This window comes from Sus scrofa, chromosome 14 (assembly GCF_054392235.1).
Source record: "Sus scrofa isolate SSC_HxYL_T2T_F1_AM1 chromosome 14, Sscrofa_HxYL_maternal_Yorkshire_Landrace_v2.0, whole genome shotgun sequence".
Classification (NCBI taxonomy): Eukaryota; Metazoa; Chordata; class Mammalia; order Artiodactyla; family Suidae; genus Sus; species Sus scrofa.
The window spans coordinates 10,176,186-10,248,274 of record NC_139396.1 but is presented as its reverse complement, the minus strand read 5'-3'; the positions used below and the strand labels follow the sequence as shown (position 1 = coordinate 10,248,274).

The 72,089-nt window shown below is 44.4% G+C and overlaps 1 protein-coding gene and 1 pseudogene across 1 annotated transcript; one reads left to right on the top strand and one right to left on the bottom strand.

The window, feature by feature from the left end:
• Positions 1 to 35,768: 35,768 nt before the first annotated feature.
• LOC146396292 (putative serine protease 47) lies at positions 35,769 to 47,773 on the bottom strand. Its single transcript, XM_084995444.1, has 5 exons — positions 47,563 to 47,773; positions 45,680 to 45,863; positions 44,231 to 44,508; positions 41,824 to 41,984; positions 35,769 to 36,086 (listed from the first exon to the last, which is right to left on the bottom strand). The coding sequence occupies exons 1-5, from the start codon at positions 47,771 to 47,773 to the stop codon at positions 35,769 to 35,771; spliced, it is 1,152 nt and encodes a 383-aa protein (XP_084851570.1).
• A 23,383-nt stretch (positions 47,774 to 71,156) lies between these two features.
• LOC146396291 (coiled-coil-helix-coiled-coil-helix domain-containing protein 2 pseudogene) lies at positions 71,157 to 71,678 on the top strand (annotated as a pseudogene).
• The last annotated feature ends 411 nt before the right edge of the window (positions 71,679 to 72,089 follow it).

Sequence of the window (72,089 nt, the reverse complement as noted above, 5' to 3'; positions counted from 1 at the left end):
AGTACATGTGTCTTTGCGAGTCATGGTTTTCTCTGGATAGATGCCCTGGAGTGGAATTGCTGGATCAAATGGGAGTTGTATTTTTCATTTTCTGAGGAATCTCCATACTGCTTTCCACAGTGGTTGCACCAATTGACAATCCCACCAACAGTGTACTAGTATTCCTTTTTCTCCATACCCTCTCGAGCACTTATTGTTTGTAGACTTTTGGATGATGGCCATTCTGGCTGGTGTAAGGTGGTACCTCAGAGTGGTTTTGATTTGCATCGCTCTAATAATGAGTGACATTGAACATCTTCTCATGTGTTTCTTGGCCATATGTATGTCTTCTTTGGAGAACTGTCTGTTTAGATCTTCTGCCCATTTTTTGATAAGCTTGTTTGTTTCTTTGGTATGGATCTGCAGAAGTTGTTTATAAATTTTGGAGATTAATCCCTTGTCAGTTGATTCACAAAGATTTTCTCCCATTCTGTGGGTTGTCCTTTTGTGTTGTTTAGGGTTTCCTTTGCTGTGCAGAAACTTTTCAGTTTGATTAGATCCCATTTGTTTATTTTTCTTTTTATTGTCAATACTCCAATAGGTGGATCTGAGAAGATGTTGCTGTCGTTTATGTCAGAGAGTGTTTGGCCTATGTTTTCCTCTAGGAGTTTGATAGTGTCTGGTCTTCTATCTAGGTCTTGAATCCATTGGGAGTTTATTTTTGTGTATGGTGTTAGGGAGTGTTCTAATCTCATTCTTTTCCATGTGGCTGTCCAGTTTTCCCAGCACCACTTATTGAACAAGCTGTCCTTTCTCCACTGTCTATTCTTGCCTCCTTTGTCATAGATGAGTTGTCTGTAGGTGCATGGGTTGAATTCTGGGCTTTCTATCCTGTTCCACTGATCTATATTTCTGTCCTTGTACCAGTACCATGCAGTTTTGACGACTTTTGCCTTGTAGTATAGTCTGAAGTCCAGGAGCCTGATTCTTCCAGCTCCATTTTTCTTTTTCAGGATGTCTTTGGCTATTCTGGGTCTTTTGTGCTTCCAAACAAACTTTAAAATATTTTGTTTGAGTTCTCTGAAGAATGTCCTTGGTAATTTGATAGGGATTGCATTGAATCTGTAGATTGCCTTGGGTAGTATAGTCATTTGGATAATATTAATTCTTCCAATCCACGAGCATGGTATATCTTTCCATTTATTTGTGTCATCTTTGAATTCTTTCATCAGCATCTTATAATTTTCAGAGTACAGGTCTTTTGTCTCTTTAGGTAGGTTTACTCCTAAGTATTTTATTCTTTTGGATTCAATGGTAAACGGGATTGCTTGCCTATTTTTCCTTTCTGCTCTTTCATTGCTTGTGTGTAGAAATGCCATCAATTCCTGTGTATTGATATTGTATCCTGCGACTTTGCCAAATTCATGGATGAGCTCTAACAGTTTTCTGGTAGAGTCTTCAGGATTCTCTAGGTATAGTATCATGTCATCTGCAAACAGTGATAGTTTTACTTCTTCCTTTCCAATTTGTATCCCTTTTATTTCTTTTACTTCTCTGATTGCTGTGGCTAGGATTTCTAGAACTATGTTGAAGGATAGTGGTGAGAGCGGACATCCTTGTCTTGCTCCTGATCTCAGCGGGAATTCTTTCAGCTTTTCACCATTGAGAATGATGTTCGCTGTGGGTTTCTCCTATATGGCCTTTATCATGTTGAGGTAAGTTCCCGTTATGCCCACTTTCTGAAGGGATTTTATCAGAAATGGGAGTTGGATTTTGTCAAAGGCATTTTCTGTGTCTATTGAGAGGATCATATGATTTTTATCCTTCAGTTTGTTCATGTGGTGTATCACACGGATGGATTTGCACATATTGAAGAACCCTTGCATCCCTGAGATAAATCCCACTTGATCATGATGTACAATCCTTTTAATGTATTGTTGGATGTGGTTTGCTAGGATTTTGTTGAGGATTTTTGCATCGACGTTCATCAGTGGAATTGGCATATAGTTTTCTTTTTTTGTGGAGTCTTTGTCTGGTTTTGGTACCAGGGTGATGGTGGCCTCATAGAATGAGTTTGGGAGTATCCCTTCTTCTGCAATTTTTTGAAATAGTTTCAGAAGGATCGGTGTTAGCTCTTCTCAATGTTTGATAGAATTTGCCTATGAAGCCATCTGGTCTGGGACTTTTGTTTGTTGGAAGCTTATTAATCACAGTTTCAAATTCAGTTCTTGTGATTCGTCCACTCATCTTTTCTATTTCATCGTGGTTTAGTCTTGGAAGATTGTACTTTTCTAAGAATTTGTCCATTTCTTCTAGGTTTTCCATTTTATTGGCATATAGTTGCATATAGTAGTCTCTTATGCTCCTTTGTATTTCTGTGATGCCCATTGTTACTTCTCCTTTTTCATTTCTAATTTTATTGATTTGAGTCCTCTCTCTTTGTGCCTTGATAAGTCTGGCTAAGGGTTTATCAATTTTGTTGGCCTTTTCAAAGAACCAGCTTTCCGTTTCATTGATCTTTTCAATGGTTTTGTTTCTCTTTCATTGATTTCTGCTCTGATCTTTATGATTTCTTTCCTTCTACTAACTTTAGGTCTTGTCTGTTCTTCTCTCTTGAGCTGCTTTAGATGTAAAGTTAGCTTGTTTATTTGGGCTTTTTCTTGTTTCCTGAGGTGGGCTTGTATTGCTATAAACTTTCCTCTTAGAATGGCTTTTGCTCCATCCCATAGGTTTTGGAGTGTCATATCTTCGCTAGGTAATTTTTAATTTCCTCTTTGATTTCTTCAGCAATCCATTGGTTGTTTAGTAGCATGTTGTTGAGTCTCCACGTGTTTGTGGTTTTTTGCAGTTTTTTTCTTGTTGTTGATTTCCAGGCATATAGCATTGTGGTTGGAAAAGATGCTTGATATGATTTCAATTTTCTTAAAGTTACTGAGGTTGGATTTGTAGCCCAGGATGTGCTCAATCTTAGAGAATGTTCCATGTGCACTTGAGAAGAATGTGTATCTGTTGCTTTTGGATGGAATGTCCTATAAATATCTATTAAGTCCATCTGGTTTAATGCTTCATTCAGGGCCTGTGTTTCCTTATTGATTTTCTGTCTGGTTTTCTGTCCATTGCTGTAAGTGGGGTGTTAAAGTCCCCCACTATGATTGTGTTATTGTCGATTTCTCCTTTTAAGGTCGTTAGTGGTTGCTTTATATATTGTGGTGAAACTGTTGGGTGCATAGATATTTAAAATTGTTATATCATCTTCTTGGATTGATCCTTTGATCATTAAGTAATGTCCTTCTTTTTCCCTTAAAATATTTTTTACTTTAAAGTCTATTTTGTCTGATATGAGTATTGCTACTCCAGCTTTCTTTTGATCCCCGTTTGCATGGAATATTTTCTTCCATCCTCTCACTTTCAATTTGTATGTGTCCCTAGAAGTGAAGTGGGTCTCTTGAGGACAGCATATATATGGGTCTTGTTGTTGTATCTATTCAGCCAGTCTATGTCTTTTGGTTGGGGCTTTTAGTCCATTCACATTTAAGGTAATTATTGATATGTATGTTCTTATTGCCATTTTATTAATTACTTTGGATTTGTTTTTGCTGCTCTTTTTCCTTTCCTTCTTCTCTTGTTCTTTTCTGCCTAAAGAAGTTCCTTTAGTATTTGTTGTAAGGCTGGTTTAGTGTTGCTGAATTCTCTCAACTTTTGTTTATCTGTGAAGGTTTTGATTTCTCCTTCAAATCTGAATGAGAGCCTTGCTGGGTAGAGTATTCTTGGTTAGAGGTTTTTTCCTTTCATCACATTGAGTATATCATGCCACTCCCTTCTGGTCTGCAAGAGTTTCTGCTGAAAAATCTGATGATAGCCTTATTGGGGTTCCCTTGTATGTTATTTGCTTCTTTTCCCTACCTGCTTTCAAGATTTTCTGTTTGACTTTAATTTTGGTCAGTTTGATTAGTATGTGTCTTGGTGTATTCCTCCTTGGGTATATTTTATATAGTACTCGTTGTGCTTCCTGGATGTGAATGAGTGATTCCTTCCCCCTGTTAGGGAAGTTTTCGGCTATTATCTCTCGAAATATTTTTCTGTCCCCTGCTCTCTTTCTCCTTCTGGTACCCCTATAATACGGATGTTGGTGCATTTCACATTGTCCCAGAGTTCTCTGAGACTCTCTTCATTTCTTTTCAATCTTTTTTCTCTTTTCTGTTCTGTGTCCATCATTTCCACTAATCTGTCCTCCACCTCGCTTATTCCATCTTCTGCCTCCTGTATTCTGCTGTTAGCTGATTCTAGTGAATTTTTAATTTCAGTGATTGTATTTTGCATCTCTGCTTGTTTAAACTGTATATCTTGTATCTCTTTGGTCAGTGTTTCCTGTAAGTTATCCATCTTTGCCTCCAGTTTATTCCCAATATCTTGCATTATCTTCAGCAACAACATTCTAAACTCTTTTTCCTGGAGGCTAAGAATCTCCTCCTCACTTAGCTGATTTTCTGGAGTTTTCCTTAATCCCTCATCCAACTTATAGTTCTCTGTCTTTTCATTTTTATATGTTTTTGGTGTGGTGACCTTTTTATGGATAATAGAGTTGTAGCCTCTCTTACTTCTGATGTCTTCCCCCCTGTGGCTGAAGTCTGCATGGGGGCTTGCTGTAGGCTTCCTGATGGGAGGGGCTGATGCCTGCCCCCAGTAGGAGGAGCTGATTCTACTCCCTCTGGTGGGTGTGGCTTAGCTTACTGATGAGATTAGAGGCAGCTGTGTGCCTGAGGGGTCTTTAGGTAGCCTGTTTACTGAGGGGTGGGGCTGTGATCCCACCTGGGTTGTTGTTCGCCCTGGGGCTTCTCAACAGCTGGCTGATGGGTGTGGCCAGATTTTCCCAAAATGGACACCTCCAGAGAAAGGCACTGCTGCTGAATATTCCTAAGAGCCTTTGCTTTCAATGTCCTTCCCTCACAACAAGCCACGTTCACCCCTGTTTTCCAAGGATGTCCTCCAAGAACTGCAGTCACGTTTGACCCAGATTCCCTTGGAGACTTTGCTGTGCCCTGGGACTCAGTGCATGTGAAAGTCTGGGTGTGCCTTTTAAGAATGGGGTCTCCATTTCCCCTAGTCCCATGGAGCTCTTGCACACAAGCACCACTGGCCTTCAATGCCAGATGCTCTGGGGCTCTTTCTCCCAGTGCTGGATCCCCCACATGTGAGGGTTTGATGTGTGGCTCAGAACTCTCACTCCTGTAGGTGAGTCTCTGTGAACCAGTTAGTTTCCACTCTGTGGATGTTCCCCCCCAGGAGGTATGGGGTTGTTTATATCGTGAAATTGCCCCTCCTACCTCTTGATGTGGCCTTCTCTTTTTCTTTTGGAGTAGGGTATCTTTTTTAAGGTTTCTGATCCATTTTGGTGAAGAGTGCTCAGTCTTTAGTTGTGAATTTTGTTGTTTTTAGGAGAGAAGTTGAGCTCCAGTCCTTCTATTCCGCCATCTTAATCTCATCCTCAAGAGACAGTTTTAAACAGAGATGGCCACAAATGATCCCAATGAGAACACATTGCAAGAAATCTCCCCAGGGGATGCCAATCCTCCATAATATTCCTCTCTTGCATGACGCCTTGGGCTAGCTATTCACACATCCCATGCCAGCAAGCATGCACATGCCCACCGGTGGCAGTGCTGTCTGGCGCAGTGACTACCATCCTCCAACTGCTCCTAGGGTCTGTTGAGGCTGATCTGCTTGAGAAGCCAGTAGCACATGCACGAGGGCAGAGGGCAGTTTCCCAAGGGGTGGCCTTCCTGGGGGCAGGGCCGGTCATGTCTGTGGTTGGAATTAATTCTGTGAAGGCCGTTGTAATCACAGCTGGGTTACTTTTCTTGAGTGCTCATTAGCTTACAACAGTTTCCTAAACTTAAACCTTGTCTTTAATCTCCAGTGGGACTTTTCATCTGTTTTAAGTATCTGAATCTATCCTTCTCGTTAGGATGATTATTTGTGTATTTGCAGCATGTTGTGTGGTTATTTGCTTTTTTGTGTAGTAATTTTTCAGGAGCTGCGTATGTGTATTTTGATGTGTACAGGGCAAGTCTGACTATTTTATGGGACTGGTGAATATTATATAGGTAGGTGTGCTGTGTTTCTGTACTTCTATATTCTGCATGATGGAAGGGGGTGTGTGATTTTCTGTATATGCAGAGAGTGTATTATATATGTATTTGGAACAAAAGGCATAGGGTGATACACTGCCATATTTGTGGGGTCCTGGGTAATTGTGGGTACATTTGGGGCTCATGGAGAATAGTTGTGTGTATGAGTTTGAGGGTGTATTCAAGGGGCATGGTCATTTGGAGGAATATTTGCTGGGGCTATGCAGTTGTATTTTTCAGTAGGGACATTTTAGGATTAAATATTTGGGGAATTGAGTATGTGTGTTTCTAAAGGAGAGATGAGTTTCTGTGTTTATTCGGAGGAGTTGGAGACTTGCATTTATAGGTATGAGAAACATGGGCTGTGGTTATTTGTTAGTAGTTGCAGAACTAGTTCATAATAGCTTGGGAAGTCATCTTTCTGTGTTCAGTTACATCAAGTTGGTAGTTTGAATATGCTCATGCTTGGAATACTTATACCATGTAGATATCATAAATGAAGTCTTACCTGACTTTTTAAAGAGCTTTATATAAGCATTTACAGCATACCACTCATCTGTGTGTTTAGTTGGAAGTATGTGTCAAGCCAGACTATTCAGGCATCACTTGGTATGTACATATAGGACATTTTTTTTTTTGGACATTGATTTTCAATATTATTATTATTTTTTTTAATCTTTCTTATTGTCTACATTTTTGTTTCTTATGTTTTTTCTTATAATTTTTTTATATTCCCACTGTACAGCAAGGGGGTCAGGTTATCCTTACATGTATACATTACAATTACAGTTTTTCCCCCACCATTTCTTCTGTTGCAACATGAGTATCTAGACATAGTTCTCAATGCTATTCAGCAGGATCTCCTTGTAAATCTGTTATAAGTTGTGTCTGATAAGCCCAAGCTCCCGATCCCTCCCACTCCCTCCCCCTCCCATCAGGCAACCACAAGTCTCTTCTCCAAGTCCATGATTTTCTCTTCTGAGGAGATGTTCATTTGTGCTGGATATTTGATTCCAGTTATAAGTGATATCATATGGTATTTGTCTTTGTGTTTCTGGCTCATTTCACTCAGTATGAGATTCTCTAGTTCCATCCATGTTGCTGCAAATGGCATGATGTCATCCTTTTTTTATGGCTGAGTAGTATTCCATTGTGTATATATACCACATCCTCCGAATCCAATCATCTGTCGATGAACATTTGGATTGTTTCCACGTCCTGACTATTGTGAATAGTGCTGCAATGAACATGCGGGTGCATGTGTCTCTTTTAAGTAGAGTTTTTTCCAGACAGATGCCCAAGAGTGGGATTGCGGGGTCATATGGAAGTTCTATGTATAGATTTCTAAGGTATCTCCAAACTGATCTCCATAGTGGCTATACCAGTTTACATTCCCACCAACAGTGCAGCAGGCTTCCCATTTCTCCACACCCTCTCCAGCACTTGCTATTTGTGGATTTATTAATGATGGCCATTCTGACTGGTGTGAGGTGGTATCTCATGGTAGTTTTGATTTGCATTTCTCTTATAATCAGCGATGTTGAGCATTTTTTCATGTGTTTGTTGGCCATCTGTGTGTCTTCTTTGGAGAACAGTCTATTCATGTCTTTTGCCCATTTTTCCATTGATTGATTGGTTTTTTTGCTGTTGAGTTGTATAAGTTGTTTATATATTCTAGAGATTAAGCCCTTGTCAGTTGCATCATTTGAAACTATGTTCTCCCATTCTGTAAGTTGTCTTTTTGTTTTCTTTTGGGTTTCCTTTGCTGTGCAAAAACTTTTCAGTTTGATGAGGTCCCATGGGTTTATTTTTGCTCTAATTTCTATTGCTTTGGGAGACTGCCCTGAGAAAATATTCATGCTGTTGATGTCAGAGAGTGTTTTGCCTATGTTTTCTTCTAGGAGTTTGATGGTGTCCTGTCTTATATTTAAGGCTTTCAGCCACTTGGAGTTTATTTTTGTGCATGGTGTGAGGGTGTGTTCTAGTTTCATTGCTTTGCATGCAGCTGTCCAGGTTTCCCAGCAATGATTGCTGAATAGACTTTCTTGTTCCCATTTGATGTTCTTGCCTCCCTTGTCAAAGATTAATTGACCATAGGTGTCAGGGTTTATTTCCGGATTCTCTATTCTGTTCCATTGGTCTGTCTGTCTGTTTTGATACCAGTACCACACTGTTTTGATGACTGTGGCTTTGTAGTATTTCTTGAAGTCTGGGAGAATTATGCCTCCTGCTTGGTTTTTGTTTCTCAGGATTGCTTTGGCGATTCTGGGTCTTTTGTTGTTCCATATAAATGTTTGGATTGTTTGTTCTAGTTCTGTGAAAAATGTCCTGGGTCATTTGATAGGGATTGCATTGAATCTGTAGATTGCTTTGGGTAGTATGGCCATTTTTACAATATTGATTTTTCCAATCCAGGAACATGGAATATCTTTCCATTTCTTTACATCTTCTTTGATTTCTTTGATTAAGGTTTTATAGTTCTCGGCATATAGGTCCTTTACCTCTTTGGTCAGGTGTATTCCGAGGTATTTGATTTTGTGTGGTACAATGTTAAAAGGTATCGTATTTTTGTATTCCTTTTCTAATGTTTCATTGCTGGTATACAGAAATGCAACTGACTTCTGAATGTTAATCTTATATCCTGCTCCTTTGCTGAATTTATGAATCAGTTCAAGGAGTTTTTGGGTTGAGTCCTTAGGGTTTTCTAGGTATAGAATCATGTCATCTGCATACAGTGACAGTTTGATCTCTTCTCTTCCTCTATGGATGCCTTTGATTTCTTTTGTTTGTCTAATTGCTGTGGCTGAGACTTCCAAAACTATGTTGAAGAGCAGTGGTGAGAGTGGGCATCCCTGTTTTGTTCCAGATTTGAGTGAGAAGGCTTTCAGTTTTTCCCCATTGAGGATTATATTTGCTGTGGGTTTATCATAAATGGCTTTGATTATATTCAGGAATGTTCCCTCTATACCCACTTTGGCGAGGGTCTTGATCATGAATGGATGTTGAACTTTGTCAAATGCTTTTTCTGCGTCTATTGAGATGATCATATGATTTTTAACTTTCTTTTTGTTAATGTGGTGTATGATGCTGATTGATTTGCGTATGTCGAACCATCCTTGTGAACCTGGGATGAACCCAACCTGGTCATGGTGCATAATTTTTTTGGTATGTTGTTGGATTCGGTTGGCTAAGATTTTGTTGAGAATTTTTGCATCTATATTCATCAATGATATTGGGCGATAGTTTACTTTTTTGGTAGTATCTCTGTCTGGTTTTGGAATGAGGGTGATGGTGGCATCATCGAATGTCTTTGGGAGTATTCCTTCTTCTTCAACCTTTTGAAAGAGTTTAAGGAGGATGGGCACCAATTCCTCTTTATATGTTTGATAGAATTCACCTGTGAAGCCATCTGGTCCTGGGCTTTTATTTGTAGGGAGTGATTTTATGACCTCTTCAATTTCATTTCTTGTGATCGGTCTGTTCAATTGGTCTGTTTCTTCTTGATTCCGTTTTGGCAGGGTGTAAGATTCTAGAAAAGTGTCCATTTCTTCCAGATTGTCAAACTTGTTGCCGTATACTTGTTCATAATATTCTCTTATGGTTTTTTGTATTTCTGCTGAATCCGTTGTGATTTCTCCTTTTTCATGTATAATTTTGGTGATTTGGGTTCTTTCTCTCCTCTTTTTAGTGAGTCTGGCCAGGGGTTTGTCAATTTTGTTCAGCTTTTCAAAGAACCAGCTCTTGGTTTTATTAATTTTCTCTATTGTTTTTTGAACCTCTATTTTATTGATTTATTCTTTGATCTTTATAATTTCCTTCCTTCTGCTGGCTTTAGGTCTTTTTTGTTCTTCTTCTTCTAATTCACTTAGGTGGAGGGTTAAGTTGTCAATTTGGGATCCTTCTTTTTTGAGAAAGTCCTGTATTGCTATAAATTTCCCTCTGAGCACTGCTTTCGCAGCATCCCATAGATTTTGAGAGGTTGTGTCTTCATTATCATTTGTTTCAAGGTAGTTTTTAATTTCCTTTTTTGATTTCCTCATTGACCCATTGGTTTTTCAGTAGCATGTTGTTTAGTCTCCATGTAGTAGGTTTTTTCTCTTTGCTTTTCCCGTGGTTGATTTCTAATTTCATGGCATTGTGGTCAGAGAAGATACTTGAGATTATTTCTATGCTCCTAAATTTGTTGAGATTCGCTTTATGTCCCAATATGTGGTCGATTCTTCAGAATGTTCCATGAGCATTTGAGAAGAATGTGTATTCTGATTTTTTTGGATGTAGTGTCCTGAAGATATCAATTAAGGCTAACTTTTCTATTGTTTCCTTTAGGATCTCTGTTGCTTTATTGGTTTTCTGTCTGGAGGATCTGTCCATTGATGTGAGGGGGGTATTTAGGACTCCTACTATGATTGTATTCTCATCCATATCTCCCTTTATGTCTGTTAATATTTGTTGTATGTATCTGGGTGCTCCTATATTTGGGGCATATATGTTGATGATAGTAACATCCTCTCCTTGGATGGATCCCTTAATCATTAAACAGTGTCCTTCTTTGTCTTTCTTTATGTCTTTTGTTTTAAAGACTATTTTGTCTGATATGAGCGTTGCGACTCCTGCTTTTCTGTCATGTCTATTGGCATGAAGTACTTTTCCCCACCCTTTCACTTTCAATCTATATGTATCCTTTGTCCTAAGGTGAGTTTCTTGTAGGCAGCATATTGAAGGTTTTTGCCTTTTTATCCACTCAGCCACTCTGTGTCTTTTGATTGGGGCATTCAGTCCATTGACATTTAAGGTGATAATTGATAGATGATTATTTATTGCCATTTGATCCTCGTGTTCCAGTTGATTCTATGGTTCTCCATTCTTCCTTTCTTTTTTTTTTTTTTTTTTTTGGTTGGATGTTCTCCTGTTATTATCTGCTTGAGTGTATTTTTTTTTTCATATTTTGCAAATGCAATATTTGGTTTTGGCTTGTGGTTGCCCTGTTTTTTAAGTATGCTAACCCCTTCCCATAATTGTGTGTTTTAGCCTGATGGTCCTGTAAGTTCAAACTCTTCATTATTATATTAAAATTAAGAAGAGAAACATACAAACAAAAAGTGTTATTTACTTCCTAACACCGCTTGCCCACATTTTATGGTTTTGATGACTCTTTTTTATTTTTTTCTTTTTAATTTTATTTTGTTTGAAGCATGTTCATGATTAAATCTGTATGCTGGCTTATTTGAGTGACTGCTCTCTGATTGTGGTTTCCTCAGTCCTAGTCCTTCCGCTTCGTCTTCTTTTTTTTTTTTTCTTTTATTTTTTCTTCCCTTTCCTTCCTTTCTCTTTGGTTTAGAGAAGCCCTTTCAATATTTCCTTTAACCTGGGTTTTGTGTTGCTGTATTCTTTAAGTTTTTGTTTGTTGGAAAAAATTTTTATTTCCCCTTCTATTTTAAATGATATTCTTGCTGGATAGAGTATTCTAGGTTGCATATTTTTTCCTTTGAGCACTTTAAATATCTCTTGCCATTCCCTCCTGGCCTGTAGAGTTTCTGTAGAGAAATCAGCTGATATTCTTATGGGGGTTCCCTTGTAGGTAACATTCTGTTTTTCTCTTGCTGCCTTGAGGATCCTCTCTTTATCACTAACTTTTGCCATTTTTATTATGATGTGTCTTGGTGTGGGTCTGTTTGGGTTCAGTTTGTTTGGGGCCCTCTGTGCTTCTTGTATCTTGAACCCAGTATCCTTTAGATTTGGGAAGTTTCCAGCGATAATTTCTTCAAATATATTTTCCATTCCCTTATCTTTTTCTACTCCTTCTGGAATTCCTATTATGCGTAGATTGGCCCACTTTGTATTATACCATAGGTCTCTTATATTGCTTTCCAGTTTTTTGATTCGGTTTTCTGTCTGTTGACCAGATTGAGTGATTTCCATTATTCTATCTTCCATATCACTGATTCGTTCTTCTGCATTATTCATTCTGGTTTTTACTGCCCCTAGTTCAGTTTGCATCTCTGCAAATGAATGTTCTAGTTTTTCTTGGCTCCTCCTTATATTTTCTAGTTCCTTTCTGAGGGTATCTGCATTACTGTTCATATCTTCTCTTAATTCCTTCAGTATTTTCACGATTTCTCTTTTGAACTCCAGCTCTGTCTGACTGAAAGGATCTGTTTCATTGTTGACTGTTTTAGGTGAGTTCTCCTGTCATATAGGACATTTTATATAAATTGTGAGTGGGGCATCCAGAGTGTTGGGCCCTTTGATGTGTGCATTGGCCCTTCTTTCTGAATCACAGCATTGCTCCTGTCAGGTTGAGTCATTCTTTCAGGTCAATGAATTCCTTCCTCCAAATGCTGGTGAATTCCAGTGGAAATCATGCAAATGGATTTAGGGGTGTCTGTACCTTAGGCAGGTGGACACACCTTCAGCATTGTATGGTCCTAGAATCTGGGGCCCTCGAAGGGTGAGGCTGATGGCATTAACCCTGTACAGCAGAACCTTCACAGGAGTGTGGTTGGCATGAGAAGCAGCAGTCAGCAAGTTGTGGGGATTCATGGATAAAAGATAAGGTAGGCAAGTGCTCTCCCAGGAAAACCCCATGAGATTCAGTTCAGCAAGCACAGGTATTTCTGGCTCTTCTGTGGCACAGCTGGTAAGCAAGGACACCATGCACATGGGGTCCAGATGGTGTAAGTCTCTAGAGCTGCCCAAGGGTGTTGGAAAGTATTGTAGGTCAGGCTGGTAAGCTGGATGAACAATTCTCCACTACTGTATCTCTATGGAAACCTAAGTCCTCAGGGATAGGCAGGACCTATAGGGTCAGTGAGCTGACAAGGACAAAGGTGGGGAGGCCTTGTCTCTAAGGGAGGCTTGGGATTGAGGCCTGGAGAGCCTGGGGAGTCCTTCTCTGAGAAGATATGGCTCTGATATTCCCAAACCTTTAGACATGGTCCCTGTTCTTTTCTGAAGGTTCAGGGTACTTCTATCTATGGGAAGTTCATCCCAAGATCTTGGTTCTCAGATCAGATGACCTGACCCTATTTTTCTTTATTCCACATCCAGCCATCAACCCAACAGGGAGCCATATGGTCACTGTGTCCACCAGCTGACCCTACAGCCTCCTGCTTCCCTTCCCAAAATAGACCCCTCTATTTTGACTCAGCCCCTGGATTCCATACAGTGAACTGTTAGTGACCTCTAGGTCGATATTCAAGAGCCTCAACCTGAACAGGCTTGAAAAATAACAAATAACTTTTTTTGTCTTTTTGCCATTTCTGGGGCCGCTCCCATGGCCTATGGAGGCTCCCAGGCTAGGGGTCAAATTGGAGCTGTAGGCACTGGCCACAGCCACAGCAACACAGGGATCTGACCCACATCTGGAACCTACACCACAGCTCATGGCAATGCCAGATCCCTAACCCACTGAACAAGGCCAGGGATCAAACCTGCAACCTCATGGTTCCTGGTTGGATTCATTAACCACTGAGCCATGACAGGAACTCCAACAACTAACATTTTATGAGCCATTCCTAAAATCTTCCCAGTTCACACCCATAGGTCAACTATTCAATCATAGCCACAAAGAAGGGTGAATCTGTGGCAGCCTTTGGAGCCTTGTGGAATCTCATTTTATAGCATTTGGGGTTCCATACAGTTAAAAGGCCACTCAGCCTGCTTCAGCTTCCCTATTCATGAATCGATTAACTTCTGAGATTAGCAGATTGATACAGAAAAGACAGAAAAGACGATGGGAGGCTATAGGCCTACCTGAACTCCTGACGCTAGTTGAGCATTTTGTAAAGGACCTGGCAGCAAGATCACAAACAAAAAACCACCAAGCTATGAGCTTTATATCTCCAACAGATCCAAGGTAAGAGACACAAAAGAATACTTGCACCTTGCCCATGACCCCCTCCTAGGGGTCCATGATCATTTCAGTGACCCAGCGTTGGTGTTTCATTTGTAATCAGCTAGCCACTGGGAAAAAAAAAGCTGTCCTCAAAGGTCTTGTGCAGACTCTTCACAGGAGATACTCTCATACCTACCTCAATGTGAGGGCTCCCCCATCAACCCTTACCATAGTTGACAGACCACCAGAGGTTCTATTACCAGCAATTACCTGAAACAACCTAGAAGAAAGGAAAATGAAAATTAATAGAAAACCTGGCTCAATTTTAGTTGATACAAGAGCTATACTCAGTACTTGAAACCCCACTCATTCTTTCATTTGAAATCTATGTGAAACCCTAAGCCTAACTGTAAACATAGCCAACTCTTAACATGCTACCCTGACCATAGCTGTGCCTTCTACTTTAAACTCCATCCTCATAAAACAGTACACCCCTCAGAGTAAGAAGGATGTTTCCAGAGTGCGGGTATCTAATAAGTTCAGAGAGAACTTTTATCTCAGCCACTATTCTGTTTTGCTATGCACTATAGCCCAGTTAATCTATGTGACAGAGATCTCCTTTCTAATGTGAAAGGGCTACTATGTTTTCCCTGTGATGGAGATCTCACCTTAAAATTTCTTGATCATCCCCAACCCTGATCATTTATATCCCTTATACTCTGTCCTGAACATAAAAGAGGAAGAAGCTCAACAAAAGTTCTCTAATTGAATTGAGATGTCTGAAAATGCGTGGGCTACTTCTGACCCTGACATTGGAAGAATAAAAAATGCAGAACCTATAACAATTCAGATAGATGTGGCCAAACCTCTCCCTAAGTTTCCTCCATAACCATTAAAGCCTGAGGCAATACAAGGCCTCACACTCATTGTAGGAGGCTTATTTGCTCAGGGGTTTCTCATGTCCTGTGTGTGTTCCTGCCACATGCCAGTCTTGCCTATTTGGAAACCTAATGGGATAGGTGTTTGCCCAGGAGCTGGGGGCTATTAATAAAGTAGTTATCCTCCATTTACCAGTTGTTCCAAAACTGGACACCCTTCTGCCACAAGTTTTAACTGACTTGAAATGGTTTACTGTTGTAGTTTTTTGTTCAAATGACTTCAGCATCCCTGTAGACCCAACAGCCAATGTCTATGTCTATGTGCCTTTCCTTGGAACCATCAGCAGTAGACCTGGACAGTTTTGCCTCAAGTGTTCCCTGAGGCCCCTTCTTTCTTCCCCCAAGTAATTCACCAAGATTTAAGTACCTTCTGTAGAGTTCCCATTGTGGCACAGCAGAAACAAACCCGACTAGGGAACATGATGTTGTGGGTTCAATTTCTGGCTTCACTCAGTAGGTTAAGGATCTGGCATTGCTGTGAGTTCTGGTATAGGTCACAGATGCAGCTTGGATCTGACATTGCTGTGGTGTAAGCTGGCAGCTGTAGCTCCAATTAGATCCTTAGCCTGGGAATCTCCATGTGTGGCACGTGCAGCCCTAAAAAGGAAAAGAAAAAAGCTAACGTTTTAAGTGTTTTCTAGTTCCCTGAGAAATCACCCATTTTACAAGATGCAGATGATCTCATGGTGTACTCTGCCACTATACAATTCCATGAGGCATGCATGAAAGCTTCCCTTTATTTGCTGCAATAGGTAGCTGAAAAAGAGCACATAGAGAAAATTTCAGTTATCTGAACACTGGACATTATATAGGGCATAATCTAAACACTAAAGGAATCCAGCTGACTTCCACAAGAATTAAGCTCACACAGGACATTCCCAGGCTCACAACTGAGGGACAGCATTGTGGATTTCTAGATTTAGCTGGTTATTGCAAACTCTGGGTTCCAAATTTTATGAACTTACTGAAGTTCTAGTTCCTTAACCCCATCCTTGGGAAGATAAACATGAGCAGGCTTTTCTAAAGTGAAAACTACTGCTACAAGAGCCACCTGCCTTAGGGTTACTCAACTATTCAAGCATTTTACTTTATTTGCGCAGGAAAGGGATAACTAGACCCTGGGAGTTATGGAAGCATGTAGTAAACATAGCCCTACTGCCTGTTGTAGCATGCAACTTGATTCTGTTGCTCATGCCTGTCTCCGTTGTCTTGAAGTGACAGCCAGACCTGCAAAGTTAGTGAAAGCCTTGGCAAATTCCACACACTCTCCAGTCTTCTTAACTGTGAAATGACTCAGTGTTTTCCTGCAGGTAGATTAACTTCCTATGAGATCCTTGTGCTCTCACCACCTCATCTATATCTTAAACATTGCAATGCTCTCAGTCCTGCTACACTACTACTTTTATCTCAACAAGGAAAGCACTATGACAATGAGGTAATATTGTCCCATTTTGTGACACTGTCCTGATTAATGATATCTCTAAACCAATCCCAATCGAATCTTGTGTGTTGATGAGTTATGCTTACAATTGAGAAGGGATTTTCAAGCTAGTTATGCTGTTTCTACCCATGGTGACCTAGTCAATGTTGGAGATGTCCTCAGGCAGAGCTCTGTGCCCTTTCCAGAGCATGCCAGTTGTCAGAGGGAGGATCTGTCAGTGTTTAAAACGATAGCCAGGATGCTTTTGACCAAGACGTTGGGTCCAGTTCTGACAGAGGGCTGGAAAGGTTATAAAGGTGACAGCACTTTGAGATGATCTGTGATGCTTACAAAATGCCTGACAGTTCTCCCTCCTGTCCTTACTTGTTCCTCAAACATGGCCTTAAGTGGTTTCTGGTCTGTACACTTTCCCATCTATGTGGGACACATTACCCAGGATAGAGGCTTCCTGCCGCTGAGAGGTGAGGACTACTGAATTTGGAAAACCTGACTTTTGATCAGTGACCCTTTCAGAGAAAGATCTTGATCTTTGAAGATCAAGGAGAGCTGTGAACATGAATTTAGGGTACCTTAACTCAACTTGGAGTTGAGAAGGCCTGTAGAGGGATCTCTCACACCTTACCCTTCGTGGTAATTACCCTAAAAGGAGAATGTCAATTACTGACACCAGCAGGAAGCTAGGAACCTTGCATTCCCAAACAGGACGTTCACTTTGTTTCTACCCCAGCAGGAGGAGGGAAGACTGCCTTCTTATGCAAAAGCAAACCCCCCCAATTAAAAAAATGCTACAGTGTAGCCAATAAGAAGCCTGAACTTTTACTTTTCTCCAGTCAACTTTTCTTTCTTTGTCTTTTTTTCCTATTGATGTCATTTTCCCCTTGTCCCACCCTTCTTACTATAAAAGACTTTCATACTGTGTAACCCCTTGGAGGAGCTCTCTGTTTGCCAGGTGGGATGCTCCCTGATTCATGAGTCTTTTAATGAACCCAATTAGATCTTCAGATTTACTCAGTTACTTTTTTTTTTTTTTTTGGAGTGCCAATATCACTGACTTGGACGTCCCAGTTACTGCTTCTCCTAGTACAAGTGGATGCCTAGTGGCTCAGATTGCCCCATTCATTATCCATCCCCACTAAAATGTCAGTACAATGAATTGTGGTTACGGGCATAATGAAACTCTGCCTTCTCATATTTTTTAAAACATGGTTTTTAATTATTTTATATTTTAATTCATTGAGTTATATTATATTTATAGTTGTACAACCATCATCACAACCTAATTTTACAACATTTCTAACCCTAAGCCCCATGCTGTCTCCTCCCAACCTGTCTCCTTTGGTAACCAAGGATATTCTTTTCTTTTCTTTTTCCTCAGAGAAATTTTTATTGTATTTTATTTTATTTTACTTTTTAAATATTTGTTTGTATAATGATTTTTGTGTTTTAGCAGTATAGCTGGTTTACAGTGTTCTGTCAATTTTATAGTATACTGCATGGTGACCCAGTTACTCATACATGTATACATTTTTTTCTCACATTATCATCCTCTGTCATAAGTCACCAGACATAGTTCCCAGTGCAACACAGCAGGATGTCACTGCTAATCCATTCCAAAGGCAATAGTCAGAGTTCCCGTCGTGGCGCCGTGGTTAAGGAATTCGACTAGGAACCATGAGGTTGCGGGTTCAGTCCCTGCCCTTGCTCAGTGGGTTAACGATCCGGCATTGCCATGAGCTGTAGTGTAGGTTGCAGACGTGGCTCAGATCCTGTGTTGCTGTGGCTCTGGCGTAGGCCAGTGGCTACAGTTCCAATTCGACCCCTAACCTGAGAACATCCATATGCTGCAGGAGCGGCCCAAAGAAATAGCAAAAAGACAAAAAAAAAAGAAAAGGCAATAGTCTGCATCTGTTAACCCAAGCACGCCATCCATCCCACTCCCTGCCCCTCCCCCTTGGCAACCACAAGTCTATTCTCCAAGTCCATGATTTTCTTTTCCATGGAAAGATTCCTTTGTGCCATATATTAGATTCAAGCCATAAGTGATATCATATGGTATTTTCCTTTCTCTTTCTGACTTACTTCACTCAGGATGAGAGTATCTAGTTCCAGCCCTGTTGCTGCAAAAGGCATTATTTTGTTCTCTTTTATGGCTGAGTAGGATTCCATTGTGTAGATATACCACATCTTCCTACTGCAATCACCTGTTGATGGACAATTGGGCTGTTTCCATGTCTTGGCTATTGTGAGTAGTGCTGTAATGAACATGTGGGTTCATGTGTCTTTTTCAAGGAAAGTTTTGTCTGGATATATGCCTGAGAGTGGGATTGCCAGGTCATAGGGTAGTTTTAGGTATAGATTTCTAAGGTATCTCCATACGGTTCTCCATAGTGGCTGTACCAGCTTACATTCATTCCCACCAACAGGGCAGGAGGGTTCCCTTTTCTCCACATCCCCTCCAGCACTTGTTACTTGTGGACTTATGAATGATGGCCACTCTGACTGGTGCGAGGTGGTATCACATGGTAGTTTTGATTTGCATTTCTCTTATAATCAACGATGTTGATCATTGTTTCATGTGCTTCTTGGCCATCTGTATATCTTCCTTGGAGAAATGTCTCTTCAGGTCTTTTGTCCATTTTTCCATTGGGTTTTTGGGTTTTTTTGCTGTTGAGTTGCATAAGTTGTTTGTCTATTTTAGAGATGAGGCCCTTGTCAGTTGCATCATTTGAAACTATTTTCGCCCATTCCGTAAGTTGCCTTTTTGTTTCCTTTGCTGTGCAGAAGCTTGTTGATTAGGTCCCATTGGTTTATTTTTGCTTTGATTTCTGTTGCTTTGGGAGACGGACCTGAGAAACATTTGTAAGGTTGATGTCAGAGAATGTGTTGCCTATATTCTCTTCCAGGAGTTTGATGGTGTCTTGTCTTACATTTAAGTCTCTCAGCCATTTTGAGTTTATTTCGGTGCATAGTGTGAGGGTATGTTCTAATTTTGTTGATTTGCATGCAGCTGTCCAGGTTTCCCAGCAGTACTTGCTGAAAAGACTGTCTTTTCCCCATTTTATGTTCTTGCCTCATTTGTCAAAGATTAATTGCCCATAGGTGTTTGGGTTTATTTCTGGATTCTCTATTTTGTTCCATTGGTCTGTCTGTCTGTTTTGATACCAGTACCACACTGTCTAGATGACTGTGGCTTTGTAATATTGCCTGAAGCCTGGAAGAGTTATGCCTCCTGCTTGGTTTTTTTTTCCTCAGAATTGCTTTGGCAATTCTGGGTCTTTTGTGGTTCCATATAGATTTTGGGATAGTTTGTTCTAGTTCTCTGAAAAATGGTGTGGGTAACTGGATAGGGATGGCATTGAATCTGTAGATTGCGTTGGGTAGTATGGCCATTTTTACAATATTAATTCTTCCAATCCAGAAGCATGGAATGTCTTTCCATTTCTTTACATCTTCTTAATTTCCTTGTTTAATGTTTCCTAGTTCTCAGCATATAAGTCTTTCACCACCTTGGTCAGATGATTGACTTTTTGGGGTGCAGCTTTAAAAGGTATCATATTTTTGTATTCCTTTTCTACTATTTCACTGTTAGTATACAGAAATGTGACTGATTTCTGAATGTTAATCTTATATCCTGCTACTTTGCTGAATTTGTTGAGCAGTTCAGGTAGTTTTTGGGTTGAGTTCTTGGGGCTTTCTATATATAGTATCATGTCCTCTGCATACAGTGACAGTTTTACCACTTCTCTTCCTATTTGGATGCCTTTTGTTTCTTTTGTTTGTCTGCTTGCTGTGACTAGGACTTCCAGCACTATGATAACAGTGGTGGTGGGAGTGGGCATCTGTGTCTTGTTCCAGATTTAGTGGGAAGGCTTTCAGCTTTTCTCCATTGACTATTATGTTTGCTGTGGGTTTGTCATAAATGGCTTTGATTATGTTAAGGAATGTTCCCTCTAGACCCACGTTGGTAAGAGTTTTGATCATGAATGGATGTTGGACTTTGTCAAATGCTTTTTCTGCATCTATTGAGATGATCATGTGGTTTCTGACTTTTATTAATGTGGTGTATGACATTGTTTGATTTGTGTATGTTGAACGGTCCTTGTGAACCTGGGATGAATCCCACCTGGTCATGGTGTACGATCTTTTTGATATGTTGCTGGATTTGGTTAGCTAAAATTTTGTTGAGAATTTTTGCATCTGTATCCAGCAAGGATATTGGCTGATAGTTTTCTTTTTTGGTGGCATCTTTGTCTGTTTTTGGAATTAGCATGTCGGTGGCATCATAGAATGTCTTTGGGAGTGTTTCTTCTTCTTCAACCTTTTGGGAACATTTAAGGAGGAAGGGTAGGATTTCCTCTTTGTGTGTTTGGTAGAATTCTCCTGTGAAGCCATATGGTCCTGGACTTTTATTTGTAGGGGATGTTTTTATGACATAGTCAATTTCATTTCTAGTGATCTGTCTGTTCAGTTGATCTATTTCTTCTTGATTCAGTTTTGGCAGGCTGTAAGTCTCTAGAAAGATGTCCATTTCGTCTAGGTTGTTGAATTTCTTGGCATATAATTATTGATAGTAGTCTATGTTTTTTTGTATTTCTGTAGCATCAGTTGTGACTTCCGCTTTTTCATTTTGTTTATTTGGGTTTCTTCCCTCTCCTCTTCTTGGTGAGTCTAGCCAGAGGTTTGTCTATTTTGTTTATCTTTTCAAAGAGCCAGCTCTTGGTTTGATGGATTTTTTCTATAGTTTTTTGAATCTCTACTTTATTGATTTCCTCTTTGATCTTTATGATTACCTTCCTTCTGCTGACTTTAGGTTTTGTTTGTTCTTCTTTAATTCATTTAGGTGGTGGGTTCAGTTTTCAATTTGAGATTTTTCTTCTCTGTTGAGGAAGGCCTGTGTTGCTATGAACTTCCCTCTGAGCACTGCACCTAGAGATGCAGATGTACAAGAAGGCCTGGGATGCTCCACCACCAACTCCAGAGACTCTTGGACTGGGGAAAAGGCTGAACCAGCAAATCCCAAAGAATGGGGACTGAAAACTCATTCCAAGCCAAATGGAGAGCTATAGCTCTCACCAGCAGTTCCCAGCATGGAATCCATGGGCTGCGTCAAAACAGATGGGTCCAGGGGAGGCAGGAGGTGGCTGTAGGGTCAGCTGGTGGACACAGTGATCATGGGGCTCCTTGATGGGTTTGCGGTTGGAGGTAGAATAGGAGGAAGAAAGGCTGAAGTCATCCGATCTGAGAACCATGAGACTGGGATGATCTTCCTGCTGCCAGAAGAATCCTGAACCTTCAGAAAAGAACAATGACCATGTCTAAAGGGTTTGGGAATATTGGAGCCATATCTCCTCAGAGTAGGACTCCCCAGGCTCTCCAGGCCTCACTCCTCAAGCCTCCCTTAGAGACAAGGCCTCCCCACCTTTGTCCTTGTCAGCTCACTGACCCCTGAGGTCCTGCCTATCCCTGAGGACCTAGGTTTCCATACAGATAGGTTGGTGGAGAATTATTGATACAGCTTACCAGCCTGACCCACAATAGTTTGCACCCTCCTGGGGCAACTGGGCACAGGGACACATGGCTCTAGAGACTTGAACCACCTGGACTGCATGTGCAGGGTGTCCTTGCCTACCAGCTGTGCCACAGAAGAGCCAGAAACACCTGTGACTGCCCAACGGATTCTCAGGGGATTTTCCTGAGAGAGCACTTGCCCACCTTATCACTTATCCATGAATCCCCATGACTTCCTGACTGCTGCTTGTCATGCCAACCACACACCTGTGAAGGATCTGCTCTACATGGCCATCTGTCCACCAGGCTCACCCTTCTAGGGCCCCAGATTCTAGGACCATACAAATGTTGAAGGCGTGTCCACCCGCCTAAGGTACAGATGCCCCTAAATCCATCTGCATCGTTTCCACTGGAAGTCACCAGCACTGGGGGAGGGGGGAATTCCTTGACCCGAAAGAATGACTCAACCTGACAGGAGCAATGCCGTGATTCAGAATGAAGGGTCAGTACACACATACAAACCCCTGATCCCCCACTCATAATTCACATAAAATGTCCCATACGTACATATAAACTGATGCCTGAAAATTCTTGCTTGACACATACATACATCCAGACACAGATGAGCAGTGTGCTGGTAAATGCTTATCTCTAGGAAAGTCAGGTAAGACTTCATTTATGGTATCCACATGGTCTAAATATTCCAAGCACGAGAAAATTCAAACTACCAACCTGATGTTACCAAACACAGAGCTGACTCTCCCAAGCTAGTATGAACCAGTTCCAGTGAAGTCCACACCCTTCCATATGAATATGGAATCCACACAATCCACTTACACTCTGAGTGGGATCCTCAACTCTCACCTCAGTGATGTAAGCAAAGGACATCACACGTGTGTGTGTGTGTGTGTGTGTGTGTGTGTGTGTGTGTATAAATATATACGTATTGGACACACATGCACATTTCTACACTCAGCCTGATAACTCTACAAATAGGCCACCTAAATTTACATACCTAGATATACACATAGTCTAAAGTTTTATAGACAAAGTCCTATATACCTTGAATATCCAACTGCCTCTCTTACTAATACAGGTTGGGACCTGGCACCCTTGGCTGCAGGGGCTGCAGTGGTTGCACCTGGACAAACATCTCCTGGAGAATGAAATACAGCAAAAGTATAAAGGATGAAAAAGAACTATGTGCTTGCTCATTTGGGACAAATTGTGAGAAAAAAAAACTTCCACTTCTGAAGAACAGAGAGCAAAAGCAGGGTACCATGCACACCCCCTACATGCACCACCACTAAAGGGGTGGGAAAACCACCTCAGCCACCCCCCCTGGCCCAACCCCTGGACATGCCCCTACCCTCACCCCATAGAAGGAACTAGCTCACCCCTGCTCAGTGAGCAGGTGAACAAGGGAAGCTGGTGATTGCTTCTGCACCTCTCTGCTGAAGCAGGTGTCCTGAATAAAGCCTTCCTGATTTTCTCTTCTGGCATCTTATCAATTGCTCTTGATTAAGAGAGGCCAAGAACCCTAGCTGGTAACACTCCAACTCTATACACATCCAAACCATGAATACAAACATGTGCAACCTCCCTACCAGCCAGCTGTCCATGTTGAATACCCACATTGCTGTGGCTGTGGCATAGGCATGAAGCTGCAGGTCTGATGTGACTCCTAGCCTAGGAACTTCCATATGCAGCAGGTGTGGCCCCCAAAAGGACAAATAAATAAAAAGAAGGGGAAAAACTGATATCTAGGACATTTGGTTCTTTAAGGCAAAGTTCTGCATCTATTTACCCCAAGCTCCCAGTCCCTCCCACTCCCTTCCCCTCCCCGTGGCAACCACAAGTCTATTCTCCAAGTCCATGATTCTCTTTTCTGTGGAAAGATTCCTTTGTGCTATATATTAGATTTCAGATATAAGTGATATCATATGGTATTGGGCTTTCTCTTTCGGACATTCTTCACTCAGAATGAGAGTCTCTAGTTCCATCCATCATGCTCCATCACAAGTCTAAGATGTAGTTCTCTGTGAATATTTTAATTTTCAACCAGGAAGAAAGAAATAATTTTTAAATGAAAATGATGGGGTGGTTGGGGAGCTTGGGTTAATAGATACTAACTATTGCCTTTGGAATGGATCAGCAATGAGATCCTGCTGTGTCACACTGGGAACTATGTCTAGTCACTTATGATGGAGCATGATAATGTGTGAAAATAGAATGTGTACATGTATGTGTAACTGTGTCACCAGGCTGTACAGTAAAAAAAAATTGTATTGGGGAAATAACTATTAAGAAATAATACTAACAAAGGCAGAATCAGATCTGAAACACAAGCTGTCCTCCATTAAGCTGGACAATAATGTTTACAAATATATAAAACAATGAAAAAAATAAAAAATAAAAGATATATACTATTTTAAAAAAAAAGGGATTGCATTCAACTTTACTTGCAAAAAACAGCTCTAAAAAGATGTTAATGAAACAGTTAACACTGATTTCTGGTGGAAAGAATCCTTTCTGCTATATATTATATAAATATTCTACTTTGCACAAGTGGATTGTGATCCCTGAGAAGTATGATTTGTTTAAAATGTTACATTAAATAATTTAAAAGGTAAAACATAAAATATTTACCAGCAATATAATAATACAGGAAAAAGTAGTAAAGATTTCTGGTCTTGGACAGTAGGCTGCGTGACGAATGGTTGATAGACTGGGTGTTTCTGGCACAAAGGAAAATTAGTAAGGTCGTGCTCTTGATGCTGCCAGCCCATGGTGGTCCAGGCCCATACCTGTGGGAATGGCTTCAGAAGGAGGTAAGCCTCTAGGCAGGGGCTGTTTTCCAAGAGAAAGGGCCTCCCTCAAATGTCTGGGTTTCCGTTGGGACCCTTCACTATGGACATGGAGTTGGACTGAAGGAGACGAAGGCGAGAGCACTGCACATCAGGGACATCTGAGCTGGGGAGCCTGTAGAAACCTGAGGCTGCCCTGGGGAGGACAGCTGCTTGGAGGTGGTTCAAGAGGCCTTGCTCTGGTTGGGGAGGCAGGATGGCAGCAGGCAGGTTGGCGGTTTCTAGAAGGGAGACAAGCCACTTGGAACGTGTGTGTAGCCAGTGTCCTGTGGCTGGCCCTGGGTGGGTCATGGGGAAAGCCTAGCCCCGCCTTGTGGTCCTCAGGCATCTGAAGCTCGCCTCACCAGACCTCTCTAAGGGATTGGAACTGGAGCATACTCTGGCTAATGGGGGCGTGGAATGGGAGGGTATAGTCAGAAAACGATTCAGTGCTGGTGGGTGTTGTCTGTGGCCACATGCTCAGGAAAGGGTCTGCTCTGAGCTGGGCAGGATGTTACTCTCGCTGCCACGGCCCAGAACGTTTCCCTCCATCCCGCCCAGAACTCACTTCTCAGGTCAGGTAACTGTGGCCTTGGATTCCACAAGGGATGGGCAACCAGGTGACTTCACCCAAGCTAGGACTCGTGGGCCTGAGTTGTTCTGTATTGGTTTCCCTTTTGTGGAAATACGTCTCTGCAGACATGGCACAGTGTGTCAGGTGGCTCATGGCAGAAGCTGAGGCCTGGCTTTGAGATGAAGAGTGTGTTCCTATTTCAAGTCACTACTACTGCATGTGGAGAGAGGCTGGTGCAGGTGGAATGCCTATGAAGGCTGCTTCCTTTGTAAAGGTGGCGGGGTGAAGCAGTGTAGTACAGAAGCAGGAAGATGATCTAGTTTGCTACTCTGAAATCTCCTAGGACACCTGTGGACGTCAATTCGGTGCCTCGTGGCATGTACCTCCTGCTCCTGAATGGGCGGTTTTCTCACAATGGCACCTGACTCCTGCCTGCTTCTCAGTATGTCCTCACTTTCCATTATTGGGAGCTGGAAGGGGAAGGACCCCAGGCAGCCTCTACTCCCATGACCCATGTCAGATGAGCCGCCCTGGGCCCGTGCTCATCTTCAGAAGCCAACCCTGGATGGGAAGTGGCAAAAATGCAGGGGACACACACCGACTTCTCAGACTTCTCTCTGAGGAGCAGAACTGCATGGTGGGAGGGATTCAGGGCCATCGGGATGGGGTGGCACACCTTAGCCCCCGTGAAGTGTCCACTCTGGGTGGTTCGGAGAGGCAGGTGCATGCTTGGTGGGGCTGTTCTGTGTTTGTCTAAGGGTTCTGTGTGCAGAGCAATCTTCTCAGCCTTTGAGAGGTGTTGTGTGAGGTCAGGAAAGAATGACAGAACAGATGTGTGCTGAGCATCCCGAGAGGAAGGGTTGAGGAGGATGTGAGGCCCTTCGACTTTAGGCAGTGGAGGTCCATCAAAGGCCTCACGGTGCCTGGAAGGACCTTGGAGAAGGCCCTTACCTGCCAGCGACCTTGCTGAGGGGCATGCTCTGAGTAGATGGCCTCTCAGGTCCAGGACGTGGGGACAGCCTGTGAGGACGAGGTGTCAGGGAGCCCCTCAGGGAGGCTCTCCAATCCCTGCTGCTGAGCTGAGCATTTCTTGGTAGACAGGGGCAGGGAAGTCAAGACCATGAACATCCCACCATGACATCTGCACAACACACAGCTTCCTCGGGCCAAATGCCCTCTCCCACTGAGGTGTGACCTCTGAGTCCCCAGAGAGCTTCCATCCATGTCGCCCATTCTCCTCTTCCATTCACCCCTTTCCTTTCTCTCCACAGCATCTCCACTGCTGGGCACAGATGTGGTCATGCACCCTGGGGCCTCACGCTCCTATCCTCCCCCCACTCCTGGCTCCCAACCCCAGACAGCTTGGGAGCAGCACCTGCCACCGCCCATGGTCCCATTACCCCTACCTGGCAGCACCCTATTGCAGCCAGCTTACCCCATGACACCTCGGGTGACTCCTGCTGACCATGGCCCCATTGCCCCAGGGCTTGGCAACATCCCTGTCCCAGTCTGGTCAGGAGGGAGGTCAGCATTGCCCCACCAGTCTCAGGCCTTTGGGTGCCCTCAGGCCCCCCTCAATGGGAATGCTTCCAGGGCCCTCATGGGGAGTGCTTTGTGTCCTGCACCCCTTTGCATAGCAAGCCCTGCGGGGGACAGTGGTGTGGCTGCCCCAGCTATTGCAGCAGCTCAGGCTGGCAAGGGAGGCTTGGCCCCAGGCCTTCCTCCTCAAGCTGCACCACCAGCTGCCCAGATGGCCTTCATCCTTCCCCCAGCGAGCTCTGGGACGTGGGCACATGGCACCTCTGGGGCAGGCAGCCTGCATGCCTCCCAGCACACGGGCCCTCAGGAGGACGCCTCTCACCATAAGAGCGTCTATCAGAACTTCCGACGCTGGCAGCGCTTCAAGTCCCTGGCCCGCAGCCACCTGCCCCAGAGCCCCGATGCGGAAGCTCTCTCCTGCTTTCTCATGTAAGTGACCTCTCAGGCCCTCATTAGCTCAGCTGGAGCCTTCGCAAATACAGGACCTTGGCATGGACTCCCTGCTTAGGTTTCCAGGCATCCTTTCACCTCGAGAGGAGGAGGGTTGACAGCAATGCCCATGCTATGAGGAGGCACGTCTGCACTCAGATGTGTCCCACGTCCAGTGCATGACATCCCGTCCGTGCCTTAGCTCAGCTACCACCACCATGCAAGACCAGTTGTCTCACTTTCTGCACTGCCATGATAACATTGAGTGCAGGAGAGCAGTCCGAGAGGGTCCTGCTCAGATGTGAGGAGCCAGAGTGTGAATGGGACCTGCTTCTCTGGTGCTACCTCCTTTCAACATGGACCTGGGCCTATGGCGGCCAGTGGGTATCACTTCAGATAAGGCTTAGGACATTGAGGCCCAGGACAGAGCTTTCTGCATGCCCGGTCCTTGTTGTTCTGAAGAAGTCCAGTGTGAATGGGGAGGTGGTCGAGCTGTCCTAAGGGCAAGGGTCTATCCTCCTAGAGCTGTGAACCTGGCAGGAACTTCCCTCCTAGAACCAAGGTCCCTCCGAAAAGGGGGACTAAGCCATCTAGTGCAGAGACCTGGGCACAAGAATCCTTGGGCTTCTCAGACCTGTTAGCAGGTAGACTGGCGCTTGCCCTCCCGCATTGATGGGGCTGCATTTTATATGAGATGGCAAACCCCCCCAGCCAGAGTGTCCCAGCTATAGCCAGGGAGTGGACAATCATCGTCTGGTGAGTGGGAGGTGGTGGCACCAGGCACCAGGAAGGCTTGCCTTTGCTCTCCAGACACCCTCGTCTCCCCCTCTTGAGCCTGGGTTTGGCAGGGGTGGGGCCCATGGAGGCCTTGGAGCTGGGTGGGATTGGGCAGTTGGGGGCTGGGCTGTACCAAGAGACTGACCCTGAGGGCTTACAGCCCAGTGCTTCGCACCCTGGCTCGCCTGAAGCCCACCATGACGCTGGAGGAGGGCATGCGGCAGGCCATGCAGGAATGGCAGCGCATGAGCACCGTTGAGAGGATGGCCTTTTATGAAATGGCAGCAAAGTGAGTCAGGGTCCTGGGCCATGGGCGAAATGGTGGGGTGGGTGGTGGGTGATGGGCAGGCCCCAGGGCAGGATCTGGCTCTGGTGCTAGCAATCAGAGAGGATGCAAGAGGAGGCTGGCACCTGACACCTCCTGTTCCCTGAATCCCCAACCCCTATTGGCCTCCAGAATCCCCTCTGCCACCTGGAGAGCTTGGGTCTTCCAGCCTGCCTGTCCCAGGAGCTCTGCCCTACCGTGATGCTGATGTGGGGAGGCCTCAGGATGGCCTTGGGGAGCACGGCAGCCCAGGAGGGGGTCCACTGAAGGCATGGGTTCTGTGCAGTTGTGAGGACTCCAACCGTCAACCTGGCACCCCTTCATGCTGGGTGCCTGGCCGTCACTCACCTAGCGTGTGGTAGGCCTCTCCTCATCAGCGGTGGCTGGAATGGGCAACCGGCCATCCTTGGGGAAGCCCATGGGTCTCTGGCCCTCCCTGTCATTTCTGCATGTGAATCTCCTAGTTTCCAAACAAAACCAAAGGAGCAGCTAGCTCTCAGTGGCAAGAGATGCCTCACCTCTAAGGGTAGGATCCACACTCCAGCCTGTGCTGGGCCCTGTCTCATGCGTGCTTTCCCAGACTCTCACTCCCAGCCCCAGGTTCTGGGCTCGGTCAAGGGCTCTGTGGGGACACATACCTGACCAGGCCACTGGCCATCTCCATTGTTTGGGTCAGACAAGGTCTGGGGGCACATGAGCAGGGGCCCACACCGCCCACCATGTGTCCCTAAGCCTGGTCCCAGAGCTTGACCTGGGTCTCTGCTGGGCCATGCCCTCCAGCTCCAGGGCTGGTCAGGCAGGAGGAGGCCCAGATCTTAGACCTGCACCAGAGCAGCTCCCTGCTGCGACAGCACCTCACAGGGCCCTGACAGCCCCAAGGACACCCTCTCCTCACCCCCTCGGTCCTGCTGCCCTGGTTGGGCTCCAGAGCCCAGGTGGTTTTGTCACTGGGGCCTGTCCCTCAACACCCCCCAGGTTCATGCAATTTGAGGCAGAGGATGAGATCAGGATGGGGAACGTGGCCTGCACAACATGGGCACAGGGCATGCCTCCTCCAGCTCCACCAAAGCTGGCTCCTCAGGAACCCACATCCCGCAAAAGGGGCACTCAGTCTGTGAATCACCTTCCCCCTGGACGTCAAGGCACAGGTAAGAGAGGCCTAGGCCTGGTCCCTGTTCCCAGATTGGTCCTTTTCCCTCAAGGGGGCATTGGTCTTTCAACACGGATGGCCCCCGAGGGGTCTCAGTCACCCCTTTCCCCTCTGGGGTGTGGACCTGGTCCATTTAGAACCTCATCACCCTCCTCCCCATCTAAGGGGCCCCTGTGAAATCTGCCTAACAAGTGTGCTGGTGGGGAGACCCTTGATCATTAGATGTTCCACACGTTCTCACACCTGACTTTTACCTGTCCCTGACTTGAATCTGGCCTCCCACAAAACCTGAGGCTCTGGCTGCTCCTCCCCCTTCCCACAGGCATATCCATTGCCCCACAACAATGCCCTCCCCTGTGCCTGGTCAGGTCAGCATCTGGACGCTGGGTCCCCTCACTTTCCCTTCCTCCTGCTCTGCCTCAGCCTGTGCTCCAAGGAAACACGGCCCCAGGGTCCAGCACACCCACCCAAGGCCACGCAGAGCCTTGCAGCTGCTGGAGAACAAGGCCCCCAAGGAGATTCCCCCTGAGGCTCGCAGGGAGCATGGGGACATCCCGGAGGCACTGGTGGGTCCTGGCCCCTCAGCCACAGGGGAGTCAGATATGGAATGTCTAGAGGATGGATATGAGCTGCCACAGGATGAGGACGGCTGCTTCCCAGACCTGGATCTCCTCAGCTAGGTGGACAAGCTGTGTTCCCAGGAGGACGTTGACACCAAGGTGGCTGGGCCTGGAGTCTGAGACTCCAGGATTCCAGGGAGAGATGCTCTTAGCACCCTAGTTCTGGCTTTGGCCCAGGATAATGGGATTTAGGCTCTGGTCCTTGACCCTGACATCTGTGTGTCTTCCTGTGTGTCTGAGTGTACTTTGGTGCATAGGATGTGTATATGTGGATGTGAAAGTTGTACATGTGTGTGTCTCTCTCTTTGGAGGCCTTTGTGTGTCTGTGTCGGTGCCTATGTGTTTGTGCTTTGGAGCCCATGTGTCTGCATGTGCACCTGCTTGTGAGTGTGTGTGTGTGTTTATGTGAGAGTAGACAATACCTATGGGAGTTTGAAAGCTCCCCCTTTGTGAGGGGGACTCTGGATTGGCCTCTGCTAGTCACGTTTCCCCCAGGCCTTCCCACCTCCCAGGGCACTCCTGCCAAGGCTGCTCACAGCCTCTCCCTTCCATTCCAGGTGGAGGCGGTCATTCACCCCCGATTCCTGGCAGAGTTGCTTTCCCCAGAACCAGAGCTGGATCTCTCGGGCCTGGCTGAGGAGCTGCAGCAGGAGGAAGGACTCTCCCCTGAAGAGGTGGCCAGGGGAGGGACTGACACTAGGGAGACTGGGGGCAGGGGGACTAGCCAGGTTACCCTGGAAATCCAGGAGGAAAGGACCCAGGTCAGCCAGGGCCGGGGAGGGCCCTAGAGCAGGAGGCCCTGAAGGCTCTGTCCTTCCCTCCCCTGACGGAGAGGCCCTGCACCCGGGAGGCTGCCCAGGTAGGAGCAGGCCAGGAGGAATGGAAGGGGAGGAGGGGAGCTGGGGACAGGGCAAGGACCCTGCTTGGGAGAAGGTGCAGGAGGAAGGCAGGAGGGCCACAGGCTCTGTCTGTGGATGTGAGTCCCATCTCACCTCTCCCTGCCCATAAGCCCCGGCTCTCCCTGGAGGGTACAGAGCTTTCACTGTCCACCTCTCTCCCACCAGCTGGTGCAGACACAAGTCCTGGGCTTGGAGGAGGATGACAGGGTGTCAGTCACCCCCAGTCACAGGGCACCCCACCTGGACTCAAGACCTTCAGAGTCTGTGGCCCAACAAGATGCCCAGAGGAACGAGCAAGGCCCACAGCCCGGGGTCAGAGATGAAACCTGGACACCCCAGATGGATTTCCATGGCCATCTAAGGCACCACCAAACAGACAGGGGCCTGTTCAGGCACAAAGGCTCTGTGCCCGCTCCAGGATATCAGGAGCCCCCTCAGGCTGGAACTACACAGCCATGTCCTCACCAGGGCACCAAGCGCTCGGGCCCTCCATCAGGACCCAGGGCCAGCAAGGGTCTCAGGGAGGCCTCTCCTCTTAGTGGAGCCCCAGGGCTGGGTCACGGGTTCAGTGAGGATGAGGAGGAGCTCCCCAGCCTGGCCTTCCTCTTGGGCCTTCACCACAGCCTGCTGCCCTGGGGGCTGCCACAGAGCCCTGTCCCTGCCTCGGGTCTTGTCTGCACTGCAGGGCAGAGGGCCCAGCAAGCTTCCCAGACCCCCTTTCCCCAGAGAATGGGCCTCAGCTCAGGCCCCCTGGAAGCTGCCAAGTGTAGAAAGCGGGCTCAGTGTGGAGGCCTGGCTGCTGCTGAAGAGCTGGGGATGGAGAGCTGCTTTTGTGCCGTTCAGCCCTCTGGACACTCACCAGTCATGGGAATGGAGGCTGTAGGCATCCCTTACCTCTAGAGAGTTTCTCTCTGCCTCTCTGAAGTGGCCAGATGACAGGCTGGGGTGATTCTCCAATCATCCAGGGTGTCCCGTGTGGGGGGCTTAGCCAGAGGAGAAAAGGCTTGTCTGTCAGGACAGGACGTTGTGCTTCACTGACTTGTGGGTGGGAGAACATCCAATAGTCTCAGCTGGATTACTGCAGTGTACAATATGGTGGAAGCAGATGCCTCATAGTCCCAATGAGGATGAAGCAAAGGGAGTGGGGAGTGGAATTTCATGGCCTATTAATGTCCTGGGTGGAGTATTTCATCTTGTCAAGCTCAGTGGTCCCACCCTCACCAGCCCACTGGCATCAACCCCCTGGTAGCTTTCAAGTGAGCAAAGCCTAGGACTTTCACTAGACCAGGCGTAGTGTTCCTGTTGTGGTGAAGAGGGTTAAGGATATAGGGTTGTCTCTGGGAACTTCCATATGCCACAGGTGCAGCCCCCAAAAAAGAAGAAACAAAAACAAAACCCCTGAAAAGTCTAGAATTAATGTTAAGGTGCAGGGACTGTACATGAGGAATTCTCTAATGTTATTCAATCCATAAAAAATGAAATAATGGGAGTTCCTGTTGTAGCTCGGCTGTAAGAATCCTGACTAGTGTCCATGGAGACATGGGTTTGATCTCTGGCATCGCTTAGTAGGTTTGGTTTCTGTCACTGCTGTCAGCTGTGGTGTAGGTGTCAGACACACCTCAGATCCTGCTTTGCTGTGGCTGTGGAATAGTGCAGCAGCTGCAGCTCTGATTTGACCCCTATCCAGAAACTTTCATATGCCACAACACAGCCTTAAAAAAAAAGAAAAAATTGGGAGTTCCCATCGTGGCTCAGCGGAAACTTATCTGACCAGCATCTGTAAGGATGCGGGCTTGATCCCTGGCCTCACGCAGTGGGTTGAGGATACTGCGTTGGCTTGAGCTGTGGTGTAGATCACATAGCAGCTCAGATCTGGTGTTGCTGTGGCTGCAGCTCTGATTAGCCCCCTGGCCTATGAACCTCCATATGTTGAAGAGTGTGGCCATAAAAAGACCAAAAAAGACAAGACAAAATTGAATGCAATAGAAATTGCAGAAATGAAAGTTGAACAGACCATAACCAAATAATATTTTAGGGAGATTCCATATGGCTCAGCAGATGAAGAATCTGATTGGTGTCCATGAGGATGCAGGTTCAATCCCTGGCCTCATTCAATGTGTTAAAGGATCCAGTGTTAACATGAGCTGTGATGTAAGTCACAGATGTGGCTTGGATCTGGCATTCTCTGATTTGACCCCTAGCCTGGATCTTCCATATGCTGCAGGTGTGGCCCGAAAATGACAACCAGTCAATCAATATAATAATCAAACCGTGGTTTAATGGACAATACATTCACAGAATCATAGAAATTACCAACATCCACAAGGTGGGGATTTGTTTCGTATTTGTTTCCAGTGAGCCGTGATGGGAACTCTGAGTGTTGCATCTTGTCAAACTTCCTGATGCTAACCTCACCAGCCTACTGGCATCAACATCCAAATAGCTTTAGGAAGAGCAAGACCTAGGATTTTAAAAAGACCAGGAATAGATTTCCTGCTGTGGGGAAGAGGGTTAGGTATCCAGCATTGTTCCAAAGAACTTCCATATGCCACGAGTGTGGCCCAAAAAAAAAGGAAAAAAAAACAAAACAAAAATAAAACCGAAAAAAGTCTAAGATTAACATTAAGGTGCTTGGACTGTAAATGAGGAATTACACTAATGTTCTTCAAGCCATAAAAGGAATGACATAGACAGTGTTCCTGTCACAGCTCTGAGGTAATGAACCCAACTTCTATCCATGAGGACATGGGTACAATCCCTGGCCTTGCTCAGTGGGTTAAGGATCCGGTGTTGCCATGAGCTGTGGTGTAGGTGTCATGTAGGTTTGATCCTGCATTGCTGTAGCTGTGGCATCGGCCAGCAGATGGAGCTCCAATTCCACCCCTAGCCCGGGAACTTCCATATGTTGAGAGTACACACCCCCAAAAAAAAAGAAAAAGAAAAAGAATGAAAGAGAAATTAATAGAAATTTCATTCAATAGAATCAGCTGTAGCTCACATTTGACCCTTAGCCAGGGAATCTATATGCTGTAGGTGGAGCCTAACTTGACAAAAAATAAATAAATAAAATCAATAGTGGTTTAATGGATGATACACTCACAGAATCAGAGAAATGACCACTGTCCACAGGGTGGGTAAAGGAGGTTCCTAATTCCAGCGGCAGTATGACTGGAGCTTGTCTGAAACAGAGGCAGGTGCTGGGCAACCTTTGCATATGATATACACCAAGGGGAAGCCTGCCCATTGACAACAGGGAAAGGCTCAACCCCAAAACCCTCAACATGGAACCAGAGCATTGGCTGAAGGAACACACTTGACAGAGGCTGTGGGCCGCCTAGTTTGGGTTCTTCTCCTTACCAAATCATGGTATGTTTCTCTAAGAACAAGGCAAGGAGTAACCCTTTTCTAAATCACAGACATCATATCTTAACGATACAGCTCTTACAATTGTGTAGCCAATGTGCTTTGTTTGAAGGGCATTTTTAAGTGGTGGGTATGGAGCAGTGTGTTCCAGAGAGGATTTGGGCCATCTGGCTCACGGGTGACCTCTTGCCACACAGGCCAAGTGACACATCTGTAACCAGGGTGATTTCCCAGGCACTGCCTGCCTTCCTCAGATGGCAGGGATACAAAGGGTTTGAAATGGGGAGCACAGAGCACAGAGCCATCACCTACGGTCCCCTGACCGCCTCTGCCTGGGGGGGAGGAGCTTCCTGCTGTCACAGAAGCTATTGCTAGCGCACCAGTCATTGGAGGAGTTCTGGATCCCCAACATTTTCCTACTCAGCAGCAGGCAGGAGAGAGCAAGGATGGTCCACGGATGTAGCTAAGGGTCCTTTTTTTAGGGGAACTTGCTCATTTTCAAGAGGTGCAGGTACAGCATATGGCAGTTCTGAGGCTCGGGGTCAAATCAGAGCTGCAGCTGCAGGCCACAGCCACAGCAATGACAGTTCTAAGTCTTGTCTGTGACCTACACCACAGCTCACAGCAACACTGGATCCTTAACTTAGTGAGCAATGCCAGGGATCAATCATGAACGCTCATGGATACTAGTCAGGTTCATTTCCGCTGCACTACAACGGGAACACCTAGAGGAGAGTTTTTAAAGAAACAGCTAAAATGAGGTCACTAAGGTGGCCCCTAATACAATATGACTGGTGCCCCTATAAAAAGGGGAAATTTAGACCCAGAAACACACAGAGGGATGCTGATGTGAGGGCACAGGCAGAAGATGGGCATCTAGAAGCCAAGGAGAGAGGCCTCAGGGCAAACCAACCATGCGCATATCTTGATCTCAACAGTTACTTGATACATTCTTGTTGTTTAAGCCCCATTGCCCGTGGGATTGGTGATGGCAGCTGGAGCTGACTGATATACTCTCTCTGAAGGCCTGTACACTCCCACCACAGGATGGAGCCTGCAAGTGAAGACACCCTCTCTGTCCCCAGCTGGGCTCCACCAGCATCCTCACCCCTGCCTTCCTCCTGAGACAGCTTCTCTGCCAGGGCCTGTTTCCTTGTCCAGGGAGTCAGACAGTGGACCTCAATGGAAGAGGTACGGATGGAGGTCAGGAGGGGCTGTAGGGCCCCAAGGCAGGAGCAGGAGGAGTCTTTCATTTGTTTATTTGGGATTGCAGGCTTGGTTTGTGGGGTGGCCACTGTTGGACAGAAATGCCAAGATGGGGCCATGGAAAGCTGATGGAGCTGGTGGGGGAGGGGCCGCAGTTTCCAGAGAAGAGACTGGACTCTGAGGCAGAGACAGGAGCACAGGAGCTGGGCGGGTCAGCACCAGGCCTGCCACGGGACCCGGAGCACAAACAGCAGCAGGGTCCAGGTCTCTGAAGGCACAAAGGCTGTGCCAGGCCCAGGCGAGCCAGCAGCCTGCAGAGACTGGGATGGAACCTGGGTGTGAGGAGGAGGGGCCATGGGCTCAGGGAGGGGTGTGCACTTCTGGATCTCGTCAATCCAATGGGAGAAGTAGTTGACATTGGTGAAGATGCTGGGGTAGGTGGGATGTCGGCAGTCCAAGCCCCAGCTGGCCAGCCCCGCCAGAACCCATGAACTGAGGATGTCACAGACGAGGGGCCCCCCGGAATCGCCCTAGGAAAGAGAGGGGAGTTACTGTGAGCAACTGAGTTAGGTCAGAGGAGTCTCTGCCATCTACGATCCCTCAGGTGGACTTCTGGGAAGGTCCAAACACCAGCATCCCACAGCAGACCAGCCTGTTTAAGCCATGCAGGGAGGCAATGGTATCATGTTTTAGGAGGCCCCTGATTGACCTCAGGACAATCACAGGTTTCAATCTATGATCATATGGACCCCTGTGCCCAGAGACAGCCTGGATATCCCTGACAAGGCACTGTCCAAGGAAGAGAAGGGACAGCTACACCCACAGTGCCCAAGAGAGTTGGTCTGGGTGTGGAGGCTGGCCAGCTCAAGCCCCTGCCGACCTCAGCTCTTGCAAGACCCTGGGCTGCACCAGCACACCCCTTACCTGGACCCTCTTCATTTTTCATTCATTTAGTCATTTGGTTTACTTTCAACACCTTGGTTGAGCAATTTCAGAAGATGCCCATACCCTGGCCTGGCGGAGGCAACCTGTATTGCTCAGGGAGTCAGTGGGGGTTAGAAAGAAATCTGCTGGGACTTACTAGAGTTCATGCTCTCAGGGCAGGACCATCTGGTTGGAAATCTCCTCATGTCATCAGCCAAAGGGAGGGTCTGGTCCTTGTGGCTGGGGGTAGAGGGGCAGGGGCCTTAGTCACGCTTGCTGCTCCTCCACTTACCCATCCAACATGTGCAGCAAGCAGCCAGGAAGCCTCTGCCCTGGGCACAGGGTCTCCTCCTTTGTGGTGCTTTTGTCAATAAGCCAACCAGCCTGCCATTGGCAGATGTGACATGTGGAAACAAGCCATGGGAGGGTCAGGACAGGAAGGGAAGGGCACTTCATCAAGTGGAGGTGAAAGGCTACTCTTCTTGCACTAGGAAACACAAGGTAGAGTTTCCAAGCGGGAAACAACTGAACTTTCTGAAGCAGGAGCACTGGGAGGAGTAAGTGCAGACCAGGGAAGGAGGGATATGCCAGGTGGGTGGGAGGAAGAGCAGTGACATGTGGGGAGTGAGGAAAGTATATGGGACGAGGGGTCTCAGGGCCTATGGCAGAGGGTAGGATTTGATCCCCATGGAGAACTGTCTAGGTCATGTCTAGTGCCTGGATCAGTCCAGCGCTGTGTGGAGAATGAACCAGCTGGGAGGCAGCTACAGGAGAGATTACTGATGGAGAGGGGCCAGGTGGTAAGAACAGTCAGATTTGGAACAATAGTTTGAAGCTGCCTATAGGACCTGTCAAATCTGAGCCTTTCTGTCATTAACCATGGGGTAAGTGCAGAGGGATAGAAGCAGGCTGAGCATGGAGTCCTGGGGTCCCAGCATTTAGAGGTGGGAGGGGAGGGGACCAGGCATAGAGCAGAGCATCTGGTGAGTGCCTGGGCCCAGGAAACAGGAGGGAGACTTGCTTAAGTGCCAAGTGAGAGGAGGACTCAGATCCACAGGCGGTTCTGGTGAGACAAGCTATTGGGGATGGTGGCCTTGAGGTTTTGGATAGCAAGCTGGGGACACTCCTAGGTGGAGTGGGTTAGATTCAGGACTGTTGGGAGGAGTCTTTGGGGGAAGGGAGGTAAAGAAACTGAGCAGTAGATGGTGCGCATGGAAGGGGCGTCAGAGGACATGGAGCAGGAGAGACTCTGGGCATGGCAGGGATGGAACTTGAGGCTGAGGAGAGAGGGAAGACGCTGGGATAGACGGTGTGTAGGGTTTTCAGGACGAATGACTCTAGTCTGATTGGCTGCTTTTGGGGTTCTCAGTGAAACAAGCAAGATCTCCAGCTGAGAGGGCGGGGTGGGGGAAGTGGCAGGTTGAAGGAGAGCGAAGGGTACATGGTGTGGCTGGCCAAAAACACCCCTCAGAGATGCCCATCCTCACCCCTGGAACCTGTGGCTATTAGCTCATGTGGCAAAGGGGACTCTGCAGCAGTGATGGAGTTGAGGATCTTGAGCTAAGAAGGTTTTCCTGGATTCTCTGGGTGGTCCAATGTAATCAAGATCCTCATAAGGAAAGAGAGACGCAGGAGGTCAGAGTCAGAGCAGAAGATGTGACGGAAGCAGAGTCAGAGGTGTTGCACTTTGAGGACGGAAATGCTGTGAGCCAAGGAATGAGGGTGACCTCTAAAAAGCTGTGAAAACCAAGAAAACATTCTCCCCTAGGAAAGCCTCCTGAAGGAACCCACCTGGCCAACACCTTGATGTTAGACTTTTGACCTCCAGAAATATAAGATAAATTTCCGTGGGTTTAGCCATTCACTTGGAGGGGATTTGTCACAGCAGCTCCAAGTAAGGCACCTTCTTGGGAACGTGCCATCATTACTTCAGCCCTTCCCCTCTGTGGTCCCCACCTGGGGTGGCCTCAGACCTCTGCACGGTGGACCCCCTCCCAGCTGTGTGAGGCCAGTGGAAGGCCTTTCCCTGTTCACTGCAGCCCTCAGGGATTCACACAGGGGACCCATGCAGTTGCGGAAATGATGACGGATTCTGAGTCAGGCTCCAATAGCCTCCTGACCCCTGGAGAGCTCTCAGAAGGCAGGAGAGAGCCTCCTCTGGGACCATCTGTTCTGCTGCATCCACTTTTCTAGGGCAGATGTCGGTACAGCTCTCATAGCCTCAGGGGGCGCCCCTTGAGAGGTGGTAATGCGACTAAACGAATAAATTTCCTCCAAGGTTAACTGCACTACCTGACTTTTCATTATTGTTTCTATATTCTTTAAGGTGGACTCTGGAGGTCTTTAAAAAATTAAGAGATGTTCCCATTGTGGTTCAGCAGGTTAAGAGCCTGACTAGTACAAATGAGGATGCAGGTTCAATCCCTGGCCTTGCCTAGTGGGTTAAGGGTCTGGCATTGCCACAAGCTGTGACATAGGTCCTAGAAGTGGTTCAGATCTGGCATTGCTGTGGCTGTGGCAAGGGCTGGAAACTGCAGCTTCCATTCAACCCCTAGCCTGGGAACTTCCATATGCTGCAGGTAGGGCAGGAATAAAAGAAAGGAAGGAAAAGGAAGGAAGAAAGAAAGGAAGGGAAGAAGGGAGAAACCCCAAATCTAAGGTATCACATGAAACGTGAGCTACAGTTTGCACTACTGTAGATACAAAGCAAACCTTGCGTGTGCACTCTTGCATGTGTATGCATGTGCATGCATGCATGTGTGTGTGTGTGTGTGTGTGTGTGTGTATGTGTGTGTGTGTGTGTCTGTGTCTGTGTTGGGTAGGGCCGGAGCAGTGAATTCCACCTTCAGCAAGAGGTTGGGTCTAAGCCAGGTACAATCCAGAGAGAGGGAGGCAAACCAGGTCAGGAGACTGGAAGCCAAAACTTGTTAAGTACCTACTGAATGCCAGGCACAGTGCTGCATTTCTATAGGAACCTTCTTCAGTGGAGGCCATGAGCAATTCCATTTCATGGGTGAGGAGACTTAGCTAAGGCCACAATCCCAGTCAATGGAACCAGGTCTGTCTTGCCCCACAGTCTGAGCATTGAGTGCCTTGGCAGGCTCTCTCTCCTCAGACCTGTTTCTGGACCCCCTGTGCAGAGGGAGGGGCCCTTGTGGGGAGAGGTGGGAGCCCCAGGTTGGAGGGTGGGGTCCAGAGCAGGTGACATGGCAGAAGATGAATCTAGGTGGAATCTCTCAGTCAGGCGGTGGTAGGTGAAAGGGGAGGCAGGAGGGGGGTCATTTGCTGGGACTCCCGAGTGTCCAGCTCAGGAGAGAAACCAGCGGAAGAGTGGGGTTGAGGGGCACTACGAATATCCAGCAGGTGAGCAGACACAAGGCTCTGGCCTTGAGCTCCACTGGCATAATTCCTGCAGGAGAAGGGAGGTGGACAAGGCTGTAAGGGAGGTCCATGGTGACAGCCGGATGTGGACTGGGCAGGGTGGGGGCTGAACACTTGTTCCACTTCTGGGTGGAGCTGGCTCTGTGAGGAGGCCAGACCAGGCCAGGCAGCTACAAATCTATACAACTGTTTAAGAACTGGGAACCAAGAAATATGGGTCTGCCTTCTACCAGCAGCTCACTGGCCTGCCATGAAGATATCTATCCATGTGGCCTTCTCATGGGCTAGGCTAAAGTCACAATCCCAGTCATCTTCTCCCTCCTGTGTGCATCTCCTGGGGTGCCAAGGCATAGTGCCACAAACTGGGTAACTATAAAAACAATGCAAATGTATCCTCTCACGGTTCTGGAAGCTGGAAGTCTGAAAGCAAGTGTCTCAGTGTCTAGCCCTCTTCACATAAGTCATTGGTACAGGGCCCACTTGAAATTTACAATGGTCACATCTCAAGATTCTTAACTAATCACAGCTGCAAAGACTTATTTCCAAAGAAGGTCACATTCTGAGATTCCAAATGGATACAAATTTAGGGGACACTATCCAACCCCCTACACCACCCTTTCAACAATCCCATGAAGGAGGCCTCAGACTCCTACACCATGAATAGGACACAGCTCAGATGGTGAAAAGACCACCCAAGGGCAGAGCAGTGCCTCTAACTCCAGAACCCTCACCCTCTGCCCTCCACTCCACGATGCCATCTGTGTAAGAGCTTGGCACCCAATGCCAGCTCAGGGTGCTGGGCCCTGAGGGGATGTGGTGATGGCCTGGAAGCCAGGTGAAGCTTGGAGTCAGAACACGCAGGCCCTCCTTATTTTACGGGAGTGCTTTCCCTCTTTGGGCCTGTTTGCCCACTTCTAAAATAGGACACTACAGAGAGTGGATAGACATCTTCACAATTCAACAGTACACTCATGTCTGGAATGTATATCATAGACACATGTACCAAGAGCCCCTAAAGAAAAAGACACGGGGGAAAAAAAACAGAAGGTAAATTAGGAAGAAGATATTCAACAGCAATAAACGTACGGAAGTATATTTCATCCGTCATCAGGAAAATGCAAACCACATAAATCATCACCATTAGGAAGGATGGAAAGTGCCAAGTGTTGGTGAGCTTGTAAACTCTCAGCCACTGCTGGAATGTGTGGAACTGGTGCAACCCCTCCGGAGATGTTTGGTAACATCTGCCAAAGCTGAACATGCAGATAGCTTTTAATCTAACAGTTCTCCTCAGCGGCTTCTGTGAAATCAAATAGAAAACCTCTGGAAGTGAAATGAAATGAAAAACCTGGAAGCTACTAAAATATCCATCGAGAGCAGAACTGACCATAGAATTCAATTCACACGATAGTGTCTTGCAGGGCAATGAGGCTGAACAAACTATACCTACGTGTGACAGTGTGGATGGACCTCACAAACATAATGTTAAGACGTGAAAATCTGACAACTGGAAATAAGTTCTACTTATGGAAAATTCAGAATCTAATATAAAGTGTTAAGGTGAAGATGAGAGTTTCCATTGAGTGTTGGTGACAAGAAGAGGAGAGGAGTGTTGGCCACCTGGGGTGTAGCACTGTGAAAGTTCATCCAACTACACACGTAGGGAAAGAGTATGAATGCCTTCTTCTGTATGTATATTTCAATAAAGGTTTTAAAATATGCCTCCAGAATAGATGCTGCTGGAGTGTCCTGCCAGTAGTAGATGTCCTCCTGTGCAATGGGCTGAGGAAGGGGCTAGCCTGGGGGACACTACCAAGAGATAGAGCCTGGGAACATAGGTAGAGGGATGAAACAGAAGGTTCCAGGGGTCTCCACAAAGAGAGTGGAGGCAACACAGCCTCCCACCATGGAAACTGAGGCCCTGAGAACAGGCCAGGGAAGAAGGGAAATGACCTCACTTACATGGCAGATGGCCTTTCCTGTAGAGAAGTCCCCAACACACAGCATCTCCTCATACACGGAGAAGTTCTTGCTGAGCCTGTGTCCATATACCAGATTACAGAACTGGTTCTCAATGAGGTCCACCTTAGCCTCCTGGAGATGGAAGGGTGTGGGCAGAGGCGCTGTGAGGATAAGAAGGAAGTCAGTGAAGTTTGCTAGAGCTTAGCTACAGGCTCTTCTGCCTTACTGCTCACCACCACCCCTGCATCATAGGGTTTTCTCAGCAAAGCTGAGCTTTCAGCTCTCTATCAGTCTTCTACCTATGCCTAATAAGGCCTCCCCTGTTTCTCAAACTTTTCCAAACTCATCCTATTCCCACCACCTCTCTCATAGCAATAGACCACACCACTTGTAGTCCATAAAGAAAAAAGGCAAATCCTAGCAATGCATGCCAATCACTGATGCTTAGCAACCATTCACCAACCCACCTACCCTCTCACAAACCATCCTTTCCACTTCCATTTGTCAGTCATTACCTTTCCTTCCCTCCACTAATTCCTCCATCCATCATCTACCCATCTTGTCTCATGCCCCATTCATCCACTCACCCTTCCATCTATCTGCTGGCCTATCCATCTTTGGATCTATCTCCCCATTCTCCCTCCATCAATCAATATATCCACTCTCTCCATCCCTCTTCCCACCCACTCAACCATCTTCCCCTCCATGCACTCATCTTCCCTCCTATCCATCCCCCATCCATCCTCTCATTCAATCACTCATTTATTCATCTGTCTTCAGGTTAGCTATTGTTTAGACACTAGTGATAGAGGGGAACATTTTTAGTTGGGGAACCAGGGTAAGTGGAGTAAATAAGTAGGATCATTTAGCTCTGAGAAGTGTGGTAAGGAAATACAACAGGGAAATGTGTCATTATGCATTGCCTGTTTTAGGTTTCACATCAAGGAAAACTCTTCAGAGGAGGAGCTGAGTTGTATATCAAAGAAATGAGTCACCCAGATTAGCAGGGAGAGCCTGTGAGGCTGGGGAAACAGCCAAGGTAAAGGTCCTGAGGTGGGGACAGCCTCAGAATATTCAAGGCAGGAAGGGGCCTGGTGGCTGGGATGGCGTGGGTGAGGGTGCAGTGGGAGCTGAGCACAGAGGAATGGGGGCCAACATTGCACAGGGCCTGAGAGCCAAGGTAGGACATTTGGACAGTTTTCTAAGCATAAATGAGAAGGCACTGAGGATAAAGAGCAGGGAACTGGCACAACACCTGCTTCAAAGCAAACACTCAGGCAGTTGTGTGGAGACTAAAGTAGGGCACACAGGGTGGGAGCTAGCAGACCAGTCTGGAGGTCCATGCAAGAACGGGTGGTCTACAGGACCAGGGTGGAGGCATTGCCACCTACCCTGCTGCCAGGCCCTGGGGCATAGGCTGGGATATTAAAACAAGAAAGACAGAGTCCCTGTCCTCAAGGAAGAAACAGACTGTGTGTGTGTGTGTGTGTGTGTGTGTGTGTGTGTGAGACAATGCTGGGGACCTGGTTATCTGACCTGTGGTTGGGGATTGTTACTGATACACTATTGAGAAGGGCCAGCAATGCTGGCACATCCCACCCAGTGAAGACAGGGTCTTATCAAAATCTGACCTCCTATCCTGAGAAACACCTACCAAATTACAACCTTACAAATAATTGCAAATACACATTCTTTTCCCCCTAATTCTGCCACATAAGCTTGTGCCCAACCATAAACACTCTTTTCTTTAATAAACACTCTTACTCATGAGTTTTTGCCTTCATTTCTTCCCTTTCAATCTTAGAAAAACACAAACTTTTTCTGTGTTACTCATTTCACCTAATAAACCCACAAAGTAGACAGTTGACCTGGGTTGGGAGAAGAGCAAAGTGAGGTTCAAAGAGTGAAACACTCTTAAGTTGTAGTCATTCTAACTTGACCTTGGAGGCTCACAGGTCAGAAGTCATAAATATGTTTTCTTTCCATTTTTCCTAAGTGCCTCCAATGGGAAATCTTGGTTCCTCCATGGCCTAGAAGGGGCCAGGCCCCAAGCAGGACCTCTGAGTTGAATCAAGTCATCTTTGATCTATAGTTGATTAAAGCCTTGAAATCAAGAAGCTGACAGGTTCCAAGAACCTGAGTTCTTAACATCCAACAGTCAAAGATTCCCAGATTTTCAGAGCTTTGCACTTAGGGAACACTGAATTTTAGAATCACACACTTTCAGAACTAGAACCAGAATGGTCCAGTCCTCTGGAAATGAGGCACAGTGGACCAAGGTCCAGCCATTGTTTTGCCTGGGCACCCCTACTTCCCTCCTCCCCTCCTCTGTCCTCCTTCCCTTCTTCCTCCTCCTCACTTCCCCCTTATCTGCCCTCCCACCCCAGCCTCTCCCCTACCCCCTCACTTTCCTCGTTGAGCATCCCCCAGCCAGTTATCCAGCAGGATGCATTATTAAGCAGCTCCAAGCCAGGGGCTGGGAGGCAGGCAGGGATGATGTAGGAAGTGAAGTTCACAGGAAAGAGCAGCTGCAACATGGCTATGTCACTTCCGAAGGGATGAAGCTTCTCAAAGTCTGGGTGCATGACAATCTGGCTCACGGGCATCTCCAGGGTGTGCTGAGTGTGTTCAAACAGCTGCGTGCTTCCTAACAGGACCCGGTAGTTCTCTGGAGCATGGGATTTTCTGGAGGAGGAAGAGCATGCTGTCACCATCATCCCTGAGTGTGGGCTAGGTCTCTTCCCCTGCATATTCATCTAACTGCTGACATCCACCTGGACCCCTGCACCCCCCATGATGCCAGCCTTGGTCTCTGCATTCCTAAAGTTCAGGAGCACTTCTTTCTTGAGACTGATATTCTACTTACAACCTCAGACATATGGTTTCTCCACCATATCCAAGAATCAGAGGAGCATTGAATCCTTGTGCTGGAAAGGTCTTTGGTGGGCTCATCAAATGAAGGCCCTTGGAGTGTTTACAGGAGATGTTCTGGATTGATCCCAGCTCTACTTTTACCTTCCCAAGGCTCCTACAACCCACCTTATGGCCCCACAATTTTCCTGACCCCTCCCTTCTTTAACCACCTTCCTGCCCAATAGCTGTTTCTCCACTCAGTTAGAAGCACTTGCCAAAGATCTGTAAGGTAAAGGAGCAACTGAGTGTAGGAAACAGAAACTTGCATTTGCCCTGAACACAGCTGCTCCCGTAGAGTAGGTGCTGATCAGATTCTGAGCTCCCAAAGCTCCAGCTCCCAGACCTGGGCTGTGATGTTCCAACTCCCTGGGGATGCCTCCTCATCTGTTCACAAGCTGGGCACTGAGCAGACCCAGGAGGGCCAGGTGTGTAAGACTCCTGAGCAGCCACATCACTCTCCCAGGGTGCCCCATCTCCCACCTGCATAGCCTGGCACCACATCTCCCACATGCACACTAGTGACCATGATTCCTCCTGGGCACACAGTTTTGCAAGAGTAAAAAGTAGAGCCATTTAGCTGCTCACCAGACATGAGGTCCCATGTCCCTGCCTAGACTCAGAAACCTGGAAATGTGGGGACCTTGAGAAACTGTGATCTGAGATTGGTCCACACTGCATGGCAGCCAGAATGGACACTGCTACTCTTCTGGGGCACATCTGTGTTGGGAGACAGGCCCAGGGGCTGAGGGCAGAGTCTGGGGAGGGTCTGGGAAAGGGAGCCAGGAGGACAGTCCAGGTAGAAGGTACACAGGTCAAAGGCAGGAATGACATGGACCTCTGGGCCACAGACAGCCCCAGAGGAAAGCCCAGAGGAGCTGGGGTGGGACACCCTCACTCCTCCCCTGCCAGTGCCTCTGCTGGCACCCTAGGAAAGAGGACTCACTTGAGAAAGCAGTGGGCAGCAGAAACCAGCCAGCGGGAGTTGATGAGGACAGCTCCACAGACATGCAAGCCCTGGTACATCAGGCTGGCCTGCCATGGCCACTGGCCAGCCACCACATCCTGACCACCAGAGATCCGCCACATCACCTTGGGTTTCCCGCACGCTGTGGAGACTCCCCTGCCACCTACAATAGAGACATGGGTGAGACCCCAAATGCCACTACCAGGGAGGCCCCCTCCACTTCACAGATGGGAAAACCAAGGCCAAGTGTCCAGTGGCCTGGCCAAAAGGACATGGCTGCCTGGACTCTGCCTTTACCAGCTGCCACTGAGAATTTGACAGCAGAGCACAATGGAGCAGGCTTTCTGAGCATGAAGGCCCAGGGCTGTGGTGAGATGCCAAGGGTGACCAAAGGTGGCAACAGCTCATGGCAGCATATCTGCTGAGCTGGACATCACTGAGGGAGTCTGCCAAAGGCTGGCCATGTGCCAGGCCTTATTTCCCTGAACTAACACACCTCAACAACTCAAGGTCTCCGAAGTTGCCAACAATATACACTCAAATCATAGCTTCTAAGGGCCGGTGCCCTTCCACTTTGCCCCAGTATCTTAGAGAAGCAGATCTGCAGGCAGGAGTCTGGGGTGATGTGTGACCATGGAACTTAGCAGGACCCCATGAGGCCTCCCCTAATAGACCCCCACCCATGTCCTCTGACTGCCTTTTGTCTGTAGAAAACTTTAGTCACAGAGTACATTTACCTGGAGAAGTGGAAAAGTGCAGGAAGAAAGGAAAATAGTCAAGCAAAGCAAAATAATATTTTAACGATTAAACAGAGTAAGAATATTTAGCTCCTCCTCAAGGACTATAGATAATATTCTGAGCAATGTCCTTGGAAATGTTTTGCAGATACTGAAACCCCACCAGGTGGAAGAAGTTACCTATATGCTGCACACAAGCACATAGACCCAAACAAGGTGGAACCAGAAGGTGGATGAGGTTGACTCCCAAGTACCTCACCACTCACCAATCCGAAGAAAGTCTACAAGCTGATCAAGCCCTGCTCTTTGAACCTCACTCACCCCTCGAGGTGGGGGCACACAGCCTTGAGGCTGTTACCCCACTGTGGCCCCCTCTGCCTGGCAAAGCAATAAAGCTGTTCTTTTCTACTTCACCCACAACTCTGTCTCTGAGATTCAATTCAGAGCATGTCCACAGAGACTGAGTTTCAGCATCAACCTGGGGAAAGTCACTCCCTGCCTCTGACTCAGGATTCTCCATTTATAAATAAGAGGGGTGGGCGTTCCCTGGTGGTCTAGTGGTTAGGACTTGGTGCTTTCACCACTACCGCCAGGGTTCAATGCCTGGTCCAGGAACTGGGAATCCCACATTAAGCCTCAGCCAGCAGCGGAAAAAATAAATTAATTGATTAAAAAACACTCTATGCAGTGGCCAAAAAATTAAATAAATAAGAGGGAGTGGGCTAATGAAGACAGCCATGGTTCTAGGACCCACACCTGAGGGCAGGGGTGAGGCCAGGGCCCCTAGAGCAGGCATCCTGCTCTAGGGCCTGGGCCCCAGGGACTCAGGGCTCCTCACTCAGCAGTCCTGGGCTTTCCTCCACCCAGCCTCAGGCCGGACCCTGCCAGTGCCCACTTGCACAGCCCCACAAGGGTCCTGGGGCAGTTTCCATCCCAGAGGCCCCTCAGTAGGGGTCCTGTGACCCACCTGTGTTAAGGTGGTCTCTGGGCTGCCTGGTTAGATGGACCTGACCGCAAACAAAAGAAGAGGTTCAGTGACCCTGGGCACCAAGCCCTGGTCACAGTCAAGCCCCCTCAGGCCCTGCAGGCCCACCTTCTCAACCCCACACAGAGGCCCCCACGCACCTGTGGCTGCCCAGGCCAATGGCTGTGCTTCCGGAGTCAGAGGCCCACCCTCCACCGCTCGCACGGCTGCAGGAGCTGGGCCGGGGTTGGCCCAGGACCCTCGCAGGTTTAGGGTGGTGGTGGGCGACCATGGTGGCAGCAGCACCAGCTGCAGCCAGAGGAGGGCGGCAGGCTGGCCTCCTACTTGCCGAAGCCTCGCCTCTGAGACCATTGTCAGTGTTGTGGACCTGGGCCTGAACCTGGCCTGACTCAGCCCTAGGCCTAGACCCTGCCCCCGCCCCGGCCAAGGCTTTGACCCCGCCCCCAGCACGCCTTGACCCCGCCCCAACCCAGCCTTGATCCCAGGTAACCTTCCTATTAACTTTATTTTTTTTGTCTTTTCGCCATTTCTAGGGCCGCTCCCCTGGCATATGGAGGTTCCCAGGCTAGGGGTCCAATTGGACCTGTAGCCGCTGGCCTACACCAGAGCCACAGCAACGCGGGATCCGAGCCGCATCTGCCACCTACACCACGGCTCACGTGACACCGGGTCCTTAACCCACTGAGCAAGGCCAAGGATGGAACCCGCAGCCTCATGATTCCCAGTGGGATTCATTAACCACTGAGCCACACCAGGAACTCCCCTATTAACTTTTAAAATAACTCCACTGAAAAATTATTTCTATACCATGAAGTTCCCGTATCACAAGCGACGTTTCAATGATTTCCAGTACATTTTTCTTCACTCATTTGTTTATGTTTGTATTTAAATCAATCTTCTATTTTGGGAGAGTTTTAGATGTATGAGTAAGTTGCAAAATAATACAGAGACTTTGCGTATCCCCCTACCCAATTTCCCCTCTTGTTAAGATCTTATATTGTTACGGCACATTTGTCACAACTAGTGAGCCAATATTGATACATTCATATTAACTCAATCCGGAGTTCCCGTCATGGCGCAGTGGTTGACGAATCCGACTAGAACCATGAGGTTGCGGGTTCAGTCCCTGCCCTTGCTCAGTGGGTTAACGATCCAGCGTTGCTGTGAGCTGTGGTGTAGGTCGCAGAGGCGGCTCAGATCCTGCGTTGCTGTGGCTCTGGCGTAGGCCAGTGGCTACAGCTCCGATTCAATCCCTAGCCTGGAAACCTCCATATGCGGCGGGAGTGGCCCAAGAAATAGCAACAACAACAACAAGAACAAAAGACAAAAAAAAAAAATTTAACTCAATCCATTAGCTCTCTTTTTTTCAGTTTTTTTTAAAGTTTAAGGCATAGAGCTTAATGATTTCACTTACATACAATCATAAAATGATCATCACAATAAATTTAGTGAACATCTATCACTCATATAGATACAAAATTAAAGAAATAGAAAAAAAATCACTCATAAATTGTTGAGTGCCTCTTCAGGCAATCTATGAATTGGTTTTCAGAGTCAAACACCAAGGTTTGACTTGATGTTTCCTTTCACTTCTTTATCCATCAACCCAATTTTTTGTCCCTCAACCCACTCTGCTTCCTATCTGGCTCTTAACTTACTTCAACAGAGGCTAGACTTTCTGAACAAAATTCACAATTTATCATCTGATAAACACTTCTGTAGTAATGGTGCCATGGAACAAAGTATTTGAAATTAGGATTGTCTCAGCAGATCCAATATGTGCATAGCTGTAGGTATATAATTCCTAATGAAGAAGTCCTTGTGCTCCAACCAATATCCAGCAGCACCAGCCTAATATTCCTTTGTTCTGGAGAGCCCCAGTGCATCAAAAACGTGGTTGTGCAGCCCACAGGTCCAAGACCAGAAATTATTATTGTTAAATATTTAACTTTTTCCCTGTAAATAATTTAATATTTTAAACTAATAATACCTTCTCATGGATCACAATCCAATTGTGCAAAATGGAATATGCAGTGTTGAGTCATGCGTCCTCCCACCTCTTTCCCCTGTCCACCCAGTCCTCTTTCCCACAGGGAACTAGTGTTTACTTAAATCCTTCCATAGATGTGTTATGCAAAGAATTTAGAATGCAATATATTTGCATTTTTTAAAATGCAGGGTTTTCTCTGATTAAAACTTAATATATTTTCAATACATTTGCAGATGTTTACAATGACTCTCTTCTTACATTAACAAGATTCCTTTCTAGATGGGAGTAGACTTCCAGAACAAGAATTTCTACACCACTTAAAATCAAAAGTTTTGGAAAGAATAAGATGGTCAGGTGTATTTAATTAAAATAGTAAGTACCCAAATGAATTAGAACTTCAGGTAAACAATATGTTGTGTTTTAGTATAATCATTTCCCATTCAATATTTTGGACATAGTTTTACTGAACATTTTTTCATTTTTATCTGAAATTTATTATTAAACTTAGATCTCGTACTTTATCTGGCAACTCTTCAAAAAAAAGTATAGCACAGTAAACTAAATTGTTAATTACTCATTGTAAGAATCCTTAACTGGATTAAAGATTCTTGAATGTGCCACTTGGCTCCAATAGAAGACACCCTAGTTGCACACACACACACACACACACACACACACACACACACAAACACACACACACACACCTTCAGCCTCTTTTGATGATATGGGATTTGGAAGAGCTATCATTCAGCACTGGGTTTATGTGTCAAAATGAAAGAGTATTTGTGTTTCATAGAAGAAGATTGGTAGGAAATTGGTCAAGGGAGATGAGAGGTGAAGACTTCAGAGGATTGCAAGCAAATCTCTTGAATTTCAAGCTTTACTGTCTGCTAAATGTTTCTTGCTCCTTGCAAAAAAAAAAAAAAAAAAGTTGCATGCAAAATGGTGGCTATTGAAGAAAGACATTGAATTTTGAAGCCAGGCCCAGGTTCTTTCCTCTTCTTTCTAACAGTTGTGTAGGAAAGGCATTTCTAAACTCCTGACCAATTTACTTGTGATTTCTAAGGGTTTTTTTTTCTAACTCTAAATTTGAAAATGGTATATGTTTGGTACTTTCAGAGAGTGTTTTCTTGGCCACTTGAAGGGAGTGACTTACACAGTGTTCATCCATTTTAATATTTCCAAGGCATTTAGTGGTCTGCAGTACAGAACTGTCTTCTTACAGCTTCTCTCTCTCTCTCTCTCTCTCTCTCTCTCTCCCTCCCTCTCTCTTCTTTTAGGGCTGCAACCTAAGCATATGGAAGTTCCCAGGCTAAGGGTTGAATCATTGGAGCTGCAGATGCTGGCCCATGCCACAGGCACAGCAAAACAATGCTGGATCTAAGCCACATCTGCGATCTACACCATAGCTTGGGGCAACACTGGATCCTTAACCCACTGAGAGAGGCCAGGGATTGAACCCAAGTCTTCGTGGATACTAGTCAGGTTCGTAACTTCTGAGCCACAATGAGAACTGCAACACTTCTCTCTTTCATTCTCTTTGGTAACTATTCTGTGTACTCTACCTTGACCTTAGCTGAGAAGATGAGGTGAGAGCAATTCAAGGCAAATCATGGTGAACTTTAAAAAAAAAAAAAACTAAGTGTTGAAAAAATACACAGTTTGGAGACATTTCTCATGACTTGAGCATTTATCATGGAAAACTTTAAATTATTAACCAATAGCTTCATATTAGGGGAATAGTGTGGCAAGATAATGTACCCTGGCACTCCAGAAAGGCAGGTTTCCTTGTTGCTTCCTCCTCTTGTCTAGTCAGTCAGTAGTTAATAAACGATTCTCACTCATGGCTCTGACACAGAATTTCAATGAGTCTTCTCTGGACTACTGACATAAAAACCTGCAAAAACTTGTGAAAAATTATCCAGTTCCAATTCTACAATCACTTTTGTGCTATATCAAAATCCTAGACCACAAATATAATCAAATTAGTCCAGATGTAACTTGGGGAGACAGACAACAGAAGGGCATAGATAAAACTCCTTTGGACAATGATGTCTGACTATTCCTGCAAGAAACTGGGGGTGTGGTATTGACTGCTGTGAAAAAAAAATCTGTATATGGATCACAGACCTCCGAAAACACATGATATTCTACACAAGCATGGAATATTAGCGGTATGGTGAGATACAATGTTTGTGTCTTGTAGAATGTTCAGTCTCTGAGCTTAGAGCCTTTGGTGGTGTTAGATGTGAGGGATCTTCAGAGGTATTCTATGCAGTAGAAATGAATGACCAGTGAAAGAATCTGATGATTGAAATTTCTTTGGCAAGTATAAAAAACTCAAGTCAGTACGTTGATTCCACTACCATTTTTTTTTCCAACTGAAATTGTGTAATATATTCCTGAAAAGTAGGAGGGGAGAATAAAATTTGGGAATGCTATGTCAACTGGAATTGACCCAAACTGTCAAAACTTGCTCAAAGTTACAACAAAAACACTGCAAAGGCAACATCTATGAATCCACATCTATTGAAGAACCCCCACGTATTTAAAAAAAACTCACTAAGTAAAAACATTATAGCAGAATCAATTCATTTAGAAAAATTCTAGGAATGGAGGAGCCAAGAGACAGTAGCTCTTAGAGTGTTTCTCAGGTCTAAAATTCTTCACTAGAATTGTTCTTTAATGGAACTATCAGGCTTGCTAGGAAAAAGCATCTACTATTTCTGGGGAGAAAAAAACTAAGGAAACCCAAGAAAGTGCAGCCCAAAGGGCGTGAAAGCACTTGCCCCAGTTTGAAGATACTGTGCTTAGGCTGGTGCTCTCCAAAACTCTTTCACAAGGGTCATATCTAAATGAATGGATTTCACGTTTGCAATTTTAAAATCCCAGGGGCTCATCTCACAACCCCTAGTTTTAAGAAGAGAGGACCACAAAAGTTCTGAGAAGACCTTGCCATAAAATCTTCCCAGGGGATCCCAATCCTCCGTTGCTTTACTCTCATAGCAACCTCCAAGGACAGCTCTGCAAGGCCCCACCCCTGCACGCATGCGCACACCCACTAGGGGCGAGGCTCCCCGCATGCACACCACTGTCCTCCAACTGCTCAGAGCATCTGTTGAGGCCTGACCGCTTGGGAAGCCAGTAACACCTGTGCCAGCGTGGAGGGTGGGGTTCCAACGGTCATTCCGGCTGGGGGCGGGGCCAATCATGGCAGCATTTAAAATCAATTATTTGAAAGCAGGAGTAAGGAAAACGGACTTTTCACCTCTTGGGCGTCCTGCTGTGCACTCTGAGTCACTCTGTGGGTTATTTGTGGCCTTGTCCAAGTGAGTTCACCACCGCCCTGTGCCCCTCCCCCACCGCCACCAACTGGAGCTCGGTGTCCCTGCAGTGTTTACACCAGGGTTGTTGGCACCACTGTGGAGCAGGTTGCATGAAGGCTTCAGTGATTTCCGGGCCTACCATGAGGCAGGTGAATAAAATGTGTGAACAATTAAACGGGTGCCAGTCTAGTGTTTGCATTCTAAAGCGTATGAAAGCTAGAAGGAAGGTTTTCCAGTTTGAGAATGCTCACCCAGTTCACAAGAAATAGCTCAGGACACTGGAAATTTAGTGGAAAATGAATAAAGATCTATTGTACATCCTCATAGTTTCACCAGTGTCTTCCATTTTAACATAAAAATGTCAATCAACACATGTTCAAACTGCATATTATTGTCAGTGATGGGGGCAACTTTGCTGAATCTAACAATAAGCATTGATTTGTAGTCTAATACTCTCAAGAAATGACAGAATTGGAGTTTCCTCCTGGCTCAGCTTGTTAAGGGTCCATGGTTGTCACTACTGTAGCTTTGGTTACAGTTGTGACAGGCTGTTCATTCTCTGGCCATAGACATGCTTTGGACTGGCCATGCCACGAAAAAACAAAAACAAAAACAGATATCCTAGCATAGATTGGCAAGTGATGCAAAAGTTCAATAACAATCAAGAAATGCATTAGGTAAGAATCAACTGGGTAGGAGACAGAAATAAGATGGCTGAATAGAAGGACTGGAGATCAATTTCTCTCCTAAAAAACAACAAATTTACAACCAAATGCTGAGCAATTTTCAACCAAATGGACCAGAAACTTTCAAAAAGATATCCTATTCCAGAAGACAAAGAGGAGGACACATCAAGAGGTGGTGGGTTGATTACAGGATATATGCAACCCCATACCTCCCGGTGGGAAGATCCACAGACAGGAAAGTAACTGGTTCACAGAGACTCACCTACAAGAGTGAGAGTTCTGAGCCCCACATCAAACTCCCATGCCTGGGGATCTGGCACTGGGAGAAAGAGCCCCTGGAGCATCTGGCATTGAAGGCCAGGGGGCTTGTGCACAGGAGCTCCATGGGACTGGGGGAAATGGAGACCCCATTCTTAAAAGGCACACCCAGACTTTCTCATGCACTGGGTCCCAGGGCAAAGCAAAGTCTCTATAGTAATCTGGGTCAAACATGACTGCAGTTCTTGGAGGACCTCCTGGGAAAACAGGGTTGAATGTGGTTCATTGTGGGGGAAGGGCATTGGAAGCAAAGCTCTCAGGAATGTTCATCAGCAGCTGCCTTTCTCTGCAAGTGGCCATTTTGAGAAAATCTGGCCCCACACATCAGTGCTGAGAAGCCCCAGGCCAAACAACATAGTTTTGGAAGTCCTAGCCACAGCAATCAGGGAAAAAAATAAAAATAAAAGGAATCCAAATTGGAAAGGAAGAAGTAAAACTATCGCTATTTGCAGATGACATGATACTATACCTAGAGAATCCTAAAGACTCTACCAGAAAACTGTTGGAGCTCATCCATGAATTTGACAAAGTCGCAGCATACAAAATTAATACACAGAAATCAACGGCATTGCTATACACTAATAATGAAAGAGTAGAAAGAGAAATTAGGGAAACAATCCCATTTACCATCACAGCCAAAAGAATAAAATACCTAGGAGTAAACCTACCTAAAGAGACAATAGTCCTGTACTCTGAAAACTATAAGACACTGATGAAAGAAATCAAAGATGACACAAATAGATGGAAAGTCGTACCATGTTCTTGGATTGGAAGAGTCAATATTATCAAAATGAGGGCATTCCCAACATAGCACAGTGGTTAATGAATCCAACTAGGAACTATGAGGTTGCAGGTTTGCTCCCTGGCCTTGCTCAGTGGGTTAACGATCCGGCGTTGCCGTGAACTGTTCTGTAGGTTGCAGACGCGGCTCAGATCCCACATTGCTGTGGCTCTGGCGTAGGCCGGTGGCTACAGCTCTGATTCAACCCCTAGCCTGGGAACCTCCATATGCCGTGGGAGTGGCCCACGAAATAGCAACAACAACAAAAGACAAAAAAAAAATTATCAAAATGACTATACTACCCAAAGCAATCTACAGATTCAATGCAATCCCTATCAAATTACCAAGGACATTTTTCACAGAACTCAAACAAAATATTTTAAAGATTGTTTGGAAGCACAAAAGACCCAGAATAGCCAAAGATATCCTGAAAAAGAAAAATGGAGCTGGAGGAATCAGGCTCCCGGACTTCAGACTCTACTACAAAGCAACAATCATCAAAACCATATGGTACTGGCACAAAGACAGAAATAGATCAGTGGAACAAGGATACAAAGCCCAGAATTCAACCCATGCACCTACAGCCAACTAATCAATGACAAAGGAGGCAAGAATACCCAATGGAGAAAAGACAGCCTGTTCAATAAGTGGTGCTGGGAAAACTGGACAGCCACATGGAAAAGAATGAAATTAGAACACTCCCTAACACCATACACAAAAATAAACTCCCAATGGATTCAAGACCTAGATAGAAGACCAGACACCATAAAACTAGGCCAAAGACTCTCTGACATAAACAAGAGCAACATCTTCTCAGATCCACCTCTTAGAGCAATGACAGTAAAAGCAAAAAGAAACAAATGGGACTAAATGAAATTTAGAATTTTATACACAGCGAAGGAAACCCTAAACAAAACTTAAAGACAACCCACACAATGGGAGAAAATCTTGGGAAGTGACTCGATTGACAAGGGCTTCATCTCCAAAATGTATAAACACTTTCTGCAGCTCCATACCAAAACAAACAAACAAACAAACAAACAAACAACCCCATCAAAAAATGGGCAGAAGATCTAAACAGACAGTTCTCCAAAGAAGACATACAGATGGCCATGGTATTTAGTTCCTTTTAACGGCTGAGTAATGTTCCATTGTGTATATGTACCACTTCTTCTTGATCCACTCCTCTATCGATGGACATTTAGGTTGTTTCCGTGTCTTGGCTATTGGAAAGAGTGCTGCGATGAACATTGGTGTACATGTGTCTTTGCGAGTCATGGTTTTCTCTAGATAGATGCCCAGGAGTGGGATTGCTAGACCAAATGGTAATTCTATTTTTAATTTTCTGAGGAATCTCCAACCTGTTTTCCACAGTGGTTGCACCAATTTACAATCCCACCAACAGTGTACTAGGGTTCCTTTTTCTCCACACCCTCTCCAGCACTTATTGTTTGTAGACTTTTTGATGATGGCCATTTTGGCTGGTGTAAGGTGATACCACATAGAGGTTTTGATTTGCATTTCTCTAGTGATGAGTGATGTTGAAGATCTTTTCATCACTGTGCCACAATGGGAACTCTGGGAATTGTGTATTAGTGCATGTGTTTCTTATGGTGGTTTTTCAGGAATTTTGTGGTATGGGGTGTGTGAGGGTAGGTCTATGACTATTTTATGGGACTGGTGATATGCTGTATATGTGCAGATGAATGGATTGTGTGGGTTGTGTGGTGTGAGGTTATTATGAATTTGTATTTTGGAAGATGACTGGAGTTATTTCATTGTAATTATTTAGGAATGTGGGATTATGTATATATAGGCAACGTGAAGCTTTATGTGCATTTGAGGGTACATAGTGGTATGTTTCCATATATGTAGTGTGCTGGGTAATTGTGGGTATATTTGGGGCTTGTGGTGAGAAACATGTTTGTTGAGTTTCTGTGTGTATTCAAGGAGCATAGCAGATTGGATGAATATTTTCTATGGTATCTATTTGCATTTTTCATTAGGAGGTTATTTTTGTACCTGCAAATTTTTTTTGCATTAATGTAGTAATGGAGTTATGTGTACGCAGAAGAGTGGCAGAATTGTATTTGTACTGGAGGTATGTGGTATGGTTCTATGTGAATATTTAGGGGTGTGGAGGTTTGAGATGTGTCCTTTGGGACTTTCAAGGGGTTTTATGTGTATTCATATATGATACATTGGAGAATTGTCCTTGTGTCCAGGTGTATGTACTGGTTTATGGGTATGTCCGTCAGTGCATGTATGAATTCATGGGGTTTGGGGCTGTTGGAAACGTTCACAGTGGTTTCCCAGGATGCTGGGATTTTCATGTTTGGAAATATTTGGGGCTTGTAGTGGTAATGTTGTATTCTGGAAATTCAAGGATGATGAATAGTGTTTGGGGGTCTGTATATATTTAAAGATTAGGAATATTCATGTGTGTGTGTATGGCCATGAGAGAGTAGTGGTCATGAAAGTATAGTAGCTACAGTTAAAGGATGTTGCTTTTCCCCCACTTAGTGCAATGATTATTGGACTTTTAGCTTTCATTCTATTAGTGTGGTGTATTGTATCTATTTATTTGCATATAGTGAACCACCTTGCATCCCAGGGGTAAATCCCGTGTGATCATGGTGTATGATCCTTTTTTTTTTGTGCTTTTTATGGCCACACCCATGACATATGGAGATACCCAGGCTAATCAGAGCTAGAGCTGACAGCCACAGCCACAGCAATGCCAGATCCAAGCCATGTCTGTGACCTACACCACAGCTCATGACAATGATGGATCCTTAAACCAATGAGCGAGGCCAGGGATCAAACTTGCAACCTCATGGCTTCTAGTTGGATTTGTTTCCACTGAGCCATGATGGGAACTCCCAGTGTATGTTCCTTTTAATATGCTGTTGAATTCTTTTCTGTTGTTGTTCTGGTCTCTACTTTACCTAATTCTGCTCTGATTTTTGTTAGTACCTTCCCTCTGCTAACTTTGGATGTAGTTTGTTCTTTTTAAAAAATATTATTTTTCAGAGTTCCTATTGTGGCTCAGTGGTAATGAACCTGAGTAGTATCCATGAGGATGCCAGTTCAATCCCTGGCCTTGCTCAGTAGGCTAAGTATCTGGTGTTGCCATGAGCTGTGGTGTAGGTCACAGATGCAGCTCGGATCCTGCATTGCTGTGGCTGTGGTGTATGCTGGCAGCCACAGCTCCAGTTTGACCCCTAGCCTGGGAACTTTCATATGCCACAGATGTGGCCCTAAAAAGACCAAACAAACTCTCCACAAACTGAGTATAGAAGTAATAAAGACAGTATATGAAAAGCCCTCAGCTAACATCCTCAATGGTGAAAGTTTACAGTTCTTCCTCTAAGATTGGAAACAGGACAAGGATGCTCACTCCTATCATTCCTATTTAACATAGTACTAGAAATCCTCGCCAGAGCAATTAAGCATAAAAAAAGAAATAAAAACATCTGCATTAGACAGGAAGTTAAGATTGTCTCTGTTTGCACATGATATGACCTTGTAGATAGAAAATCCTAAGGTCTCCAACAAGTAAACTTGTTAAAACTAATCAACATGAAGTTGCAGGATACAAAATCAATATACAGAACTTAGCTTTTTTTCTATATGCAAACAAAGCAAATATCTGAAAAAGATACAAAGAATATAGTCCTCTTTGCAACAACATCAAAAACAGTGAAATACTTTGGAATAAATTTAACCAAGGGGGTGAAATTTCTATGTAATGAAAATTATATGTCATTGATGAAAGAAATGGAAAATGACACAAAAAATGGAAATATATCCCATATTCATGGTTAGAAAGAATAAAATTGTTAAGTTTTTCTATACCACCCAAAGCCGTTTATAGATTCAACACCACTCATCTCAAGATTCCAATGACACTTTTCACATAAATTCAAAATTTATCACAAAACTTTAGTAACCAAATCAATATGGTACTGGCATAAAAACACATACTTATACCAGTGGAACAAAATAGCTAAACGCACCCATATGTAGTCAATTAATTTATGATAAATGAGCTAAAATCATACAGTCTCTTCAATAAATGGTGTTGGGTGACCAGATGGCCTTGTGCAAAAAAAGTGAAACTAGACTCCTATCTTACACCATACATAAATTTAACTCAAAATGTATTAAAGACTTGAAGTAAGACCTGAAACCACAATATAGGTGGTAAGCTCCTTGCCATTGGTCTTGGCACACCAAAAGCAAAGGCAACAAAACTAAAAATAAATAAATGGGACTATATCGGACTCAACAGCTTTTGCACAGCCAAAGGAACGACTGACAAGATGAAAAGGCAGCCTACATAATGGGAGAAAATATTTGCAAACCATCTATCTGATGAGTTAATATTCAAAATAAATGGAACTTATACTACTCAATAGCAAAAAATAAGTCATCTGATTTAAAAGATGGATGGAAGCCCTGAATAGACAGTTTTCCAATGCCAATAATCAATAGATACATGAACAGTTCTCAACACCAGTAATTAGGTAGTAGGGGAATAGAAAACGCAAACAAGAGGTCAACTTATACCTATTAGAATGGCAAGAATGTGTAAAAAGGGGAACCTCTGTGCACTTGGTGGGAATGTACATCAGTAAAACAACTATAGAAAACAGTATGGAGTTTCCTTTAAAAACTAAATATAGAACTATCACAATAATCCAGCAAACCCACTTCAGGATATTTATCAGAAGAAAAAAAAAAAACACTAATTCGGAAAGAGATGTGTACCCTTGTGTTCCCTGCAGCATTATTTACCATAGCCAAAATATAGATACAACCAAAGTGTCCATCAACAGATGACCGGATAGAGAAGATGTGATATATATAAACAATGGAATATTAGCCACAAAAAGGAAATCTTGACATTTGTGACAACATAGATGGACCTGGAGAGTATTATGTTAAGTGAAATAAGCCAGACAGAGGAAGACATACTGTGCAGTTACACTACCTGAAAAATAAATGAACAGACATAAACAGAGTTATAGATACAGAGTCCAAATAGGTGGTTACCAGAGGGGAGTGTGGAGGGGATGAGTGCAATAGGTGAATGAAACTAAGATGTACCCACTTTCAGTTACGAAATACGTGAGTCATGGTGTTGAAATATACAGCATGGGAAATATTGTTACTATATTGTATTATCTTTGTATGGTGACAGATGGTAGCTAGTTTATCATGGTAATCATTTCTAATGTATAGAAATATTGAATCACGACGTTATGCACCTGGAACTAACAGAGTGTTGTAGGACAATTATACTCCAATTAAAAATTTTTAATTAAAGAAATAAGTAACAAATGTTGGTGATGATGTGGAGAAAGGGAACACATGTGCACTGTTGGTAGGAATGTAAATTCATAAGACCACTATAGAAAACAGTATATAGGTTCCTCAAAAAACTAAAAATAGAACTACCATATGATCCAGCAATCCCACTTCAGGATATTTACCTGAAATAAATGAAGTCATTGCTTCAAAGAGACATCTGCACCCCCATGTTCATTGCAGCATTATTCACAATTGCCAGAACATGGAAACAAGTGTCCATCAACAATGGATGAAGAAAATGTGATACATGTATATATATATATATATATGTCTAATCTTAAAGGCATTATGCTAAGTGTGAAATACATATACCATGTAATGTCACTTATATGTGGAGTCTAAAAACAAGACAAAACAACACATACACACACAAACTGAGTTCATAGATACAGAGAACATACTGGTGGTTGGCGGAGGCAAGGGGCTGGGGTGGAGAAATTTGTAAAATGTATCAAACAGTATAAACTTCAAGTTATTAAATAAGTTATGAGTATGGAATAAGCCTAGTGACTACAGTTACTAATACTGTATTGCATATTTGAAAATTGATAAGAGAGTAGATCTTGCCCTTATTAGAGTTCCTGTCATGGTGCTGTGGAAACGAATCCAACCAGGATCCATGAAGTTGCAGGTTTGATCCCTAGCCTCACTCAGTGGGTTAAGGAGCCATGAGCTCACAGATGTGGTTCAGATCTGGCTGTCCTGTGTCTGTGGAATAAGCCAGCAGCTGTAGCTCCAATTAGACCCCTAGTCTGGGAACCTCCATATGCTGGGGGTGTGGCCCTAAAAAGAAAAAGAAGTCCTTAAAAATATTGTATGGGGATGGATATTAACTAGACTTATTGTGGTTATCATTTCATAATATATACAAATGTAGAATCATATTTTAATCTGAAAATAATATAAGGTTATAGGTCAATTATACCTCAATTTAAAAAGGAAAGTTAGTAGTTCCCATTGTGAATCAGTGGTAACAAACCTGACTAGTATCCAAGAGTATGTGGGTTGGATCCCTGACCTCGCTCAGTGGATTAAAGGATCTGGCATTGCTGTCAGCTGTGGTATATGTCACAGATGCAGCTCAGATCCCATGTTGCTGTGGCTGTGATATAGATTGGCAGCTGCAGCTCTGAGTCAACCCCTAGCCTGGGAACCTCCATATGCCATGGGTGCAGCCCTAAAAAATAAATAAACAAACAAACAAATAAATAAATAAAAAGAAAGATAATAAAATTCTCCTGGTAGGGGGGAAAAATGTGCTTTCCTGCTGTTAGGAATATTCTACATCGTTCAGCTATTCTGCTCCTGACTAAAGAGGTGTGGAAAAAATTATATGTGTGTTTGCTCATAATGAAGTTAAAAGGAAAAAAAAATATAGGCGTTCCCATTGTGGCACAGTGGAATTGAACCCGACTTATATTCATGAGGATGCAGCATACAGTTAGATCTGCTTAGATATGTACGTATTGCTGTGGCTAAGGCTATATACACATTTGGTTTGGTGGGCAGCTGTATATTCCCTCTTGGGACATGCTGGAGGCCACCAGTAAATTTCCTCCCAGGTTAACTTTGCTACCTGAATTTTCATTGTTGTTTCTATATTCTTTAAGGTGGGCTATGAAGGTCTTTAAAACATTGAGATACAGTTTACATATAATAGTGTATTCATTTTGATATATGCATATATTGCAAAATGATAACCACGGTAAGTTTAGTTAACATCCATCACCACACATAGCTATATTTTTTTTCTCTTTTCTTTTTTAGAGCTGCACCTGTGGCATATGGAAGTTCCCAGGCTAGGAGTTGAATCAGAGCTATAGTTGACAGCCTACGACACAGCCACAGCAATACCAGACCTGAGCTGCATCTGCAACCTATGCCACAGATTGTGGCAATGCCAGATCCTCAACCCACTGAGCAAAGCCAAAGATTGAACCCGCATCCTCACGGACACTATGTCGGGTTCTTAACCCACTGAGCCATGATGGAAACTCCCAATTTTTTTCTTATGATGAGAACTTCTAAGACCTACCCTTTTTACCACTTTCAATTATACAATAGAATATTGTTAAGTCAACAGGATGTAAATTACGTTCCTAGGGCTTATGCATTTTTATAACTTTCCAGTTTGTACTTTTTGACCATGTTCACCCACTTCCTCCACCGTCCACCTCAGGCAACCACCAATCTGTCTTCTGTCATCTATGAGGGTTTTTTTTGGGGGGGTTGCTTTGGGTTTTTTTCCTGTTTGTTTTTCACTCCACATATAAGTGAGATTATATAGTATTTGTCTTTATCTGATTTGCCTCACTTACCATAATGCCCTTGAGGTCCATCTATGTTGTTGCAAATGGCAGAATTTCCTTCTATTTTTTGGTCAAATAATATACCATTACATACACACACACACACACACACACACATAACATTCTACATATAGATATATATACACATACATGATATATATATCATGTTATATATATATATATATATATATATATATATATATATATATTAACCAAATATATATCTCCTAGGTTGTAGGTCACAGACGTGGTTGGAATCTGGCACTGCTGTGGCTATGGTGTAGGCCAGTGACTACAGCTCTGATTTGACACCTAGCCTGGTGCAGTCCCCAAAACACAAACACACACTTAATGTGTGTACATGTGTGTGTGTGTGTGTGTAACTTTGGTTGTTTTCATGTCTTGGCTACTGTGAATAATGCTGCAGTGAACACAGGGGTGCAGCTATCTCTTTGAGATAGTGGTTTCATTTCCTTCAGATAAACACCCTGAAATGGGATTGCTGGATCATATGGTAGCTTTTTTTGGTTATTGTAACTGAAAGAATTTTATAATATTTATAGTTTTACAATGATCATCACAACCCAATTTTACAGCATTTCCATCCCAAACCCCAGCCCATCCCTCCCCTCCCCCAACCTGTCTCCTTTAGAAGCCATAAGTTTTTCAAAGTCGGTGAGTCAGTATCTGTTCTGCTAAGAAGTTCATTGTATGCTTTTTATAGATTCCACATAGAAGTAATAGCATATGATATTGGTATCCCACTGTCTGACTAACTTCAGTTAGCATGATAATTTCTAGGTCCATCCATGTTGCTGAAAATGCCATTATTGTATTCCTTTTTATGGCTGAGTAATAGTCCATCGTATGTATGTAGCACATCTTTATCCACTCCTCTGTCGATGGACATTTCGGTTACTTCCATGTCTTAGCTTTTGTATATAGTGTGCTGCAATGAACATTGGAGTACATATGTCTTTTGTGTGTGTGTTTTTTAGGACCACACCAGAGGCATATGGTGGTTATCAGGCTAGGGGTCCAATCAGAGCTAAAGCCGCTGGCCTACACCACAGCCACAGCAATGCCAGGTTCGAGCGACGTCTGCAACCTACACCACAGCTCATGGCAACACTGGATCCTTAAGCCACTGAGCAAGGCCAGGGATTGAACCTGCATCCTCATGGATGCTAGTCAGATTCATTTCTGCTGAGCTATGAAGGGAACTCCACATGTATCTTTCTGAGTCATGGTTTTCTCTGGATAGATGCCCAGGAGTGGGATTGCTGGATCAAATGGTAGTTCTATTTTTAGTTTTTTGAGGAATCTCCATAATGTTTTCCATAGTGGTTGCACCAATTTACATTCCCACCAACAATCTAATAGGGTTCCTTCTCTCCACACCCTCTCCAGCATGTATTGTTTGTAGACTTTTTGATGATGGCCATTCTGGCTGGTGTGAGGTGGTACCTCTTAGTAGTTTTGACTTGCATTTCTCAAAGAATTAGTGATGTTGAACATCTTTTCATGTGTGTTGTTGGCCATCTGTATGTCTTCTTTGGAGAATTGTCTGTTTAGACCTTCTGCCCATTTTCTGGTGTGCTTGTTCATATGGTAGTGCTATTTTTAATTGTTCAAGGAACTCTACTTTTTTTCCCATGGGGTCTGTACCAATTTACATTCCCATCAGCAGTGCAGAAGTTTTCCTTTTACTCTACATCCTCACCAACATTTTTTATTTCTTGTCTTCTTGATAACAGTCATTCTAACAGGTGCGAGGTGCTATCCCTTTGTGGTTTTTATTTGCATTTCCCTGATGATTAATCATGTTGAGAACTTTTTCCTCTGTTGACCAGTTGTATGAATTCTTTGGAAAACTGTCTATTCAGGTCCTCTGCCCATTTTAAAATCAGAGGGTTTTTTGTTTCTTTGGTTTTGTTTGTTTGTTTGTTTTTCTTTATTGGCTTTTTTAGGGCCACACCCATGGCATATGGAGGTTCCCAGCCTAAGAGTTGAATCAGTGCTGTAAATTGCCGGCCTACACCACAGCCACAGCTACGGCAGATCTGAGCCTCCTCTGTGACCTACACCACAGGTCATGGCAATGCCAGATCCTTAACCCAATGATCCAGGCCAGGGATTGAACCCACATCCTCATGGGTACTAGTCAGGTTCTTTAACCACTGAGCACAATGGGAACGCCTAGTTTGTTTTTTTTCTTGTTTGACATTACTTCATATTGTTGCATGAATTATTTATGTATTCGGAATATTAATCCCTTTTCTGATGTGATTTGCAAATATTCTCCCATTCATTAGGTTGCCTTTTCATTTTGTTGATGGTTTCCTCTGCTGTGCAAAAGCTTATAAGTTTGTTTTGATGTGTTTTAACTGGCACCAGCCCCATCCTCCACTCTCCAGATCCATGGTAGCTTTGAAAACTAACAGCTCCCAACCACAGTGAAAACTAGCAGGCTGCCAGCTCCAGGAGGGGACAGAACGAGGGTTAGAGTTTTTCCTAAGCTCCATTACCAGAGAATTACCATTATTTGATCTGACTGATGATTCCTTGGAACCCCTACTTTAAGGCTATGTATTTGACCTTAGCGAGAGTTCAACCACTGTCAGAAGGCTTCTTTGAGAGCACTTGTCTCGAAAATTACAGGCAATTGTTTAAATTTACAGCTGCCTGAGGCAGGGAATACTACTGGGGACAGACAATAGACCAGCCAAATAATATAAAAGAAAAAACTGGGGAATAAAATATTCACAGGGGCTTTGAAAAGTTCTTAGGAAGCTAAAAGTACACCAATGCCTAAAAATGAAAAAAGGAAAATAAAAACCTCTCCCGGTTTTCTCACATTGATTCTGTGTTTAGGCACTCCTTTATTGCCTAGCCAGGCAAGTTACAACTCTGCCTTCACCTTCACTTCCTGTTTGTGCTGACCTTAGAGATCAGCCAGAAAGGAAGGCTCAGACACTTCTCAGGTCTTCTCTGAGCATGTGTCATGCCTAGGTTATACACACTTCTATACACATAAATGTACCACCATACACAAGTCCATTTGAATGCCCTAATTTCTGAGAGAAACTCTTTCCCTAAGCTTTTGGCAGGTTTATTATTATCTCTCAACCATATCTTTTGCCCTAAGCTACAGCAGTTTGTTCATTTGTTGTACAATTTTTTGAGGAATGCTACCTGTGTAGGCAATTTTCTGGCCTGAGCAAATTCCAAATTATGTTAAACAGACAAGCACCTTCTATCAATCTTTCAGGTGATACCTAAGACAGGTCAAAGCAGACAAACATGAGTCACCGTAAATAAGGTCTTCTCTACTCCCTTTAGCCAGGGACAAGGGTTGAAGGCTGCTTTCTTCAAGAATGCTACCAAGGGTGGGGAATGGTGCAGGTCAAGGACAAGTAACAATGTTGCAATGCATTCCTACCATTTTAAAGTTGGCTTTTTTTGATTCATTTTTCTCTTTGTTGCTGCAAACCTCCGTTTTCAACAATTCTGACTATGGTGACTCTTACATTTTTTGCTTGATTTTTTTCAGTGTTTCTATGGAGGGATAGGCCCCTGGAACTATCTAATCTGACATTTTTTTACTGATGTCACCCCTTTAGTAAGGCAGGTCTATAACGAATGAATTATTTGTTTTTGTTGAGCTCAAAATAAGTTCATTTCCCCTTTGTCTTTGAAGGATAGTTTTATTGGATATAGAATACTTCATTTGACTTTTATTTTTCTCTCAGAACTTTGAATACATCCTCCTACTGAAACAGGAGGGGAGGGGAAGGCATGACCATTAAAAGAATGACAGCCATTGAGAAGAACAGTGGTTAGAACATTGACAAAAAGTGGTGAGAGCCTATTAGGCCAAAGATGGTAGAAGATTCAACTTCCAGTAGATCTTGAAACTCATTATATGCTCATTGTAACACATTAGCATGCTGAATGACATACTTACAGGTGCCATGGCAGTTCCAAGGCTGACCATTAGAGGCCAAAAAACTGGGCAGTGGCCCAATTCCTGGAAATGCCTACCCCTTCCCCAAAATCATTGGAATAATCCTCCCACTTGTTAGCCCATAACATTATCCAGACCATAAAAACTAACAACCCCACATGTCAAGCCAGCTCTCCCTTTCTGAGAAAGTCCTCATTCTGTCTATGGAATATGTATCTTTCTAAATAAGTTCACTTCCTCTTTACTATGGCTTGCTCTTTTCTTTCCTGCACAAAGCCAAGAGCCCTCACTTGGAAGCCTCTCCCAGAAATTCACCCAAGACCCAAGACATGACCATCCATTAACATGCCATTTTCTTGCAACACTACTGCCTCCATGGTTTCTGATGAGAAATCAGCTCTTAATATTATTTAGACAAAAAGACTGATCTTCATCAAAATTAAAAACTTTTGTGCAGCAAATGGCATAATCAAGAAAGTAAAAAGATAACCTACAGAATAGAAGAAAATATTTGCAAACCACATCCCTGGTAAGTGTTTGATATAGAGAATGTAGAAATAACTTGTATAATTCAACAACCAAAAGCAACTCTTATTTAAAAAATTGGCGAAAGACTTGAATAGACATTTCCTTAACATGATTACTGTTCAACACCTGTAGTCATGAGGAAGATGAAATGTGGTTAGTTTTTCTATTGGAGGAGAATGCAAACTGGTGATCTGTATCAGAGACCCATGAACTGTTAACATTACATCACTTGCAATTTTCTGAAACCTTATCTTTTCAGCTGAGTTCCTTAAATTAATGTCAGGGTTTCAGAAATGTACCATCTACCAACCCTCGTGATTATTTCAAGTATGAAAGTAGAATTAAATAAATTATATTATATACTAGAATGTCAAAGCTCTGTGTTTATGGGGACATCTGATTTCTTAAAGATTGACTTGAAGAAATATATCTATGAGCATTCTTTTAAGCTGTTAATGTTGAAAGATCGTTTGGTAGCACATCATCATCCCTAAAACAACCTGACACTTCATAACAAACACCATCATTTTATTTTTATTTTTTAATTTATTTATTATTACTTTTTTTTCTTTTTAGGACCCAACCTGTGGCATATGGAAGTTTCCAGGCTAGGGGTCGAATCAGAGCTGCAGCAGCCAGCCTACACCACAGCTACAGCAATGCCACATCAGAGCCACACCTGTGACCTATGCCACAGCTTGAGGTAATGCTGGATCCTTAACCCAATGAGTGAGGCCAGGGACTCATGGACACTATGTTGGGTTCTTAACACACAGAGGCACAAGAGGAGCTCCCACTTTTACTTTAAAATGAAGTAAAATACTAATAATGGCTTGGAGTTCTTTGACATAACACAAGAGAATCAACACAAACTTAGGTCACTGCTGAAAGTTGAAACCCATGGGTGCACACACTTGTATATCAATATAAAATATTTTTCATAATAGAAGAAATTTTTAATAATAGAAGATAAGTTGGTGAAAATACATCTGCTGGAGGAACATCAATATTGACTATTTCCACAGAAATCTTATCAAAGCAAGGCTTCTTTGACACAGAGTTAACTTTTTGTTCTGGGAGGAAAGAATATCACAAAGATTACAAACATATATGATATCCCATGAATTATTAATAGTTCATGACTAAATAAATATACATAATACATTTCAGGAAGATAGCATTAATAATAAAAGACAATCAGCATCTAGTATGGTGTTCATCATAAGACACAGTTCCTTGCAAAAACTCTGTTGAAGTTTATTAGCCATTATAGTCAATCAGCCACAATGTGTGAACTTTGGCATTTATGAAAATATCCACAGGGTACCTATGTCTTCAGTCATTGAAATTCAGGTTATGTCCTAAGTGGGGGTGACTGCCAGCATGTCCTGAGAGCAGAACCTCATCCCATGGAGCTCATGTGAGGCTTATCATCTTGGCTTCCATAAACCCAGTGCACCTGCATCAGCCCTGAAATGCTGCCACCTTCCCTGGCACTATCAGGTCAAGAAGAATAAAAACCTTGAGCTCAAATGGACTTCAGAGCTCATCTGACTCACCACCTCATTCAGGAAACTAAATTGAAGGAGGCCAAGATATTTTAGCAAGTAGAAATTCATCTCTTCCAATTTCCCCATGAGGCTAGCCATTGTAATTTTAAAAGTTGACAAATGTACTAATTTATTTATGGTATCATGTTACCTCAAAAGGAACCTGTCCTGGAGTTCCTGTCATGGCTCAGTAGTTAGTGAACCCGACTAGCATCCATGAGGATGTGGGTTCGATCCCTCACCTCACTCAGTGGGCTAAAGGATCCAGCATTGCCATGAGAGTGGTGTAGGTTGCAGACACAGCTCAGATCCTGCATTGCTGTGGCTCTGGCATAGGCCGGTGGCTACAGTTCCAGTTGGACCCCTAGCCTGGGAACCTCCATATGCGGCGGGTGTGGCCCTAAGAGACAAAAGGGCCAAAAAAAGGAATCTGTCCTTCTGTTTCTTCTGCAGCAGTAGACTCTTACTCCTCCACCTCTGTCCTGAAGTTCGCATCTGTGAAACCATTCAGAGAAGAATTTCTAAAGTTGAGAACATGTTAGCAAAAGAAAATAAAAACATAAAAAAGAGGATATTATAGTAATTCACTTCTCACTGTAGTAATACTTCCAAACTGGAAATCAATTCTAAGAGTATTAATAGGAGAATCGTTAAAGTAATACAAGTCAGTCGTTTACTGGGCATTTCAATGAAGTGACATTTCTAGGAATTGGAGATGCAGTAATAAACTGTGGAGCTACATCACTCATCTCATGACCATTATAAGTAACATCAATTTAAGTGCAGCTTTACTGGTGTGAAATGTAGAAAAGTTGGCATTTAAAAAGCACAATGGGATTGGTGGCATCTCTGCAGGGCCAGGACAAAGGTTTGATCCCTGGCCCGGCACAGTGGGTTAAAGATCCAATGTTGCCATACCAGCAGCACAGGTCACAACTGTGGCTTGGATCTGATCCCTGGCCCAGAAACTCCATTTGCCTTCAGGACAGCCAAAAAAGAAATGAAACATGAAAAAACAAAAAGAAAGTATGTAGGAGTTCCTGCTGTGACAAGGTGGGTTTAGAATCTAACTAATCGAAGCAGAGGCACCAGTTTGATTCCTGGCCTGGTGCAGTGGGTTAAAGGATCTGGCTTGCTGCAAGGCATGGGGTTGCAGCTGTGGCTGGAATTCAGTCCCTGGCCTGGGAGCTTCCATATGCCTTCGATGCAGCCATTCAAAAAAAATTGTGTAACTTTGCGCCAACAGGAGTATCTGTTTCCATGCTCTGTTTCCAAATGCAGGGTTTAAATCTTGCTGCTGGAGTAGAAGGAATGAACGCCTTTATTATGATCTCTTATTCTTGTGGGAGAAGGCAGGTCTCTGCTTGACGTTTTTTCCTCCACCCATCGTAGGATCAAAACTTAAGTTTCCCTGTAGTTGTTGCTGTCAATGCTGGAGAGAGTCATTTCAATAAAATATAACCTTATTTTATCACATGTTTATAAAATAACAGTAGTCCTGTGTAGAGATTGCCAGAATCCATTCTACAAGAATTCTGCTTCTTCTGGTCTACTCATGAATTTCTTCCCCTGCTCAAACTAGTAAAGAAATTCCTATGAAATTACCCCCAGCACCAACAGAAGGAAAACTGGAATATTCACAAATATGCACACAGTAACATGCTCTTAAACAACCAGTGGGCTAAAGGAAAGATCACAAGACAAATTAGAAGACACAAATGAAAGAAACATAAACATGCTGTACCAAAATTTTTGTGATGCAGTGAAATATGCTCAGAAGGAAATTTGTAGCTTTAAATGCCTATGTTCCTACATTAAAAAATGTCTCCAATTAGCCACTTAAATTGGCACCTTAAAGCACTTGGAAAAACTCAAAACTAGCAGAAGGAAGGTAATAATGAAGATTAGAGTGGAGATAAAGAACAGAGAAACAAGAGGGAAAATAAATGAACCTAAGATATTTTCAAAGAGCAACAAAATCGGCAAATCTTTGAGAAAAGACTCCGATTAAAATAAGAAACGAAAGTGAGGAAATTACTACAGACCTTAATACCAAAGATAGCATTGAACTATATACTCTTAAAAATGGTTAAAATAATGAGGAATTCCCATCATGACTCAGCGGAAATGAATCTGACTAGAATCCATGAGGACACAGGTTTGATCCCTGGCCTCACTGAGTGGGTTAAGGATCCAGCATTGCCATGAGCTGTGGTGTTGTAGACATGGCTCAAATCCTGAATTGCTATGGCTGTGGTGCAGGCTGGCAGCCATAGCTATAATTCGACCCCTAACTTGGGAACCTCCATATTCCACAGGTGAGGCCCTAAAATGACTTAAAAAAGAAAAAAGAGAGAGTTAAAATGATGAATTTCATGTTATGTAAATGTACCTCAATGAAAAAGCTTACATTTGTGTGGATTCACACCTATAATCTGTCCTGTTCCTTTGATCTATGTGTTTGTGTGTGGTTAACCTCTTACTATTACCATACTGTCTTGATAACTGTGATTTTATAGTAAGTCTTAAAATCAGATTTTCTTCTTTTCAAAATTATTTTGGCTGTTCAAGTTCCTCTCACTTTCTATATAGAATTTAAAATTAAGTTGTCAATATATACAATGAGTGATCCTGGGATTTTGACTGGAGTTGTGTTAAATCTATAGATCACTTTTTTTAAAATTAGCATCTTAACCATATTTAATTTTTCAATCCATGATCATAATATATCTCTCCATTTATTTAGATTTTTAGATGTCTTTTGATCTTCTTCATTAGCTTTTTTTTATTTTTAAGCATATAGCTCCTGAACACATTTTCAGGTTTATATCAAAGTATTTCCTTTTTCTTAAATAAAAGGTATTTTAAAAACAGCTTTATGAGAAGCTGCCAGGGTCTTCTCTGAGTTTCTCTGTCTTCTAGGTTCGCGTTCGTTGCGCAGTTACGATGCCTCGTGGAAGCCGAGGCCGCAGTTTCCACATGGCCCCTCCGGCTAGCCGGGCACCTCAGATGAGAGCTGCACCCAGGCCAGCGCTGGCAGCTCAGCCACCAGCAGCAGCTCCACCATCTGCTGTTGGCTCCCCTGCTGCTGCACCTCAGCAGCCAGATCTCATGGCCCAGATGGCAACCACTGTAGCCGGCGTGGCTGTGGGTTCTGCCGTCAGCCACACGATAGGTCATGCGATCACTGGGGGCTTCGGTGGAGGAAGTAGTGCTGAGCCCTCAAGGCCTGACATCACTTACCAGGAGCCTCAGGGAGCCCAGCCAGCACAGCAGCAGCAGATTGGCCCATGCTTCTATGAGGTGAAACAGTTTTTGGAGTGTGCCCAGAACCAGGGTGACCTTAAGCTTTGTGAGGGTTTCAGTGAGGTGTTGAAACAATGCAGACTGGCAAATGGATTATCTTAAGCAAGAAGCTCCATTGAAGACATATGAAAAATCACCCCCCATGACCTGGTTGATTTAGCATAAAAATGTGATTGATCATGAAGATATAAAGTGTGAAATCAAGATTAAACCTCTCCTCTATCACTAATAGCTTTCGTGCTTCAGAATTGCAGTGGAGGAGGGTATTCTTCTGATGTGGAAGTTCATTGAGTATTGAGTTTGGGGCTGGGCAGATGTTTATGTGGCCTCTGAAACATGCTTTTCTGATGTTATTGTTTGTGAATTAATTAGAATAAAGAGATTTTCTTTCAAAAAAAAAAACAAAAAAAAACCCAGATTTATACATTAATATTGTATAAATTGCATTTTAATTTTTGTATGTTGACCTTTTCTTTTTCTTTTTCATTTCTGGCCACCCTGCAGCATATGAAGTTCCTGGGCCAGGGATC

Bases quoted from the DNA above. Each gene is read 5' to 3' on its own strand.
- LOC146396292 (XM_084995444.1), bottom strand. From the start codon at position 47,773: ATGGTCTCAGAGGCGAGGCTTCGGCAAGTAGGAGGCCAGCCTGCCGCC. The intron at 45,864-47,562 runs GTGCGTGGGGGC...TCTCTATTGTAG, and splicing joins ATTGGCCTGGGCAGCCACAG to GTGGCAGGGGAGTCTCCACA. The intron at 41,985-44,230 runs GTGAGGGGGTAG...TTATCCTCACAG, and splicing joins GGGGATGCTCAACGAGGAAA to CGCCTCTGCCCACACCCTTC.